Below are 72,089 nucleotides of genomic sequence, written 5' to 3'. Positions count from 1 at the left end.
CGGTCCACGCTGAGAGCCAAATGCATACAAATTGGATGTGGAAATATACTGATATGAATATGAGCATTGAGCAGTCTTGCCTGCCAACATCTCGGCTGTCTCATATTCCAATCCGTGGCCTGTTGCCTAAGAGAAGCTCAAGTACACAAAAGCAGAGGAGCAAATTTGAGCTGCGGGACCCAATTATTGCACCCCCCATCCTCTTTTCTTACACCATTTGTTTTAAGTAATTTGATTAAGCACAGATGTAAATATGCACCAGTTGTATAAACAAAAATAATAGGACTTTAATAAAGGCATTAATGCCCCTGAGAACCTTTTTATTTTCTATAACATTAAATATTCTAAACATGTTTAAAAACATCTTTAGGTATTATTTATTGCGAGTTTAATCTATAAAAACTCAGCTAATATGCTTATTTTGGACTGTGTCGATGTGGTTTGATCACATTCTTTGACAAAGATTAGCAAGCCACAACGTATTATTCAAATGTTCATTCAAATGCAATGAGACAAGCACAACACAAAAACACAAATACAGAATATGTTGTTCTTAATGCAAGCTCTATTTACTTAACTATTCAACCGTATCCCATGGCTCTATTCAGGTACAGATAATGTTGAAAGCTCTGGGATTTGTGAAGTGGATGGTACTTTTAGAATATTTACCCTGTACATGTGTCCCCAAGGTTAACACTGAATCTCCATGCACAAAAATACAGAAATCTCTTCAGTTAAAAATAAACCAATACTGTTGTATCTTTGTTAGAAAGATATGTGATGTGTATATTGGAGGCCTCTGTCACTTTTAGTAAGGAGCAGATTGGTTAGGGTTAATAGGCCCTTTAAAAATATGGCCCCCCTTTTAGACAGGATCTCAAGATCAGGTTACAACAATTTAATTTCATATTGTCCATCCATCTTCTACCGCTTATTGGGGGTCGGGTCACGGGGGTAGCAGGCGTTCCCAGGCCAGTGTGTAGATATAATCTCTCCACCGAGTCCTGTATCTTCCCCGGGGTCTCCTCCCAGCTGGACGTGCCTGGAATACCTCCCTAGGGAAATGCACAGGTGGCATCCTTACTAGATGCCCGAACCACCTCAACTGGCTCCTTTCAACGCAAAGGAGCAGCGGCTCTACTCCGAGTTTCTCGCGGATGGCTGAGCTTCTCACCCTATGTCTATGGGAGACGCCAGCCACCTGTCTGAGAAAACCCATTTTGCCGCTTGTACCCACGATCACGTTCTTTTCATCAACGGTCCGATCCAGTGACTGCTGAAGGTCACAGACCAATGATGCCATCAGGACCACATCATCTGCAAAGAGCAGCAATAAGATTGACAACTATTTTGCAATTCATCAAAATGCCACAAGCGTATTGCCACACAGTGGACTCTGGGCTTTCGGGCCCCTGAAAATCTGGGGCCCAGTTGGTGTAATCAAACCTTGATTAGCACCACTTTATGAACATCTCATGGAGACCATGCAAGTTAGACAGTAGAGAAAGTCAAGGTGTTACAATTAGTCACTTCCTAAATTAGAAAAACAAAGTGTGATGTTGGTGCTGAAATACATCCAAACATTCATCTGTATACTCCAATTCAGCCTTCAGAGAGGAAATAAAATAAAACCAGCTGCAATAATTAAAATATATAGCAGCGGTACCAATATGTACGTTATATTTGCATCACATATCCCTGATGATGTTGTCTTGATGATATTACCCTTTTGCTCATATATCTGGTGTGCAAAGGATTGTGGGTCAGAATAGGCAGAAAAGTATGCTGGCTTGCATAATGCAAAATGCGACCAGATGCAGTAGGAAATCCTGGTACTTTTTCATACTGCATTTGACATACTATGTGTTAGGACATAATCCTTTTTTATTCTGGCATACTAAATAGTATGGGTATTGGAACACAGGGTTAATTTCAGCTTCCTAAATATAAACAATCCTTAACCATAGAGGTGGTGGAGCAGGAAACAGTGAACTGACTGATCAATGCTGTAGAAATTTAGACTTCCTTCATTAATTCTGAATTGCTAAGTAGGTCATTTCATTTGGAATTATTTCACTTCCTCTTAATCACTGGAGTAACCCAAGTAACACTAGTCCAAAATGTACATTCAATCATGTGGGACCAACCCCAAAGAATCATGCAAGTACATCAACGTCATCAAATATTCTGAACTGCTTCAAGTTTTACATTTACAGGCAATAGGCCTTTTTTATGGGTACAGTTTGAAGAGATTAGAGTCTGCCACAGAATGCATGGAGTTTCTGCTGTCCTGATGGCAACAGAGAGCTCAAAAGAATCAAGAAAATAATGGAGTTCAGGTCCGACAAAAAGTTTAAAAAGTCTTCAGTTATTTGTACTGCAGTGAATAAAATTAACTCTCTACTTGACCACCCACAACACCAGAGGATAAGGGATTGGTGAAAGGCAAACAAATCAATGCTTGATCGCTTCACACTCTGTCAACTCCACCCAGTCAGCCCCACTCTTTACCACCCATCAATACACTCAAACCTTGAGACCAGGGAAGTTTATATTTCTGTCACAGCATGCGACGTGTGCCATTCCGAGCTCCGTATTCTTGACCATTAGAAGGTACCCCACTGCTTTGATATCTTACTTTGTTAAAGTGTACTGACAGCAAATAGATTTGGTCAATCCATATTTCATTCCCTGTACGCTCTCCAGGGAGCCTTCCCCTGTCCTTGTCAGCCTCCTCAGTCCCAGGGAAACCTCCGCCTGCCTCCAGAGGCCTTGCAGACACATCCACTCTCCACTTGACAGCATCATTGCCAACAACCAAAAAAGAATTCACCATAGCTAGATTGAAAACATAAATCAGTTATGTTGCCTTGAGTTGGGTGATGCAGAGAAATAGTGTTTTCAATATAATCAAAAATCTTAAATAGTGTTAATGGTTGTGGTTAATGGTTATTAATAATAATAATAATAATAATAATAATAATAATAATAATAATAAGAATAAGAATAAGAATAAGAATAATGAGAATAACAATAATAATAATAATAATAATAATAATAATAATAATAATAAGAAGAAGAAGAAGAAGAAGAAGAAGAAGAAGAAGAAGAAGAAGAAGAAGAAATTGTATTTGTAAAGTGCCTTTCCAAGCTAAAAGCGATCTCAAGGCGCTAAATACAAGTTTCAGAATATTTTGGAGTTTGGAGGTAACTTCAGTAGCATTACTTTAGGATTACAATTAAACTGCAATACATACAGTTAGCTACTTCATTAGGACTTCATTAGGACTTCATTGAATGTATGAATTACCATGGTGAATTTGTACTAGAGTTTAAGAGAGTTTTGTTTTACAAAGAACAGTTTTGGCCGTATATTTTATATCAGATAATATAAATAACACTGTAAAGACCAGTGGGGCAAGAAAAACCTACAGCGAGATTAACTGTTGTTGTGGCCGAAACTACACAAATATGTATTATATATTTTATACATTTTAATATATATTCTTGTAAAGTTGATATGGCTAACGTCTTAGCAAACTATAGCCAGTTGACATATCCAGCCGATATTGAGCAACATTAGGTTTAATTTACAATCTTGTTTCTAATGACATACTTATTGTGAGGTAGCTCTGTTTTTAGTCTCCAACAACTCCTGAGGGACATATCTGTCTCCTTAGCTGCTAAATGCTCCACTATGTTCACCAATACAGTAGTACGGGTAGTGTACAGTGGGTTTATCATAGCTTTGAAAGCAGCAGCAGTAGGGAAATTGCAGAATCATGTCATTATTCTCTGTGGGAGGCTCACACAATAACTCCAGGCTAATATGCTTCATTTTCATTAAGAACTGTAGAGTTGATTTTGACTCTGGAATGTCTTAAAAAGACCACTGTACAGATGATTAAACCCTTTTGATTTAGGTTATAACATGACCTTTTCTCTCATGCCCCACTAGTGCTAAAATGTTAAGAATACCAAAGTTGTCCATCAAACCTTTTTGTTTGCCCATTAGGCTCACTGATACTGCCAGTGTTACTATTCTTGTAATATAATGTGTCCCTTTAAACATATACTATATGCAATAAAATCAAAAACATAGTTTTAACCTTTGTGAACAATATTATCAAAATCACCATTTTGAGCTGACATGGCTCATGAACTGTACACATGTAAATGGATCTCATACTTCTGAGACTGTAGACACATTCAACAACCTCTCCACTCTATGAACACTCCCTCATCGACCACCACGCCAAGAAGCTGTCCAGTTGTCTGATGCCGCCCATCTTGTCTGAAGATCCACTCCAATGTACCCACGACTCACTGCAGGTCAGAGCTCATTTCATTTATTTAGCTCAGCTGTAGGCAGTCCTGTAGCTAACAGATGACAGTGTTGTGTCAACACATACTGGTGCTTCATAATCCTTCAGTTCTTGAAGGTGACAGTTCCACGTCCATTGTAATACAATAGTGATCGAAACTAAAGTCAGTTCACATAAACTTTTACCTGTACTCCACTTAACCCCAAGAGCCACAAGTTTAGAATAAACTACTCCCCCACTATTGCATTACAGTTGCATCCACACACACAATAATCCTGCACAACAGATCTGATATACATACCCGACACTCTTGAATTACTATTGCTTGTTCTCTTACACCTAACCCAATGCATATTTGCTCTGTAATGTTAATCCTGTAATTTCACCCAATGTAATAAGTTTTGTCTTTTCTCAAATGTCTTGTTTTGTTTCACTGAAGAAACAAATAATTAGAAACATTTAATTAAGCAATGTGTAAGCACAAGTACAGAAACCTGCATCATACACACAGTGCAGCACCCGAATAATGCACAGCATAAACACAGCAGAGATGCTCTTCTGCACTGCAAGAGAAAGTATCAGAATCAAAAATCCTTTATTAGTCCCACTACGGGAAAATGTACCTTGTTACAGCAAAATAACAAGAAAGTAAAGTGGCAAGTACACAATAATTAAATAGAATACAATAGAGTAACAGTAGTATAAGTACAAAGTCGTTGATAAAAATGATTAAAAAGTGAATATTGCACATGGCAGTGATGAATGCAGAAGTTATAAAAAGTGAATATTGAACATGGCAGTGATAATTACACAACAGTGGTGGAATAGTCTGTTCTTGGTGTGGTGGTCTACCAGGGGTCGTGGTGATGGTACAGTCTGACCGCTGCAGGGAGAAATGACCTATGGTATCTCTCCGTGAGACATTGCGGGTGAAGCAGCCTGTCGCTGAAGGAGCTGCACAGTGCGGACAAAGTGTCCTGGAGGGGGGGGGGGACATGTTGTCCAATAGAGAGGATAGCTTGGCCTTCATTCTACTGTCTCCCACCATCTCCACAGTGTCCAGAGGGCTCCCCAGGACAGAGCTGGCCTTCTTCACCACTCTGTTCAGTCTCTTCCTGTCAGCAGCGGAGATGCTACTGCCCCAGCAGACCACTTCATAAAAAAAGACGTTAACAACATAACAAAGCACTTTGCCTTTATTAAACGGTGACAAGGTTAGAGACCGTTTTGGTTTGACTTTGAATAAATGATTTGGAAGACAATGATGTATTGCAACATGATATTTTATTTTATCCTAACACACTGCTGTCACAGCTATACTTTGGCTAAGAAATTGTCTTTCTTTAAAATAACTCAAGCTGACCAAACCTTATGTTTCATGTAAATCCGGTTGCTGCAGAAAACTGACGGTTTCTCGGTTACTTCAGTGGATGTAAACACACTTCTTGTAACCCATTGGGTTGGAAACCATTGCCATATAATAAAGACAAAAACAACAAAAGATGGTGGGTTTTAAGAGTTCGCCCACAAGTCAGGTCCAACCACTGGCATAAAATGTATGCACAATTGGGCGTCTTGGTGGCAGGTTTTAGACGTTGACCATGTAATTGCAACATCCTTTGTTTAAACACAACTGGTGTCCTTGGTTGTTTGTCATCCCCCATTTCTCTCTCCCCTCATTTCTTGTAGATCCTCTTCTGTCTAATAAAAGGTTATAATGCCACCCAAAAATATATTTTAAAAAGACAAAAAGACAAAATTGGCTCTTCTACAAAGGCAGTTAGCATGAGCAGCCAACACAGCTGACATAAAAGGACAGCTACATATGTTCAAACCTGATCATAAGAACATCTAAGGAACACTGGCATTCTGGGAAATTCAATGTAAGAACAGCAAAGCAATAAGCACCACACCCTGAAATATAAAGACATGTTATTCCAGTCACAGAGAATGATTTAAAAGTAACAGGGGGAAATGAAGAAGAAGAGTGAATGGATTTCACTTATCCAGCCAGATTATGTGCAATTACAGATGATTTCACAGTTAATTCTGACTAAAGCAAACATCTCTGTGAAAATGACCCAATGATGCTGCAGAAGGACTTTAAGGAAATAACGTTATGGTTGTGTTGGCATACACTGACGGTTGCTTTGGCATGAAAAGGATCATTTCTGCATTACATACATTTATTAGATAAAGAGTATCTCAGCAAGCCAACTCTCAATGTACGTCTGTTCCAGTTTTGTAATGGCTTCACATTCTTTCTGAAACTGAGAGATAAAAATATATTAAATACTTCTCAAATGAATGGGCGCCCAAATAGCACAGAAGCCTTCAGGTCCTTTGTTGTTCATTGTTTTATCTTTCAGTTCTTGGAGGCATTGAAAAACATAGAAATATGTTGTCTGTGTAATGCAGACAACAAGCTCAAACTGAAAAAAGTTGCTTTTCCATTACTCTGCCCTGATGACATGATAAGCAGTTGACTATTTGTCACTTGCCAGAGCCAGGACCTTACAGCCAGGATTATGACACGTTAAGTAGATCAAAGTCACTCCCTGTCGCAGCATTCATTTATACCCATATCAGCTCTCAAAAGCTGAGACATACTTACTTGAAGTAACTATCATCCTGCAGCCTCACCAAATCTCCAAGGAGAAAGTCTGACAGACAGAAAGCGAGCTACAGCAGCAGTAGGAGAGAGAGAGACAGAGAGAGCGGAAGATTGACACTTTTGCACTAATGCCTCCTGACACCAGTGAAGGCTTTCTGAGGAAAATAAAGTACATTACACAAACAAGGTGCCTCAGTTTAATCCACTGCTAACCTGATTTATCCTCAGTGGGCAGCACCAAGGCACCGGCTCAAACCACTTTGCAAAGAAACGATAAAGACCCTCTGTTGTCAAGGTGATGCAATCGCTTCTCCAACAGTTGTTTGACAGCTTGCATTCGAAGCCTTCAGCTCTGTGGTCTGAAGATTTCTCTATTCAAAGTTAGTGTGAAATGAAGCTGCAGTTTAATCTATGTAGGGGTCTGAGGCTATGAGTAGTGATGACAAGATGAAGCTTCATGAAGCATTGAAGCTTTCCATCAATTGGTTTGCACATGTGCCGAAGCTTCATGGTGCTTAATTTGCTCTACTGCGCCATCAAGTGGACAATAAATGTAAAACCGGCGAAATGCAGGGCTGCAGTGGATGTAAAGTCTCACTTTGCCCTGAAGATTCTTTGACGCACACATATAAGACTGAATATAATGTTCTATTTAAAAATAAAGATTGATACTATTACGTGTTATTGAGAAAAGAGTGCCTGGAAAAAAATATGGGTTTTTTATGCCTTAAATGATAGTGCAGTTTAAGATTGGACAGAGAGAAGGGGAATGACATGCAGCAAATAGCAAGCATTTGAATGTGGGTCGCCTGCCCTACGAGCTGCACCACCAGGGATGTGTAATGTACACATTGGATGTACATTATCTTTTCAACAGATTTAGAGTTGGTATCTTTACTTGCTCACAAGGAAGATGATGCTGGCGTGCATAACAATTGTTTCGCTAGTTGGCTGGCTCCATAATGATCCATACAAACGCAATACCAAGAACTCAATAGCAACAATGCATACTACGACAACAACCCACAAATTTGCGATTATATAAAGTGTTGATTATGAGGGGGCTCAATTGCGGTTCGCTCCCCCTTATATTTCGAATCGCACGCCAAACCCGCGAACCTGTTCCTGAATCAGTCACGTGGTACGGCAGGTTTGCGAGGACGTCATCACATACGTCATCAACACAAGCCTCGATACGTGGTTCACAAAAATCTTCCGCGATTACTCGACACACGCTTCGAAGCCTCGACACAAAAGGATACATCACTAGCTATGAGGCTTTGATCAGGCTGTTTATAATATATAGGTTTATATATACTTACTAAAGCAGCAATAATATTAGCCCTTGTGACTAATGTCTAAACACAGCTGAGGCTGGTGTGAATGTCATTAGATTTGCAGGTATTAAGTCATTAAGAGCGTGACTAAAAATTCCCCCAATCCATCCAACAGCTGTTGACATTTTGTTGGAAACCTAATGTCACCTTCGCTGTTGCACTAGAGGAAAAGTCAGATAGGATGTATTGCCTGGTCACCATGCTTATAAATTATTACCTATTATATACCTTTTATATCATTTTATGTAACTGTGCCAATAAATACAAAACTGTTTGAGATGGTTTAGTTAAAGTCATAAATATCAACCTGTTGGCACTAGAAGAAAATCAAGGGATCACCAAAGTCAGTAGAATTCATTTCATCCTCTGAAGTCTGTACAACATTTCATGGAAATCCATCCAATCATTTTTCAGATACTTCAGTCCGGACCAAAGTGGGGGACCGACTGATTGACTGATTGACCACCATTGTAGTTCCTCTGAGAAGGAAAGGTCATGATCAAGGGAGCAGACATCCTGATGTTGGGTCCTAAGTATGGGCCAAGTTCTAAAAACAGTAGTTCCTACACATCCCATATTGCAACCCAATTATGTATTTGACCTTATACTGCAGTAAACACACATCTTTCATCTTCACACCCATAGTTTGCATTCTAGTCTTTATGTTATAACTTTATAGTGCAATATCACTCTAATGCCCAACTTTACAGCAGAAATAAACATGTTTATAGCCTGGTACAAAAAGAAGGGTTTTGGTCTCTATACCTAATTATTTCCCTATTCATGACAACTGTAAGGTGGGTGTATTTTGATATAACTCACCTGTTTTAATTATATTAAGGCTTCAAGTTACACATTATAAGGGGCACGGTTGCGTTGAGTCGCAAGAACAGTAGGTGCTGTCACAGGCCGCTGGTCGCTAGCTGTCTGCGCTGCTCCGTCGCCGCAGCCCGCATCAGCTCCGCCTCTTTGCCCATATTTGGATTAGCCGGAGCTGGCACTGCCAAGATGGCGACGGCCAGAGCCGCCCACTTTGAGCTTCACAAGGGTTCTTCAGAAACCTATGGGTGACTTCAACCCTTAACCCTTGGAAAATAATCAAATTTGTTTGTGTAGAGCAGGGGTTCTCAACGGGGGCAGCAGCGCCCCGCAGGGGGCATTCATTTTTAGAAAGGGGGGCATTCACGTGTCTTTGGGGGGCGTTTGTGTGTACGGCCCGCGAGGTAATTCATAAACACACGCAAGCAGAGAGAATGTGAATGTGCAAAGCAACGCCATAAACACGGAAATGTGTACATAAATTAGATAAATAACATAAGCGTTTGGTTTATTTAATAAAAGAGCACATTTGGCGCTATTAATTTATATAAAATAAAACTATTGGGGGGGGGGGGGCAGCGCCTCAGACTTGTTCCTTTGTGCTTGTTTATTGTTGGATCACTTAAGAGCACAAATTGTTTCACATTTCTGAGGCTTCTGTGTTTAACACCGGTTACACTTTGAATGTCTGACCCTGATTGGCTGCAGTCTATGACACTGATTAAAGTTTGAATCTTCTTACCGTTGCATTTGTTTAACACTCCTGAATATAATGTCTTTGTTTGCTCCCTGGGTACATGGTGAATTAGGGCAATTGAAGGTAAAAACAAAACATTTGTTTAATAATATAACAGTTATTATTATTTTTAAATGTTATGTAACTTCAATCTCAGAGAATTTTAGTTTTTATAATAACATAATATATCAGTAAGTAACTAATAAGAAAAATATAAGAATTGAAATACTAAATTAATATAATCAATATGTAATTATAAATACTAAGAATAATAATTTAGAGTTAGATGAGAGCATTGATAATACTTATCTTTTTCTTTAAGGGTTACATTACATTACAGTTCATTTAGCTGACGCTTTTGTCCAAAGCGACTTACAAAAAGTGTAAACAATCATGAGGATACAACTCCGAACAGCAAGAATCTTGAAAGCACAACCCAATATAAGTGCAACATACAAAGAACAGGTTATTATTTTTTTATTCTTTTCAGTCGAAACAGGTGAGTTTTCAGTCTGCGACAGAAGGTGTGAAGACTATCTGCTGTCCTGACATCAATGGGGAGTTCGTTCTACCATGTTGGAGCCAGGATAGCAAACAGGTTGGTTTTGTTTGAGGGGAATCTGGGTCCCACTCGCAATGAAGGGCGAGCCGATTGGCCAATGCAGAGCGAAGTGAACGTGCTGGGTAGTATGGTTCGACCATGGACTGGATGTAGGAAGGGGCTGATCCATTCACAGCACGATAGGCCAGCACCAGAGTCTTGAAGCAGATTCGGGCCACCACTGGTAGCCAGTGAAGGGAGAGGAGGAGCGGTGTAGTGTAGGAGAACTTGGGTAGATAGAAGACCAGTCGGGCTGCTGCATTCAAGTATTCAGTCAAGGCGTGAGATGACAAGCGCCTGGACAAGAACCTGCATAACCTTCTGAATCAGTAGGGGATGTATCCTCCTGATGTTGTACGTGTGTGTCTCAAGAGCGAGTTGTTGCAGCGATGTTGGCACCGAAGGACAGTTGGTCGTCCAGTGTCACACCCAGATTCCTTGCAGTCCGAGTCAGGGAAACATAGGTGCCGATGTTGATGGTAAGATCTTGGATGGGAGAACCCTTTGCCAGAAGAAAAAGTAGCTTGGTCTTGCCAAGGTTGAGTTTCAAGTGATGTGCGGCCATCCACTGAGAGATATCAGCCAGACAAACAGAGATCCGTGCCTCCACCTGGGTTTCAGATCTGGGAAAAGAAAGAATCAGTTGAGTGTCATCTGCGTAGCTGTGGTAGGAGAAGCCGTGAGAGTGTGACAGAGCCAATTGAGTTGGTGTACAGCAAAAAGAGAGAGGATATGAATAAGTGATCAGAGATGTAAAGTGGGGTTACAGAGAGGTTTGAGGTAGAGCAGTTTCTGGTTGCGAGCTTTGTGAGTAGGAGGGAACGGACACAGGGAGAGAGTGTTGGGTATGAGAGGAGCGGATGGGATATAGAAAAGTAGAGCGTTACGGTGGTGTTGTGAACATGAGATATAAACGGGAATGGAAAATATACACATTTAAATAAGGGGTGGGAAGAGCAAGCAAAATAAATAGCCCCCCACTTATCGTCATCGGACGAAGACTCCTTTGTCTTTGTCCTTCGAGTCTTCGTCCGATGAGGCTGCCGCTCTAACAAATGTTATTTCCTTAAATGAAGACTTAATTACCTAGGTGGCTACAGCTGTGTTAGCCACACCCACTGTAATATGTCCACAGGATGAGTCTAACTGATGGCTTACAATGAAACTCAGTCAAGACTTTTAAACAAAGTACACTTTAGCAGACAACCTATTAAAAGCAATACACTTTAACTTAGTAAAACAATATTCTCACAGTCTAGTAGAAGATCCTCCAAGATTCAGAAGCACTCTTAACTTAGCATAAAGAATAGAAATATGTGATACCAAATGATAAGTATAGTTTTGAGGCTCTCAAACGTAACGTTGCAATGTTTTTCACAGGTAACAGCTGTTTATTGATGTTACGGCCATGGCCTTATTTATCTGCGGGGGATTACTTTGTGGATGCATGCACCGTTGTGTCCCTATTTATGTGTGCAGATTTGGATGTGTGACCGCCACCCGCTTGATTGGCTGCGGCGACACCTCCTCCTCCCACCTTGATGAAGACAGGCTGTGATTGGTGTGCACCTGTTCCGGCTCTCCAATCCGAGGCACACTGGAAAGACCGGTGGATACAAATGCCAGGCCAGCTCGACAGTCGGGGCTGCTGGTGTTATCAGCCGCATGCCTCGTACTTGTGTGTGTGGATACTAGAGTATTGTGTATTGTTGGTTGAAATTCTGTGTTCTGTATCCTAACTAGACTAGTGTTGGAACTAGATTTACCATTGGCGTCAATTGATTAGAAGTTTTCAGCGTTTTCTGTTAGGCACGTTAGGGTGCCCCGCTGCCGTTTTGTGTTCTTTTGTTGTCAAGTTTTCACCGAGTTTGTTTTGTTAGTTTGGCTTTTATGCCTTATTTGCTCTTATGTTAAGAGCAAACAGACACAACAGATGGGTTAATAACAATCTCAATCTCAAATGGACCAATGAAGCGGGGTGAGAGTTTCCTAGAATCAGTCTTTAGGGGAATGTCCTTAGACGACAACCAAACTTTCTGGCCTGGTATGTAGGTGGGGGCTGGGATCCGGTGGCGATCGGCGAGGCACTGGTTTCGGTCAGCAGTGCGGAGCAGCGCGGACCGAGCGTCCCTCCAGAAGGGATTCTTGGCGGTGACAGAGCGAAGAGCGGCTTCCAGATCCTGATTGGCGCGCTCGGTCTGGCCGTTGGAAACCAGAGGAGAGGCTCACTGTGGCGCCAAGAGCTCGGCAGATTGCTCTCCACACCTGTGAGACGAACTGTGGGCCTCGGTCGGAAACGATATCTGAAGGGATTCCGTGGAGCCGAAACACATGATTGACCAGCAGCTCGGACGTCTCATGGGCTATAGGAAGTGCACAGCTTTGGAGAAACGATCAACAATTGTTAGAATGGCTGAGTTACATTGGGACGGGGGTAAACCCGTGACAAAATCGAGGGCAATGTGGGACCATGGACGGCTGGGAATGGGCGGAGCAGACAAGCAGGTGGGTGGTGAGAGGATTTTGCACGAGCACACACCGTACAGGCAGAAAAAGGCACGAGTGTCAGCCTCCATAGTGGGCCACCAGAAATGTTTCTTCAGGAGGGACAGAGTGCGGCCTATCCCCGGATGACAGGCAAACCGGGACGAGTGTCCCCACTGGAGCACCTTGGAGCGAACAGAGTTTGGAACAAACAGACAGTTAGGTGGATCTGGCTGAGTTTGTTGAGCCTCCTTAACCAAGGATTCAATCTCCCAGGTAACTGCCGCCACGACACACGAGGTAGGGAGGATGTGTCAGGACTCGCGGGGAACTCTTCAGAGACATGCTGGCAAGAGAGAGCATCAGGTTTAATATTCTGGGAGCCAGGGCGGTAGGTAAGAGGGAACCTGAAGCGACCAAAAAATAACGCCCAGTGGGCTTGGCGGGAGTTTAGCTGTTTGAATGTGAGCCAGGTTCTTATGATCAGTCCAAACAATGAATGGGTGTTCAGCTCCCTCAAGCCAGTATCTCCATTCCACCAGAGCTAGTTTGACAGCCAGTAACTCATGGTTTCCTATGTCGTAGCTCTACTCAGCTGGGGATAGGTGGCGAGAGAGAGAGAGTCACAGGGGTGAAGTTTCTGGTCTGAGAGAGCGTTGAGAGAGAACAGTACCGACACCCGCGTCGGAAGCATCCACCTCCACAATAAACTGTCGAGAAGGGTCGGGCTGAACCAGGATAGGGGCAGAGGTGAAGCGTCTCTTCAGTTCAGTGAATGCTCGCTCTGCCTCAGGGGTCCAGGAGAAGGGAACTGCTGGAGAGGAGAGTTGGGTCAGGGGCGTTGCCACACGACTATAGTCTCTAATGAACAGTCGGTAGAAATGGGCAAAACCAAGGAACCGCTGGAGCTGTTTCACTGATAATGGTCTTGGCCACCACTGCCAGAATCTTGTCAGGATCCATCTTCACCTGCCCGCCATCGAAGATGAAACCCAAAAAACCCACTGAACTGATGTGGAACTCACATTTCTCGACCTTGACAAACAGCTTGTTCTCAACAAGCCTTTATAGAACTTGGCGGACATGCTGAATGTGTTCTGTAATGTTACGAGAAAAAATCTGAATGTCACCAAGTACATGAAAACAGAGCGCTTGAGGAAGTCCCGGAGCACGTCGTTGACCAGAGCCTGGAAAACTGCAGGAGTGTTGGTTAATCCGAAGGGCATTACCAGGTACTCAAAGTGGCTAAGGGGTGTGGTAAACGCTGTCTTCCACTCATCTTCTTCTCGAATCCTAACCAGGTGGTACGCGTTCCTCAAATCCAGCTTGGTGAAAATAGTCGCACCATGGAGAGGCTCAAAAGCTGAGTTGATCAGAGGTAGCGGGTACTTGTTTTTACTGGTGATGTTGTTCAACCCTCGGAAGTCAATGCATGGCCGTAGGGATTTATCCATCTTGGACACAAAAAAGAAGCCAGCACCAACAGGAGAAGAGGATGGTCGAATAATGTCAGTCACGAGGGATTCTTTGATGTACTTCTCCATGGTCTCCCTCTCAGGACGTGACAGGTTGTATAGCCGACTGGAAGGTAGGGGAGCACCAGGGAGTAAGTCAATGGCACAATCATAGGGGCGATGGGAGGCAAAGAGAGAGCACGTTGCTTACTAAACTTCCCCGAGATCGTGATATTCGGGGGGAATGCTGGAAAGGTTTGGATGCTCAGAGACTAGTGGTGTGATTGTAACAGTGCCCCCTGTAGGGGGAATGGCAGACTGCAAGCATGATTAATGACAAAATGGACTCCAACTTACAACTTTGCCATTTTGTCCAGTCAAAAAGGGGGTTGTGACACTTTAACCAGAGTTGTCCCAGAATAATAGAAGCATTGGGGAGGAGATGAGGTGGAATTCGATCAGCTCATGATTGTTACCAGATAGAATGAGGTCTGGAGTGTGACTTTGGCCAGAAGTCTCCCATCCAGGGCATTAGCATTGAATGGGGAAGCAAAGGATTTGACAGGAATGCCAGCTTGTGCAGCAAGGTTACTGTCCAAGAAATTCTCATCCGCACCAGAATCCACTAAAGCCAACAGGGGTAACAACTCTTGATTCCAACACAGGGTGGCGTGAAACTGCAGGCGTTCGAAGGGTGGAGAAGAAGTTTGACTCACCAGTTTCCCCACTTTTACCGGTGAGCCTAGTCTTTTGGCTGACAGGGGCAGGAAGCCAGGAAATGGCCGGTCCGGCCGCAGTACATGCACTCCCCTGCTCTCATCCTTCGGAGCCTCTCAGCTGGAGACAGTCGAGCACGACCCAACTGCATGGGCTCCGGTTCGGGCTGAGGGTTAGAACTGGCACCCCCAAAAAACGGCCAGCTGCTCTAGGGGGCTCTGGCTCAAGGCGCCACTGAGGAACCTGGTCAGATATCCTAATAGCTACTCTGATAGCTTCATCTAAGGACCTAACCTCCCTGAGAGCCACCTCCCGACCAATATCCCTGTTAAGCCCAATCTCAAATGCAGTGATAAGGACAGAATCATTCCAGCCTGATTCAACTGCCAAACTGTGAAATTTGCCTATGTACTCACGGACACTGAGCTTGCCCTGTCGCAGTTTCGTTAAGTGTTGACCTGCAAGTTGACCCTGTACAGGATGGTCAAAAACAAGGCTTAATTCAGTGATGAGGTCACCAGAATACTTGGATGGGGGTGGGATGTGAGGCTCAGAGACTGGAGAGGCACGAGGAGCTTGTTGGGCAGCTACTGGCACTGAGAACAAAAGATCTGGTATGTCCAAACCAGTTTTGGCTCAGCCATGAGCGATGTTGGCGGGTAGTAAGCTGTGTTTAAATATTAAATAATAATAAATAAATAAATATCAAATAATATAAAATGTATTCTGGATTATTGCATCAAAAATTACAATAACCTAGATCATATATTATATGAACATAATTGGGTTCATTATATATAATTATTCCATATGAGATAGTCTTTCTATTATATATATTATACATAAATTGTCTGAGTTTTATGTTATTTATAACATCACATATTCTATCTATGTTCTAGTAACCTTTAGTTATTGTTTGGATATGGAATTGTAAGTTTGCGCATGACCTATGTGCACATTACTCCATATTTAATATTGTTCATTGTATATTCCTAATATTATCATATTTAAATATATAATATATTACATCATATGTACAGTATATTTGTTAATATTTTATCAATTTTAACTCTGTAGGAAATAAATGGACACAGCTCATGTTGTTCAGTGTTATAGCTGCATTACTGTGAACAAGGATTGCTTCCTGTGAGATCTGGCCTCAGATCAGCATGTCAACCGTCAGTACTTTGATGAGCTTTTGAGCATCCTTGAATTTGGCCATCGAAACAGGATGGGGGACACTTCTTGCAGACACCTCATATGACCCCGCCAATCTATTTCTGTTAATGAGAGCTTTAAATATTCATCAGTGATTGCCTTGCCAAGGAGGGCAGCCCTAAGAAAACAGAATGATAGGCATTTGGTATCACTCTGGAATAAACACACCACATATCTGTGCGATAATCAAAAATGAAATAGAAACAGAGTGTCTACCTTCAGATGACTTTCTCACTGCTGTTCCTACTCTGATCTCTGTGGGCTTCTCACTTACCCTGTGTGTTTTCAGTCTTTGTGTTCACATAGATAATCTTGGTGCAGACAAGATATGCAGTATTTGACTTTGTTTGCATTGTTTGCTGATTTCTTTAGTATTACATCAGCAATAAGTTCACTAGAGAGACCCTTAAACATAGTCACCCAAAGATAAGTGACTTGGATTCATTACTGTTCCCTGCACATGTTACCACGATCTAGTTCTCTTTTTTTTTTAGCAATCTAAGTTTAGAACCGAATAGTGTGGACTCTGTTTTTCCAGATGTGAAGATAATTTGTTTTCAACCAGCCAATTACTTTGCAAGTATACCCTGGATGACGCAAGGATCTCTCCCTGACACAAGGCTGCATCGTATGCATAGACGAGCAACTTGCACTTTATTGCACCTACATTGTTACGTCAAAGAGGGCCAAGGATAGACCCCTGAAGTTAACACTTCCACACACTAGCTTTCGATGCCACATCTCCAATATTGTAAACCATCCAACAGAAGCCTCAGTCAATTCTAAGCAACGTAGCTTCATCAGTAAGATGCCTTGGTCGACCGTATCAAAAGCCTTTTGAAGATCTAACAATCTTTTCATTCCCCCGTTTTTTTTGAGGAGAGTTCTGTTTTGTTTTGTTTTATATTCAATACTTTCCAAATGTTACGGTTTCTGAGCAAAACCTATTAAATCAAATACAATATAAGGATTTATCTTTTTGTAACTAAAACATTATTGCAGTGTAGACAAGCCTTTGATCACCATTTATACTTTCACTTAAGAAGATAAAAAAGATTCAAGGGGTAGGATTGCATTTGGGAAATGTGTAATCATGACCTAAGTATTTCTAAAATCCTGGTCATTGCAGGTTGCGTGTTCAGTCATGTATTTACTAACAGAAGTAAGAGTAAATACAGAGTAAAGTATCAGAGGTGCGCTTTGTGTTAACTAGCTAAACTTTAAAAAGACCCTATTGGCATTGTCAGTACGAAAGGTAATAAAGAGTCCTAAGAGTGGCACAGAGACAAGTTTAACCACAAGTAATGTCTAGCAACCCTCTTCCAGATCAGAATATTTAAAACAGTTTAACAAAATAATAACATACAAAAATGTATAGTTTAATTTCTGAAAACAGACCAGAGCAACTTTCATTTCTATGGTTTACCAATCCTGCAGGTTTCCAGTCAAATCTGACTTTGAGCACACAATGCAAGTACTACATGTACCATAATCATTTTGAAATAAAAGAACCATAAAAAAGTATGTTCTTGGTGTCATCTGATCCACCTTGATGAAGTAGTGGAGTAACTCTTTGCAGCTGGTGACATCAAGTCAATTTTGATCACAGACCTTGTGCGACATCGTCTTCGAGCACAAAGCTATCTTTCATATTTGATGCTCCAAGTAGAGCAGCAGAATTAAATAGTTGTTTGAAGTGATGCACCAATCCCTGTCATTGGCTGATCTCTGTCAGTGAGCAGATACATGGTGTAATGTGTGGCGGATGAAAAGGGTTAGTAAAATTGAATTAAAAGAGAATAGAAATGTTTCAATCGACTACATAAGATAATAAGTAGGGTTGGGTATTAAGAACTGTTGACCCAGAAACAGCAAATACTACTACATTTGCATCCTGCATTGAAAGACATAAATCATTTATATTTTGTTTTTATATTTCTCTACTTTAAAAAAAAAAAAAAAATAACAAAACAATATCTTTATAGCTACATATTTATTTTAGTTTCTCAAGATAAAATCTGATCCACAAGAACCAACATACAGTAACAGAACCAGTATCAGGATCAGAATCCAAATAAAAAATCTAAGATATGGCCAACCCTAATAATGTGTTGCATGGTAGTGGCACAAAGCACCAAAAGCACTTTCAGTTTCCTTTTTGAGAATGTATAAATTGGTAACTTCTGATGAATCTAATAAAATAAATAAAAGCTTGAAATATTTGTTCTGTACATGTAGATAAAATATTAAACAGAAAAAGAAACTCACCACAAAAATGTTCTGTCTCAACAGAAAATAGAAACAATTTTTTTTTCTATTAACATCCACAATATGCTTTGCATCACTTCACAGTTTTTATCACTGCAGGCTGTTTTTATACCCTGTTTGTAGCCACGCCTACGGAAAGTAATGCATTACAATTTGTGTTTATCCCACAAAATCAATCCATGTAATTGTGAACCGTATGAAGTCCACATAAGGAGAAGGTCGGGGTGGATGGGTAGTTCCAAACACACCACACTTCACCCAGGAGACCGCTGTTCGTGTCCCATGTGAAACCAGAAGGTCATGCAACTTAAGTAACGTCTTAATAGAAACGAAGTAACAAAGTTTATTTTGAAAAGATTGTATACATGTAACGAGTGGACATTATCAAGTGTTGCTGGACATTTGTAGGAAAACGCATGAAAAAATACCTTTTTGTAAGACATCATACGATGGGGGTGCAAAAAAACCTAATTATATGATATTGCCTTTGGAAAACATCCAATGTTCCATGGAGAAAAACACAAGTAAACTATCCATTGAACAAAATGGCTTTTCCTTTCCCCTGTCTGCCCCTTAAGCTCCTTCACAATGTACCTCAAAGGGGACTGTGCCATCACATGTGCGTTTACATGTGGCTGCACGTTTGTTAAAGAGGAATGTGAAATTATACACAAAATGGCAAATAGATAAAGAAATCGAAACAATAAATATAACAGTGTATATACAAAACTTTTGTTTAAAATTGATGAAATAAACCACAATATTAAGTAGTTTATTTTTAATATGAAATGTCCTTTTTTCAATTTTCCTTTTCTTTTTTATATATTATATATATATTTCTGCTATATACATAAATTTGATTTGATTAGATTTTTTCAACCTTTAATTATGGCCTGATTGTGCCGATGGTAAAGTAGTAGCTGAGTAAATAAAACAAGAAAAGTCTCTTTCAATCATATTAATTCATTGTTCATATTAATGTGATTGTTTCTGCAAAATAGCACAATTAGCCATTATCCTGAGTGGGGAATTTCATGTAAATAATTAAAATCTTCCACAGAGGCTCTGTCTATTAAGAAGAGCCTGCAGTTGACCTTCACTCCATGTAAATGAGCTGAGCAGTGTGATGCCATAGGCTTTGGTCCGGACACACACTCTGTTATGTTCTGACAAGGTTATGTTGGAATATTGTAGTGGCATGAAGCCATGACTGACATGCTGAGTGAAACTAAAAAGAAATGTCATCTTAGATCAATTTAATTTGATCATTCCTGGTGGCTTCATGGAATGTTTTTGAACTTTCTTTGCAATCAAAGAAAATGCATCAACAACACACACAGGACACTGAGCAGATGAGAGAGACATTTTTATCAGGGAGACAGCAGGAAGCTCCGCTCAAGCAGAGCTGCAGATCTGAGCTTTGTCAATCTTCACACTTTGATCTCCGAGCTGCACATTTCGAGAACAGGAGGAAACTTAAATCCGATTGGTAGTATTGCAGGAACCCTCTTCCATTCTGCTTTTTTCATTCAGGGTGATATCAAAGCTTTCTGTCAGTGAGGCGTTGTGATTAATCTGCAGGTTTTGCCTTTTCTGCATTTACCTTATGGGGCACAGGGAAAACGAAAGGTCACGGCAACATTGCAATGGCTCTTATGCATGCATGAATGTATACATGCTGTGGGATTTTGACTCAGAAACTGCTCATTGACCCACAAGAGCTTGTATGACATGGTAATGATACTGTTCACTAGATATCTTTTTATTCCCACAGAGTCTTTCGCTCCATTTAAAAGCTTTACTCCACTTTGATGTTGAGCTTTTTATTATCATGAGCCCCTTGTTTTTTTTATATAGTTAAAGAAATCCATAATGTATTACATTTTTCCTCTGATCAAGTGCTAAAAGTGAACTTTATCAGACCTGGTCATCGTTCAGGTTTCTACACTACTCACATTTCACATGAAAACATTTTTTTAAATAAAAAAAGATAAGTCTTTGGCATCTCAAAGACCTTTTAAAGTTCATTCAGTAGTTCATACACATTAATTATCAAAACCCCTCCTCCCCCAAGCAGTGATTATCCAATCATAGCTTCGCAACCTTAACGAGGCATGGGATGCTTTTCCACATGCCAACGTGTTCTTTTTTCATTCTAAAATGTTGTCAGCTGGAAATGCAACAAGAGGTGCAACATGTAATACAGAGACACAATACACAAGATGTTTCCTCCTCTGCACCGACGCAGGACTGCTTCCCTGGGGGCGGAGTGTACAGCGGCTTTAAGGGACAGAACTTCAGTTAGCGGCTGTGGCAGCCTGGTTTCGGTCGCCAAATTTAACGAGCACCGGGAGTCATAGGGGGCTGGTGAAGCGCTGGGTCTGACCTGTGTAACAGCAGCAACAGCAAGTTTGTCGATCTATCAGGGAGTTAGGGCGGCAGACCCCCTTCCCCGTGATCAGTGCCCCAGAGTTGGGGTATCAACTGCTAACGGACGCTCCATCCGTATCTCGTAGCCTTCGCATGCTTTACCCTCAGCCTCCAGGTGCTACAGAGGACGAGGCGAGGGGGCAAGTCGTTTTCTGGTTTCAGACACTTTTAATTTAATTAGATATTGTATTAGATATCTCTGCAACACAATACATAGACGTCTTTGATATAGCGTCAACACTGTTACCTCTTCAGTTGAACGTTATTTCATTGTTTACATGTTATAATAAAAATTCTGGCATATCTTTTAATACCACTTGTTCCTCGAGAGGTCATAGTGAGACAATGTAGCGTCCCTGAGGGCAGCCCCTGGTTTGTAGCAAAATGAAGACGAGGATGGCTGAAGCTCTCGGCATACTCTTGCCCTTGTTGTTAGTTAGCTGTAGGGTTGTAACATAATGAAATATGATGCCAAAATAACCGCCCCAGAAAATATCACGTTTTAACAGCATTCCGGTATTTGGTATTAAACAATAATAATTATTATTATTATTATTATTATTATTATTTTTTATTATTTTTTTGGTTGAATTTACACTTTATTCTAATTAAAACAGTTTATTTTACAGTTCATAAAACGGTTACTCACAATGTTAAAGAAATATGCAGAAATAACTTAGCCTACTGGAGATGAAGTAATAAGAAGATATTTGAGGATACAGCAATTTAAGATTCTTATTTATCCCAATGCAATAAAAATGTTTTAGTATGACATTTTGGACAGGGGAGATGATCACTTGTATTTAATGTCACCATCATCATAAAGTCATTGGATGGTGATATGACTCATGCTCTTGACTTCCTCACACACATCATGTTGATCCGTGTTATCCAGCTCCTCAAACTAGAGAAATTCTTCCTGCCTGGCTCTGCTGACAAATTGCTTAAAATATGTCAACCCTGCATTAACATCGCAAACACAAGAGCTCTTTATTTTAACTCAAATCTTCATATGATAATGATCCTGCAAGTAATTACTTATGAAATGAAGAGTAATGAATCCTCTTTCATACAGCGCAGAAACACAAGCTGTCTACAGTCAGTCCTCCTTTAATGTGGATACGTGTTGGGACATATTAATGCTCAGCATTTTAGAAAGTATTTCTCTTCAGTTTGTGAGGTTTTGTTTGTTTCCAAAAGTTAAAATGTTATGTGGATGAAAAGAAGTAACATTAATGTAGGATCAGACAAGTAGTTGTGTGCACATCTTTTCCCATATTTAGGCCAGATGTGGATAAAAACCCCAGTGTGTAATACATTATGCCACATTATATTCTACTTGCTGTTCATCAAGCAAACGTCCAACATGACCAAGGACACATGGATTGTATCTTGTTGATGTCTAAGTCATGTGATCAGACAAATATATACATGACCTTCGGATCTGTCATCACAATTAAAAACAAGCTACACAAAGGTTATAGGAACTTCAATAATTATAGTCTTATAATTGCTGTTTTTCATAATCACCCCCTCTTTGTGATCTCTCTACCTTTTCAAGCTACAGGAATTTGCATTTCAATGTATTTTCTTTTGCATGTAATAATCACTTTAAAGTTCTTGTATTACATGAAGAATAAATATAAGAAACACAAAGAAAAAACAATGGTATGTGAAACCATTTCTATGTTGTGTGTATATTATATTACATTGTATATTTTTAATATTTCCTCCTTTTCATAGCCGGGTTTATTAATCTAATCCTGTGTGCATTAACGAGTGCCCACATCCCTTATTGACGGGGTGACATAACAGAGAAACAGCACAAGCTCTAATATCTTCATTGAGTATTGATTCTGCACTGGTTTCTCACTAAGTGTCCCAGCAGTGATGAATGCAGGCAACAGAGGCTGGATTGAAGGGGTGGCAGGAGCGAAGGAGGAGGGGAGGAGATGAGGTCATTATTGAGCAACAGATTGGAAAGGACATGAGGTCTTTGCGAATGTTCAAGGAACAATCTCATTCTATAAGAGAGATGCGAAAATAGAGTGCAGGCCGAGTTAGAGGATGAGAAATGTGCTGAGATTTTCTATTGCTGAGGCTGAGTTGCTCGTCTATTCTGCAACTGTTGTTCTCGCAGCAGTGAATGAGATGTGCTCTCTCTTCTCCATCTAAACTTTACTGTCTTTCATCAATGCTGAGCAGCTGCATGTCTTATCTATTATCACATGAAGAGAGCAAAACTATTCTGCATGAATCCCAATGTTTACTAATTCATGTAAAAATGCTCAAATAAAATTGCCATTGTTTTCATAGAAATAAACGTCCTTTTCACTCAGGGTTAGAATATTTTAAAGAAAGATAAAATGCTGAAAATGTATGAAGTAATGTTGTTCTAGTCAATACTTTTTCTGATTTAAATGTTAAAATAAATAGTTTTGGGAATGAGTCACATTAAAGCAATAGTTCATTTTGGTAGACTTATTCTCTTTCCTGCCGAGAGTTAGATGAGAAGATCAATACCGCTGCCGTGTCTGGATGGTAAATATGAAGCTATAGCCAACAGCCACTTAGCTTAGCATGAAGATTGGAAACAGGAGTAAATAGCTAACCTCATATTTACCCCATATGAGAGCGGTATAGATCTTCTCATCTCACACAAATATGCATACTTTACTAAATGTTTCAATAAGTAATAATATTTTCCTTTTCTTTGTAGAAACATTTTCCAAACACCTAACAATACAAACATGTTGCAGTTATTAAAGTGTTTATTATCTAGAGTGCTCCCCTTCAGATAATGTGCCAAACACATTTTATGGATATGTATGTTATGGCTAACTAGTAGATTAGATGTAGATTGGAAGCAATACTCAATACATTTCATGGCAATCCGTCTATTCGATTTTATAGTATTATAGTATAGTATAAGTATTATAAAGGCCGACACGTAAAAATGTTGTCCTGATAATGGAAGTCACCAATATAAGGATGGAAATCATTCAAACTGTCTTCACAAGACATATAAAAAGAGATTAGTATCCGTGGGAATTATGTTGATATTGGACAATTCCTCAAGTGACCTCTTGCAGTTGTGTGAATGAAGACTGTCCTCTAATATGTAAAAGCGAAAGAAGCAAGAAGTTGTTGTAGCTCTGCAAAAACTCTTAGGTCAGGGAGGTCAGTCAACAGCCTTCTTTTACCATGACCACAAGCTTTCTCAAACATTAACCAAGATGTTTTAATGGCATAAACTTAACAAGACATGGCAATCAGAAAACGGGTCATATGAATCGTTGTAATTGTCAAGTCTTTTTGTTTAGGAAGGACTTGCTGGAATTGGTTGATCTTCTCGGAAAGATGAGTACCTAGTTTCATGGCAATCTAGCCAGTACTTGTGATATCTTGCTGTAGACCGAATTCCTGGAAGAATGACTTTGCATAACTAGACACTGCACTAGTGACACAATACAACTCACAGGTTTTTGCTTAGACGATATCATCAACATATATGCAATAAATATACAACCCACTGCAACAGCTAGTAAACAAGGCCCTATTTGCGAAAAATGTGTTGTTATTGACGAGCGAAGAGGGGCGATAGATATGTCTTTATTCAGTGTCAATAGGCTCATTTGTGAGGATCTCACCCAGACATCTGTATGTCGTCATTAGGCAATAAAGGAAGGGATGAACAGATAAACATCATAGCAACACCAGAAAGTCCTACGCCTCCCATGGGGTTAACGGCAGATACTCGTCCAATGAATCAGAAAATGCACAATTCTGCTATTTATCTATCAAGGCCGTATGTCTGTAGGATTGCGTACACTGAGCAGAAGATTGGATTGAGAATCAATGGGTGCTGTGCTCACACAGCAGTTCATCCTTGATATGAATGGATGCAGTGGCAAGTAGACACCCTCACTGAGCGGTACTGGCAATATCCATCATAAAACATATCTGTATCACACTCGTCAGCTTGTCATTTTGCTTGGAAAGAGTTTAGTGCCAAGACTAAAAAAATAAACAGAATGAAAACATGTGCCTGAATGTCAATACTAAACCTATCCTAATCTGTTCTCCAATTTTTCATTTAATTGCATGAAGAGATAAAAAGATGAAAAATATCTTTTTCACATGTGAAGTCCCTCAGGGTTTAATAATTGGCGCCCTGATGTTCTGTCCGTACATGATGCTACATAGTTACAGCACATGTTTTTATTTGTTTTATTCCAAAGACTGTAGATTTGTTCAGCTTCTTCATAATACTGATTGTCAGATTTAGTGTCCAGACATTATTGAGATCATAAAAGAACATTTAATTTGCCAAAATTAGCTGAATCAGGCCAGTCTTGTGAGTGGATTGACTACTAATAGTTCATAGTTCAAATAAGGAAGCCAGGATTCAAGGCCACTGTAGGAAATATGCAGACTACCATAAAAACAAATTACCATTAACCCAAAAAGCATTTCAGTTATATTCTTATCCTCTCATGGATTGACTTGATCCTGTTCTTTTCCTCTCCTTGTGATGGAAATGTGATATTTGTTTGTTTCATATTAGTTTTAGGAATGTTTAAGTCCCTTCACTGCTCCACACTGATCTGATGAGTTGCAGAAGCTTTTGCGACGTTAAAGTCACATGCTTTATGTACGTCTCTCATTTATTCCCCAGATTTGTGTCCATTGACCTAAAACTTCTTTGCCATATTTATTTTTTTATGCCACTTTCAAATTTCTATCTAAAATGAATGGATGGAAACACAATTATTGCAATATCAGAAAAAAGGTTTGTCTTGAATGTTGGCATTTGACATTAGGCAGCACATATTTACAGTCATTCTGATATGATATAAATACATAAAAGCTAGATTGTTTGTTTGTTTCTTAACACTCTTAAAACTACTATACAGCAGATGGTTATTAAAGAGCTGAGGTTGTTGGTGCAGTGCCAACACTGAGTAATGTAGCCTACCAGTCCAATATGTTGCTGATAATAGGACACACTGTGTGGGCCAGAAAGGCTGCATCCTATAACTAACCTTTTGTCCACACTAGGACTCACATCACTGCACTCAGAGACACACAAACCCACACAACAGGCTGAGGCTGCAGGCTGATTAGAGGAGTGAACTGGACTCTACAGAGCTGGGTCAAGGTTAAATGAAGTGGAAACAAAAAGAGCCGGACCACCAACTTTTAACAGCTGCTGGGAAATCAGTACAGTATTCCTCCTCACTGCTGGCACACGGGAGAGAACTTTAATGAAGCGCTTAACATGTTAATCCAAAATCCAGACAGATGTTATAATTTTATGTCTTGAGTAAATGTATTGTATGCTAAAATTCACAGAAAAAACTCCCCCATTCCTTTCAAAAAACCTGCCAAACAGTGAACCCGAGACTTGTTTCTCAATATCCCTTATCTCTACAATGTTGTGGCATGACTTCATTTGGTCAGAGCAACATACAGATCGGGTCGTCTGACTGCCATCCAGTTCCCAGCCAGTTAACCTTCTGTTTCCTGACAGGGTGTGTCTAGATTCCACTGTCAACACAAAACATTCAGTCAATCAGTGGGTGTCACCATGAGATGGCGCTTCCTTCACAAAAACCTACTGAAATATACCAAAGAATACAACTAAGAACATTCCCTCAAATACTGTACCTAAGGAGAATTTTGAGGTACTTATACTTTACTTAGTTGTATTACAATGTTCTACTAGGGTATACTTCTATGTGACATGACATCTCAGAGGCAAATATTGTACTGTTTACTCCATTACTTACACATATTACTTATTTTAAAGCTTTAACAAAACTCCGGGTGAAAACTGGATTAATACAAAATAAGAACAAAGCATAAATAGCACCGGAGCACCTAACTTGCTTAACAAAGCTCTACAAACAGCTTGCTCCCCAGGCTGACGATCAAAGTGTCCCAACTAAACAAAACGGACAGTTTGCACGGAACACGGAACACGAAATGGCATGTACAATATATTACGTTCAATACCCTATATCCAAGCGTGACAATCACCGACCCAAACAGAAATACATATGGCTGTCAACACCAGCAGCCCCGACTGTCGAGCTGGCCAGGCAGTTGTAGCTTCTGGTCTCTCCAGCGTCCCTTGGATTGGTGGACCGGAACAGGTACAAGCCAATCACAACTCGGTCGTCATCAAGGTGGGAGGAGAGGTATCGTTGCAGCCAATCAAGGGCTGGGGATCACACATCCTAATCTGCATACTTAATAGGGAAACAAGGTGCAGACATCCACATAATAACCCCCACAAATACCTAAGGCAGACGGCATTGGCACGTTACTTGGCCCAGTGAATGGAAAGTTTACATTTAATAAACTGGTTGATGCTCCATTCTGTGTGATTCCTGCAGCAAAGAATTTTCCTACCATCGGAGAACTTCAAGCCTGAAATATCACCTCAATGCAAATCACTTAGCAGCTAGCTCGGAGCTAGCTAGCACCGCCGCTGATGCTAAAGTGAGCAACCCTTCTCGTCATACACTCTCGATCAGGCGTTCAGACGCAATGGATTGCAATGTACTGCAGGCCAATTTTACGGACGGAGGCTTCACCGATGCCGTCAAATGACACAACTTTTAAAGATGTTGTTTATTGTGCAATGAAAGATGTTATGCCCGATTTGAAACTGATGGTCTGTGGTGTCTGAGATAATTGTGGCATACAAGATATTGGAGAAATAGTATTGAAATAAAAGACATGTTGACCAATTTATAATGCCTACTCATTGATTCACTTATCTTCCAAATCCATTTGAATATTTTGAAATGCTTCTCACAGCAAATATTGATATATGTAATTAATTAGATGAATTGTTTTAATCGCTTGACAGGCCTAGTCAATATATAATATATTATAGGTTAAGCCACCCAGCATATATATATATATATATATATATATATATATATATATAGCTCCTCATTTGCCAGCTGCAACATTGAAGTGATAAACACATTAATCCATCAATAATCATAGTTCAATGATATAATATAAGATGTAGTCAGCATAAATGGCCCCCTTTATGGTAAATTGTTTATAACACCATTAAAAAAAGGTATGCATGAGATCTAATGATATTTTGTAAATTGGCATGGGTCTCATTCATATTTATTTGTTAGGAAAATGTGAAAAAGTGTAATTGTTTTGGATTTATGAGAGTTAAAGTATCAGCAGGACCCCTCTTGAGCTACGACAAAATGTTCAGGTAAAATGGGCCGAGAGCCTATAAAGAGAGAACAACACAGCCATTTAGGATTAAATCCGTTTCATTTCACCAGTGAATTGACACTAACTATTGTCTGTGATGTACTATAGTACATTCATGTTCTTGCAATAAGAAGTTGAACAAATATTAAACTAGTAGCAGCAGTTTTTACTTCAGAGAAGCTTTTGTTATTATTGGCTTTTGCAATCTAATTACATGAAATTCTCCACCCATCTCTTCTGGTAACTCTCCTCTTGTGGAGAGGAGCTTGATATGACTGACCCGTTCTTGTTCACAGTCTTGTGGCAGGCATTACTCCCAGATGCATAGCCAGCAACTTTTCCGCTAATGCACGTTTCTCCACCATCTATGTGTGTGCGTGTATATATATACTTTTTATACTTTTTATTATTTTTACAATGCTACTTTTGCTACTTTTACTCAAGGTACAAACTCTGAATACTTATTCCATCGCTGCTGATAACCTGTTTGTATCTGTGTGCATGCAATGTTTGTCTGTGCCGTCTCAGTGACATAAAACAGTGACTCAGAGGGGGCAGCGAGACCTCCTGCACAAACCAATAGACCATAAGATGCAATCCACAGGGTACCCTCAGCAATGAGCACAGACATTGTGTCACAGCCCTGTGCTTGAGGATTACTGAGAACAACCTGACCAAATGGCAAAAAAAAAAAAGGCTTCAGCATATTAATATTTTCACAACCTAATATCTTGATATGACGGCGATGCTTTGTGTGGTATGCACACTTACCAACTGCTTCAGCAACAATAGTTCAAGTCAAGTCAAGCCTTTCTACGAGGAACTCATAGACTGGAACTTTGTCTTCCTCATGTTCATCCGGAGAAAGTGCTCCTCACATCACTGGTACAGCATCTTTGCTTCCTCCTAAAAATGGACGGGGATGTTGGAGGTGTCCACCAATGCAGTTTCATCTGCAAACTCCACAGCCATGTTCATACTGTCCGAGCCCCTCGGTTCATTGGTACATAGTGAGAACAGGACTGGGGAAATCACTGTGAGGCGGGGGTATTGCTAGTCTCTCCAGGCACTATACCAGGACCAATGCCAGGGCAACAGGTCAGCAGTCAGAAGTAATTTAGCTCTGCAGGTTGGTTGGTCTTGGGAATAAGTCTTATCTCAGAATGCTTGCACAGCGTAGGGACAGTGTTATCCCAGAGAGAGCGGGTGAAGAGATGACATAGCACACATGGTGATGTGTGTTCACGCTGAACCATCGAGACATGGGAGCTTTCCGCTTGCTAACCTGTTATCACGTTTGACTGCGAATGGCACAGCTCTTTCAGAGCTTTTAATAATTGTGCGGAAAGTTTGAATTAAGTCTTTATACAAGTTACCTGGGAAGTCTATAATACTGAAATGAAGATTCTTGAGAAATAAACTTGTCTTTGGAGTATTTACTGTATTGTCTGTGCAGAGAAGGTTCAACAATCATACAGAGTGCAAGCAGTCTGGGTAAGGAAGAACACTGTGTGTGTGTGTGTGTGTGTGTGTGTGTGTGTGTGTGTGTGTGTGTGTGTGTGTGTTGTGTGTGTGTGTATGTGTGTGTGTGTGTGTGTGTGTGAATGCATTAAGAAGACAGGGGGGGAGAGTGGGGGGAGATTTACACAGTTGTGGGTGTCAGATGGACATAAGAAAACTGTTATACACTTTAGAACATTCTGTCCGTACAGGATAACCTTCCGTCAAGCTTCAGGCAGGGAACAGGGTGTGCTCACCTAAGATACATCATTCGAGTTTGACCATATTAGAAGATGTTTATCTGTAAGGAAGCACAGAGGAAAGTATCAAGGGAATCATAAGAAAGTTACAGAGATATTCTGGGCAAGGCACAGGTTCCTTGAAACATGTATCAAACCATACAAGATTTCATATGGACATACGAAATGTACCATTTCATAATCACCACACCTGCTAATCTATATTCACCTTCACCATACTGGCTCTCTTGCATGATATATGCTTTAGTGATGATTAGATCTTCACGGTTTAAAAAAGTAAATACAAATTTTAACGCAAACTGCAAATATTCTGTTTCCTCACTAGAAGAAAACAAATTCCTGTGAGCTCCGGCAGAAATACAGCTATGAGAATAAAACAATATAAAAGCAGCACTCACAATCTATACCTCCAATGCAAGTGTCACGATCTGGTTGTATTTTGATCTGTTTCCTGTTTTATAGATTGTGTGCATGTCACGCTTACCCATCCCAACCCCTATGTCAGCCATGTTGGAATACACAACCAAGACGGCGCCCGTTCACGTGGGAGTTGCTGCAACGCTTCATTTATATTTAAACGTCTAAGATTGAAAGAAAATGACAATCGTATGTGCAGTGTATAATTGTGGTAATAACGCTACTCGTGACCCAGAGAAACGGTTCTTTAGATTTCCTAAAATCATCAAAAATAACAATCCACAAAAGAGGGATGAATTGCTGTCTACCGAACGCCGTGAGCTGGTTTAGCAACATAACTCGTGATGATTTAACAGAAGGAAAAGCACAATTCACCCGTGTGTGTGGCGTCCACTTTATATCTGGTAAGAGCTCATGCTAAAGCTATGTTGTCAATGTTTACGTTAAACATTTGTGCTTATGATATACCCGAACACTGTAAGACCTCACCTCACTCACAAACCACGGCTTGAGCAGTGTATCTCGAGCTCTTTGAGAGTGATTTAGACGGGCATAGACGAACACCCTGTCATCTTTCAGTGGTTTGGTAAGAAGACTACCAACCCAACCAGAAACCAAGAAATTATAAGCATCTAAGCTCTTATATGCCTTCATTTGTGCGTTTGTTGCCCACGACGTTTGTAGCACAAGGTAGTTCACAATATCCGGCTATTCAATCGGCGGTAATGAATCCAAATCCTCAATATAATCCGACGGCTTTAGCGTCACGGGTCGAGGCCGCAAATTTGGAGTCGCACGCATTCGTCACACAGTTTTGTCACGTGTTTGCACACTACCTATTGTGTCACCCTCCTCTCCTCTCCCTGCTGCCCACTTCACTTTCTGCCCTGATTGCATTCACCTGTCCCATCAGTTCTGCACCCACCTCACCTGTTGTCACTCCCCTCATTAGTTTCTCCCTTTATATAGCACTCCAGTCCCTTTGTCTGTTGTTGGTTTGTCATTCATGTTACACCTTTGTTTCTAGATGTCTCCTGTGTGCTCCCTCATGATCCCTCGTGTCTGGGAGTGCATTTGGGTCCTCCTTTACCCCACTGTAACAGCTGATCACCTTAAAGAGGTGTAAATGTGTAGCCTTCATCTATTTGCATAAAGAGGCTGGACGGGGGTTTACTTTGCAAGCGAAAAAATATGTTTCACTGTTTTAACTGATTTCATCATTACACAACATTTATATATAAAAAAAACCCCACAATTTTATTGAAGTTAAACATGTTACATTTAACTAATAAGATCCTTCAGTAAACAGTAACCAACTTTTTTGCCCGGGGAGAGAAATCCCCAGACTCCCTTCACAATGACGCCGTTTTTGTAAGTTGTTTACTGAGAAGAAACTTTATAAACGCTTACTACAACCAAATCGTAGTTATTTGTGAGAGTGGGAGTGAGAGTGAGGTTGTGAGTTCAATACCAGGGCTGCCACCATTGTACTACTGAGCAAGGTACTTAACCCTGAGCTGCTCCAGGGAGACTGTCCCTGTAGTTCAGTGTTACACATTGCGCGGCTTGCGAGCCTCCTGCGGCTCGCCAAGCTTTAATTGTTGGCTCGCATGGCAGTGGGCTAAATAAAGGGGTGATAGATATGATTATGCAGTCAATACAGATATTTCATAAAAACACTAAAAACAAGCAGGGCTATTACATATAACCCATTAAAACACAGTGTCTGCTCTATTAGCCTACAACTAATAAAAAATGCAAAGATGCAAATACAGACTAGAAACAAGATATTGAAACTTGCTTAGTTGGAACACTGACACTGACTCTGACACTGACTGTCTATCCAGCACTACAATGGTGAATGTGCTCTTTGACGGGTAGATACATGGTGGGCTAGTATAGAAATAAATAAACTTAAGGTCATTAAAAATATGTTATCATAAGCATGCTTACGAATATAGACATTTGCTAAAAAACAATTTATATAGCTAAATTGGAACATTTAAATTGGAGGATACTACGACCAACCTGGCGCTTCATACTCGCGTTAGCTTTGCTCCGGTTGACTCGTTTCACCATTTCATGCTAGTTAGCGTGTGTTTCTACAGACGTAAAATGGATCGATTTCTTATTAAAAATAGTTGCACACCAGGTGGACAGAAACGAATCGTGACAAACGAGGAAAGTTAAGATTTGGCTTTGGAGCATCAAACCACCGCAAATCGAGAGGAGGATGCTGGAGATGTGGTTTGTGGACAGACAACAGCTGCTCCCGTTAAAAAAAGAAAGGTATGAGCCATACAAGACTGAGCAAAGGAAAAATTCAAGAAAAGTGGACAGGAATTTTTATTTGTCCTCCACGAGTCGACCCCTTCGTGCTTAATGTGCAAACAAACCCGCTCTGGTTTCAAGAGAAGCCATTTGGAGCGGCATTTCCAAACGACGCATCCAAAATTCAATGGAACTTACGCACCTGGAAGAGAAATTAGTAAATAATAATAATTATTATAATTATAATAATTATAATAATAGCAGCTTTCTTCTTCTCTTTCTGGAAAACAAAGGCTCAAACACAGGACAACTAATACAGCTGAACGATTATCTGAGGCATCTTTTGAGACCGCATGGATTTTGGCTCGGGCAAAAAAACCTTCTCAGACTCAAAAGTTGTGAAAGATTGTTTTTTGGCTTCAGCAGAAATATTGTTTGTAGAGTTTGACAACATCATCCCAGTATTAAGATAATCCTGCTTTTATTGAATGTATTGGTGCATTGCATATTGTATGTTCTGGCTGGGATGACAGATTAATAAGCAGACATGCTTTTTATGACTGGATGTTGCTTTTCATACTTTGCGGTAATAGTGGCTCTCCTATTGACTTTGTCCTATCAATGCGGCTCTTATGTAAAAAATTGTGAAGACCACTGCTGCAGTTAGTTCACTGTAAGTCGCACTAAGAGCGTCTGCTAAATGACAGCAGAACAGTTTACAGCCTGCTACAAAAAATGTCTCCAAAAGTAATATGCCAATGACAACTGTAGTCGCTGAATTTTTACACAACTCATCTGTTTTTATTATATTAAGGCTTAAAGTTATTCATAATTAAGGGCGTGGTCGCTTTGAGTGACAAGTTGGTGCCATCACTGCTGGCTAGATTCTAGCTGTCTGCTCTGGATATAATAATATAATATAATATATAATATAATATAATAATATGGATGGCTTTGCGGTTAAAACAGATCCTCTAACAACTCCAGTTTTTTCGATAGATGAAATCCTAGTATTATTTTATTTGTGTTAGCAGTAACGAGCAGGGATCGGTGTAGTTAGCCAGTTTATTAATAAGACATAATGAGACTTAATGTTAGAATTTAAGACGCACAGCTGTGCTAGCGATGCTAATGGAAGCACCAAAGTCAAAACTTAATAGAGAAGTATGAAAATCAAGAGTGATAATACTTTTGAACTAAAGGCATCTGTGTGAGGTTGGAAAATAAAGGTTTACCAGGTTAGTTAGTTAGGTAATGTTATGCAATGTTAACCTGCAATCTTTACATTTACCATTCATTTCATGCTTATGTTTGTTCAGTAGTTTGTATCTTTAGTAGTAAATTATTCCTTCACTCTACTAATTGATTACAGTGCCATGCTTATAGCCTGAAATATACTCTACTACATATACTGTATACTCTATATTTCTCCATATTACTCTGATTTTCCTGTAGAGTATCATCTAGGGATCAATCAGCAAAAGATTAGCTAAGCCAAGCTGCCAGAGACCGGTTTGTCTTGTTACATGCCATATATCTTGCCATTGTGATACACTGTCCTCTATTAGAAAGGTCGACAGTAGAGAGTGACACGAAACATGTGAGTAGAAATAAGGGGATGACAAACACAGGTTACAAAGGTTTCCGGCTGGATATCAGGGATACATTATATGTGTCCCAGACATGCCAGGACAACTGCTGTGACACATTAGCCCCTTTCACACTGCCTGTTCAAGACTGCTGCGCCATTATTCTGCTTTGCTGTTCTGTACAAAATGTACTGAGCCGGCAGTGGAGGCAGGGCTGAGCTCTTACACACACACACACACACACACACACACACACACACACACACACACACACACACACACACACACACACACACACACACACAGATCGGACAGCAGAGCATGGAGGCCACTGTGAGCTGAGAAGTGTAATGCCGCCTTAAGACCGACTTGAGCCCTGGGTGAGAAAACATAGCCTCTTTATGATATACCCAGAGAACCGAGGACCCAGAACACAAAGAGTTAGGTTAAAGAAGAAAATGGGTTTATTGTAACAGCCTCTGCACTCTCCCAACGATAGTTCACGTAAGTTGCAGTCTCCCATTCACCTCTGGTATACTTTAGACAGCCATAGCATGCTTGCATGGTGATAGAGTCTACTTTTTATGTTACACATTATTTCTAAATTATTATTAATATCATCAATTTATATTCATGCTTTCTCTACATACAACAGTATCTTGTGCATTTAATAAATATGTCGAAAAGAAATGGGTGCACAATAATTGTATTAAATTAATACTAATCAAGAGAAGTATTGTACCTCTGCTAGCTACATGACTTTGTACAGTGTCATTTTTGAAAAAAGCAAACACTTTATCTAACCAACAAATGACACCAAATATGGTACCTACCCAAAATGCGCATACCAGTTATGTGTACCTTATCTCAGGAATACATTGTTCATATTAAACCAAATGTGGGATGCATTATTGCTGACATTTATTGTAGCTCCACAAAAATGTTCTTTGCTTTCCTATGTACCTGATCGATATGCCTTAGGTTCCAAGTTAAGGTCCAGTGTTTGGACCCTGGTACACTTGATTCCAAGTCTGGTTGTATGTTATTTGATATTCAGTCATTTGCACATGTAAATATAATAATTTATCACATTTATAGAATCTGGCTCTTTATGCATATGGCTCACTCTCACTGTGCTGCAGTGATGCTGATGAAATTCAAGGCCTTATATCAATATAATGCTGTTGCTGTATGAATTAAATATTATCCACAATACCACTGAAGTGCAAACATTTACTTTAACATTGATGAAATGACTGAGCCACGATGTTAGGCTGTAACACCACCGAACTACCCTCCACCATGCAATTCATACATTGTATATAATAAATGATTCCTTTATTTCTCAGTTTCAATAATTAATCAATGCAAGAAGATACAGGGACAAGCTGGGACAACATTTTACCACCGATTTCCCTGTGCACGCATTTTCACCTCTACCAAAGCAGCAGAGAGAGGCAGTCTATCTCAGGTGAAGTGTCATTATGGTTGGTGAACATCTTTCAAAATCCAGTGAAGTTCCAGAGATCAATATGTGTGTGTGTCTGTGTCTGTGTGTGTGTGTGTTTGTGTGTGTGTGTGTGTGTGTGTGTGTGTGTGTGTGTGTGTCTGTGTGTGTGTGTGTGTCAGAAAAGGGAATGGAGGCTCTTAGTGGCTCTCGAATGCAATTTAATGCAGGCTGACCAAAGTAATGACCAGAAGTAATGGAAGCCAATCGCTCCTTAGAATCCGAGTGCTATTTTATTTAACCACTATAAATTAAAGAGGAAAAGACACCTGATTCACTCCACTACTACTCTTGGTTTAAAAACATTTACAACATTATACCCGCTGATTTCCTTTCTGTGATAAAGTACATTTGGTTGGTTAAGGTACTACAGGTGCTATTATATTGTAGGTATATTGCTTTACAATCAACTGTGAAATCCTCAATTAGTTCCGATAAAGATGCCTTCACATCGTCAGCGGTAAATCTGCTCTGCACTGGCTGTGCTATGTTTTTCTACAGCGAGTTGGGCGACATTGCACATTTAATCATCCTGATGATGAATTTGAATATAACCTGAAATTTTTGGACTTGCAGACTGCTTTCAATGTATTCATATGTTTAAGGTTTCCTTTGTCATTCATTGTACCTGAATTATTTTGACAATAGTTTTGTTCCATTTTAAAAAAACCGCAATGACCGAAAATATAGGAGTCTAATCTCCTTACTTATGATACAGGTTTTTATTCATCTATCTTTTATTGGTTTTAGAAGTCTGTGAATGTTCTACATCGTGCTAGTATCCCACAGGTGGAACGGTGGATGGTAAAAGGTAAATAGAGATAACATTTCCCATGAGCACCATCACTCCTTGAATTCATAGTATGCTATTTTTCCACTGTTTAAAATGGTCTCATAGTCTGACACTTCCATTTAAGTTATAACAGCAGCAAACTCTTTATTTTCAGTGTATTAGAGAAAAGTTGTTCTGGTGATAAAATCTTAGTTTAGCATCTTTGAGTCAACTCCTTATATTCACAGAACTGTAGTGGATGAAAACATGTATGAATCTGGTTAAAATTTACTTGAGTCATATGACAGATCTGGCTGCTCATCCTGTAAAAATCACGTCCACCGAAAATGTTGACGGTTCTGTTCACAGCTATTCAGAGGATTTGAGAGGGGTGAGCTACATGATGCGGCAGAAATGAATGAAATATACACAGCTTTGTCCAAAAAGAAAAATCTCTATTTACAACCATAAACTCTGAAATGAATTAATTTAACAACACTTAAGAGGCTACAGCCATGCTCAGTGAGGCTGTGCTAAGGTACTCCTCTGAGCTAATTCAGCATGCTAACATGCTAACAATACTGATGTTTAGCAGGTATAATGCTTATCAACATGTTTTGCAGTTATTTTGTTATAAAACAAAGTATTATACAAACTGAAATGTTGACCTGATGATGGTGCAGATGAAAAGTCAAAGGATCGCCAAAAGATTCCTCCTCAGGGGAACATCATTGTCTGTACTTCATGGTTTTCCATCCAATTTCCAATAGTTTTGAGACATTTCACTCAAAACCACTGGTTAATGTCTAAGCACAAGATTGATAAAATAATAAAAGAGGCTCATCCTTTTAAACTGTGTCTAAAGGTATTTTAGGATTAATAACAGGGCTGCAACTACCAATAGTTTTTTATTAGCGATTATCTTTGCAATTAATCAAATAACTATTTGTTCTGTTGGACAGAAAATAGTGAAACATGTCCGTCACAATTTCCTAAAGCCCTGTCTAATATCTTCAAACTGTTGTTCTCCCATCCAATCTTACAACAAATATTTGCTTGAAAATGGACCTTAAATGACTATTAAGCTATTGAGATCAGTCTTTTAGGTACATGTAAATTATGACATGGTACTTCCTCTCAGCACTTAGCGACTTTGGAAGGATTCAAAATCAAACACATTTGTCTTCATTTGCAGAAATACTCTAAAAATAGTATTCAGTGTTTAATCGTCACACATCCATTGCCTGTCTGAGAATACCAAATAATGTCAATGAGGAGACGGTGTTTAAAGCAAATTATTAAAATATGTGATCATCAGCTGAGTTAAAAAAATCAATCAATCAACATTGTCAATAATGATTTAAAAATATATCACATTTTACCAAACCAAGTAATGAAATATAAAGTTTGTTCATGTAAGTCTGGCTACCTTGAGTGTATATAGTTTTCATGGTATTGGAACATAACTTAATATGGTGATGAGGATTCCTCCGTGGAGAAGTTAACAAGGGCATAAACCACCATTAAAAACAAACTGTGGGTCCTGCTGAGACAAAGATTTCCATTTGATTTGTCGAACTCAGACAGCTGACACCTCACATGAGCCACATCTGGACTTTGGGATGCATTTTTACAATGACCAATAATTATTACAACATATATATATGACTGTGAGTGTATTACATTTAAAAGCACATCCTTAGAACCATATCCTTTAAGGATAATTAGTGCAAAATCCACATTAGATGTTAAATGATAATTCCAGTTTATCACCAATTGGATGATACATTTTGCAGTTTTTATTTAATTTCAGTCACTTCTGATAACATTGTATTCTCCAAAGTATTTGGATACTTATATATTAGAAAATGGTGGCATTGCTAAAAAGATAGAATACACAAGCAGTCAGACAGTCTGTTGAATAAACCAGCTAATTATCCACACTATCTAAACCACCTTAGGGGGTCAAAGTTGAAGCAGGAAGTAGGTCTGTAAACTGTAATGGATGTTTGGGTAATTGTTTTATTGTTCACCTTCACTATACATTTAACAAACCTGGGACTGTCTTTACAAGGTGTCTGATGATCTGCACTGCTTGTGTTTCTTGTGACCTGCCTGACTTATTTTCTGATCTCAGCAATCAACATGGTGAGTCCAGTATTATCATTACTGATAGGAAGGTAGGCAAAAACTACAAAAACAACACCCAAGTTGTAATAAACCAGAAATATTATTAAGATGTGGCAAACCAAAATGGTTTTCTCAGGCGGGTGGCTGGCGTCTCCCTTAGAGATAGGGTGAGAAGCTCAGCCATCCGTGAGAGACTCGGAGTAGAGCCGCTGCTCCTTTGCGTTGAAAGGAGTCAGTTGAGGTGGTTCGGGCATCTAGTAAGGATGTCACCTGGGAGCCTCCCTAGGGAGGTGTTCCAGGCACGTCCAGCTGGGAAGAGACCCCGGCGAAGACCCAGGACTCGGTGGAGAGATTATATCTCCTCACTGGCCTGGGAACGCCTCGGTATCCCCCAGTCGGAGCTGGTGGATGTGGCCCGGAGAAGGGAAGTTTGGAGTTCCCTACTGGAGCTGCTGCCCCCGCGACCCGACTGCAGATAAGCGGTAGAAGATGGATGGATGGATGGATGGATAACTGGCAATCTTAAACTTTGGTTTTGAAGGGAAGCTACAGAATTTTGCAACCATCTTTGCTGTCTTCTGTTTCATGTGTCTGTGTGTATCTAAGACACATTAGAAAGATCTAATAGCTGCTTCGCTGGCAAAACATATGGATCTGTGGCAGAAATATTAAACACTGTCCAACACAGTATATACAGAATAAAGTAGTCGGAGTAATAAGATCAGTCTGTCCCAGAGGCAATTCACCAAGGAAGTACAGCATCATCTCTCACAGCTGAACACAAAAAAAACAAACACTGCCACTCTGTACAACCCACATACCTCAATCTCAAAAGTTTTCAGTGGAACAATTTTGTCCCAAATAAATAATTATATGGATTCTGATATATTTGCACTTGTCTGCGTCTCAAGATTCGAGAAATGCAATTTCTGTGCAAACAGCACGGGTCTTCTAAGGCTTTCCAAAAAAAAGAATTTCGGCTTTATGGTCACAAACTCTTGTCTCTGAGTCTGGCAGAAGGTAAAAACACAAGTACCCCACTGAATAGTTATTGCAGCTAACAGCACTGATATCTACTTTAGAAACAACTTGCTGGATAAACATATGAGCTGGTAAGTCGACCTGGGGTAAAGATTTGTTTGTCCAAAAGGCTACCACTTGTGGTGAGAAATACAGGTTTTAGTCATTTATCCCTTCAAGAAACTTAAAAGCAGAGCAGATCTTTTAAAATATAGACCATTTGAAGAGGGGACAGACGTCTCAAAATTGCAGTACAGACCATAGACATGCTTCATATCATTACAAAGTTTGTCCCCTGACGAGACGTCCCTCTCTGCCCAGTCGACTCGAAAACATGTTGTCATTGTACGTTTCCGTAAACCAGGGACACGTTCAATTTAAACATCTTTGCAAGTGACGTAGTACAACATGCGACACACAGAGCGAGTGACGTAGTATATCGACTGTTATTAAAAGTAACATGCTATAATAATGAATATAAAGAGGGGAACGTGTATTTATAGTGGGTGGGTAGGTTTATTCTAAACCTGACCAATCGTTTCACAGCGTTAATAACAGTGTGAGGCTAATATGAAACATATTTGAACCCTTGATATTGTGTTTTTTTTGCAAAAACTTCTAGCTATTGGTTTGTTAATAACCACATTTGAGGGATGCTTATCGTGTCATTGTTTATTTAAAAACTAATATTGGCTAAAATGTTATTGTTTTATTTAGTTATTGTCTTTTTACTTTTTAATGGTTGACACAAATCTAATCAGTTTATTTGGGGGGGCTTGAATTTGTTTCAGCTTCCAATAAGGTGCGAGGCAGAAATTATAAAATAAGTTTTGCTAAACTGGGGGAAATGACCCTTTGAGTGTAATAGACATAACTCATGTTTGCTTCATGTATCTGTCATAATATAACTGGGCATCCCCTTCTAAGTGTTCACATGCTCCTGAACCCTGCTTTTAGGCATCATTCACGACGTGTAGCCCATTTCACAAGTTCTACTTTGTTTACACTCTGTTCCTCACGCTTTGCGACATATGTTTAGACTGCTTTGGCGAGTGGTTCTCATGTGCATGCACATAGTTCAGAAGTGAGGCTGCTGTAATATGGGTTTTTGTTAAGTAGACTTCGAATGCAATCTCTTTGTGACTTTTGAGTTGCACTAGCCATCCTCAAAGGACCCTATCCTCTCCAAACCTCTTTTACAACAGTTGAGCTCTCCCACGTGTGTTTGCTTTTAACAGTTGGAGTCGGTGATCATTCTAGGACAGATCATGAGGGATAAATTCACTTTTGGAGATATGTTTTTAATTAAATGTGTAAGGAGGTAAATAAATAATCAAGAACAAGAGGTTTCCTCAACAACAAATCAATTGAATGTATATACAGTTCACCTTTTGTGCAAAAACACAGATTCAAAATTGTAAGCTGATAACTTCAAGGCACACATATATATATATATATATATATATATATATATATATATATATATATATATATATATATATATATATATATACTATTTTACCATAACATTATTTTTGCTGAACAAAAGGAAAAGAGTTGGTTCAGATGTGCTTTTTTGCTACTCTGTGACACCCACCATCAAACACAGCTAGCATTATAACATGACCCCTTAACAGTGATAATGTATTAATCTTGAAAAGCAGGGGAAAGCACTGCGGCCTGCCACTTCTGTGAATGTTTAATGAGTGTGACCTTTACATTTCTTTTTGAAGCAGAGAAAAATCACATTTGCATAAAGAAATGTCTTCTTCCTAGAGCAGAAATCCAATAATGTGCATCTCTATGACTGTAGTGGCTATTAAATAAATGTGACATATTACTGTGATGACATGATTAAAAACATAATCATGGGAAAAGTGTGGTGGACTGTATGTTTTCCAAAGAACTATGCCCTCTTGTGGTAAACGTGGCTAATTTGTACCTGTTTCCTTCTCTTCATACAGCATTCTACCAGCTGTTTTCCGTACTGCAATGATGTACTGCAGCTACAGTGTGGATTCTGTATCTGTTGTGGTTACATTATACAATGCCTTCAAAAGCATTCACTATTACTGAAAATCCAAATGAAACCTAGCCTCTATACTTATAAATGTATCCTGATTGTACATGTCTCTGTGCAAAGAACTCAAACAGCACAACTCCAGAAACCAATAACTTATAAATCCAATATTGTTATATAAAAAATACTGTTCAGTTCGTTGTATAAATAACATTTCTTGAAGTTTCTTGGGTTTCAAATAATATTAACACTGTGCAGTGTCCAGTAAAGTGTGGGTAGTGTTCGGTAAAAATGCTTCTTATGCTCACCGAAACCATCATGTGCCACAAAAGTCTGCATCCTGAACATTGTTCTTGCAGTAAACTGTGCTGTTGTCCTCCAGGCAGTCTCGGAAGCCGATGCCCCCATTAGGGGTGTAAATAGGCTGAATGCGGAAGTCTCCCTTGAGGAGTTGTTCATTGTTAAGTGAGACTATCTGAAAGCTAGTCTCAGTCATTTCCAGGATGGAATTATCTTTCTTGGTGCCTGCCTCACAATAGTCATCTTTTCTCCGACCCTTGTTGTATTTCCACTTGGTGGATGACTTTGAGCGGGTCTTCTTGTGCATGTGCCAGCAGAAGATGCTGAGGAGTGCTACCAGCACCATAATGACAGCCCCGCCAATCAGCCCAGCAAGTAAGAAAGGTGAGCTGGGTTCCTGTTGTGTGGCCTGCTCAGGCCCCGACGGTCTTTTGTTGTTGTCAGGGCTGAAAGAGGCCGCCATGGTCATTGCCTCAGTGCACACAGTATCATCTTTGGGCCGGTAATTATTGAATGCATCCAAGGGAATGACACAGATCCGATAGGTGGACTTTGGCTCCAGATTAGCCAGTCGGATCCCCCGGTGATCCCCACCCACTATCCTCTCCCTGACGGTGTCCCCTGTCAGACTGGGGCCCATCCTAGCCCAGGTCACCTTGTAGGCAGTGACTGGAAAAGCGGCCACCCAGCTGACATGGATAGCTGAGCCATTCAGTATGGCAAATGTGACCTGCAAAGTCTCCCTCCTGGGGTTCAGAGGTTGCTTAGTCCTCAATCCCCCCCCTCTGGTTGAATAGACTGGGTAGAGGGTGGGGGATGTGGCGAAGGGTTGCCTGGAGAAGGAGGAAACATACTGAGTGACCAGGGGGGAGTCTGAGGAAGGTGACAGGGATGGGATCAGAGCAGTAGCAGCTGGAGAAGTGGACAGTGCTACTGTCGCTGTGCTCTGTGGGCACTGGACCAGCTCAGCACTCAGCTCCCTGATCACCATGCCCCGGAACTTTTCAGGTTTATGGCACATAAAGCCGCGCACATTAAGCGAGGCCGGTAGAGATTTAAGCCATGACACCACCCATTTGATGCTGCAGTCGCACAGCCAAAGGTTGTTCCGAACAGTGAGCTGTCTTAGACTGATGAGGCCATCAAAGACCCCCTCTGTCAATGACTGCAGCTGGTTGTTAGAAATATCCAGCCTCTCCAGCTTGTGCAGCCCTGCAAATGCTCTGGCAGGGATCCCGTTTATCTGATTTTCCTGAAAGTTTAATTTGACGAGCACCTCCCCTGGGAGGAACGGTGGGGGGTATGTGAGTGAGTTGCGGGCCAGTGACAGCTCCCTGAGCGTTACTAGGTCCTGAAAGGTCCCTGGTGCAATCCCTTCATCCGTCAATAGGTTCCCGTCCAACAGGAGGCGCTGCAGGCGGGTGACATTCCTAAATGCTTCCTCTGCAATAACTGCAATCCGGTTCTCGTCCAAACGCAACTCTTTTAGATCATCTGGAAGACCAATAGGAACACTGCTCAGGTGGTTTTTAGTGAGAAAGAGCATCTTCAGGCTTAATGCCTCACGGAAGGCCCCTTCCTCCACCCCTACAGTAGAAATGGAGTTATCATCCAAATGCAACTCCTCCAGCCAAAGAAGCTGAGCCAGAGCCGCTCTGGAGATGGTCTGAATGTTGTTTTCCTGCAGATGCAGAACCCTTACATTTTTGGGCAGGTTGATGGGGAACTCATCCAGCTGGTTGCCATAGAGATACACAGTTTCCACAGAAGCCACGTGATGGAGCTCCAAGGGAAAACCAGCGTTATTAATTTGGTTGTTGTGGAGGTAAAGGGTCTTATAACCCTCACCGATTCCCAGAGGCACTGAGGTCAGGCTCCGCTCGTTACAGTAAACAAAGGTGCGATCACATCGGCACTCCTCTGGACAATTTGTGGCCCGGGAGAACTGGAGGTGAAGGCCTAACAGTATAGGTATCCACGGTCTTAAAAAGGAGGCCCAGTCTTTATTCCATAAACGCCACTGTATCTCCATTTCATCAGAAAAAAACCAGACACCCAATCAGAGAATAAAATACAAGAAATTAAGATTTGAAAAATCCAACAGAACAGTCATTGGATTTTGGCTGTTTGCTTAATAACAACAACATGTCCAGCCTGGTACAGAAGAATGCCTTGAGTAATCCCTTGGCAATAAGTTGTCCTAAACATACCCAACACAAGAGCAATGGTCTCATTTAGCAATATGATTCCTTCACCGGCCACTGTCCAATGAGCTTGGAGACATTAGTAAAGTTCATCACATTTTCACCCTCTCTTCTCTTTCACCAGCACGAGGTCTCTTCACAGCGCTCGATGCTTACAGAGCCATGTACAACCCACTGGAGGGTTATCTTTAGACGCCTTCTTCCTCACTTCTGTTCCTTTCACGTCTCACACTGCTGGTTCCACAATAATAAAGCTTATCTCTGACTTTGGATCCAGAAACCTGTTGCAAAGAAAAATAAAGGGGAAATCAGTCTTTTTTTCCTCCTCAAAATGCATGCTTTCCAGTAAAGACCAAAGGATTTATTTTCCGATTATATCCCACAAATGTAAAGCATTGTAGATACAGAGAGCAGAGCAATGTGCATACAAATGACTTACAGCTTTGTTACATACTCCTCAGGCACACAGCTAGTGGAAAAGGATATTTGAAAATATACTGAGGGCAAAGGTGTGGGAAAATGGTGGGGAAAAAACTAATGTAAGAAGATGTACAGATTAGATCCATAATTTAAAATTGAAACATAGATTAAGCAGCTTCAAACTTTTTTTCCTTCCCTAGTTGATAACCAACAAATTGACAAAAACTTCATTCAAAAACAACCAAAAGCAGAATGTGAGCAATGAGGTGTGATGAGAGCTAGTGTAGGAGACAACTGGCTGACTGATGAGCACCGTGAATCTGTTACACAATCCGGCCCTGTGGGATAGTGTCCTGCCCCACAGCACAAGGGAACACTCTTCTTTAGGGTGAATTATCAAGGGGTTAACGAGGGGGTGTCAGATGATGTGGCAGATACACACTTACCACAGGACTTACAAAGCCAATTATCAGCTCCTAATCAATGCTAAATTAGACTTTGCATTCCTCTCTTTGCTGGATTCATTGCGTTTAGCTGTGCTAGAGAAAAGGAGGAGGGCTGCATGGTGATGAACGCAGCCTGTCAGCAGAGATAAAATGAGACAAATTTCTTGCACGGGGACAAAACTAAGATCGATGTGGGCCTCTCAAAAAGAGGAAAGGTGCTACGGTGCCTACAAGGTCATAAGAATGAAATAAAGTGGAGATATTTCCTACAGCATCAGTATTAGTTGCCCACAAACAAAAGCCTCATTATTTAGGTGAATTAAAGAAAAAATATCAATAAAACTGCAGCACATGAGTTTACAATCCAATACAGTCCCTGCAAAGGAATTGATGATAATGTATTAGTAGTAGTTGTTAGCTTGCTGCGAGACTTGATTAATACAATGGTACCAGGCAGCAGCAGCCAATTGACAGATTGCATTGACTTGTGGCCAAGGCAGTTCAACAGTTATGTAATGTTCCTTGAGGGGGCAAACAAGGCATCAAACTGAGTCCAATTATGGTGAGTCCAATCATCTCGTTTTTTATCAGCAGGGTCTTAACCATCAATCCTATGATATGTATTCATGTGCTCCTGTAAAAGGTAGCCTATATGAAAGAAGACAGTATTTGCTGTTTAGCAGCACTGTCCCAGTTTGTAGAATAAACTGTCCGGTAGTTAATTTGGTTTGTGCCTTGAGAGAGAGTGCAGTCCATGTTAAGTATAATACTATAATCCATGAGGACCTATCTATTGTGTAGCAGTTGTTTGTTTGTTTTTGCTTTCACAAGTAATAACAATAAAGTGAGTGATGGTATTGATGAAAAAATGAATGCCCATAAAATTATTACAACAGGGTCCTAAATTGGTACAGGCTTTTCCGTTTATTTCTGGCTGTAAACCGTCTGTATGTGATTTGTTTTCTCTTTTCAGTATGTGAAAGGAAATATGAATATGTGAACATGGGAATACAAATTAATGTCTAGGTTGACAAAATATATGATTACCAGTCCATTCTACATTAATTTTCCGTTTGCTTACCTTCAGGAAAGCAGAAAGTCTTGCTGCTGTAAATCCAGCCTGTCCGCTGGTTTCTCCACCAAGACCGGGCACAAAGTCTGCATTATGCCCGCTGCGTCCGCTCCCAGCTCCCGCCGCTGCTTGGGACTGGTCTTACTTGGTTTTCTGATGGCGAATAACTAGGGCATTATGCTGAGTTGGCCATGTCCTGAGCGAAGCAGTCAGAGAGGAAGGAAGTTCAGGTCACCAGCGATCTGCTCCGCATCTTCCCCCCGCCTTCCTCAAATGCTCCCCGACAGCCTGAGACTCCCGGCCGGCCGCGCTGCTCCGGAGCTGCGGGTGAAGTTCCTCCGCTGCCCTCAATCGAGAACAAGAGGACATGAAGCACAGAGGAGAGGAGAGATAGAGGCTCCCAGCCTGACCCCCGCCGCTTCACCGATAGCACCCCGGAGTATGTCCATAGTCTGGGTAAACTGTTCCAGAGACTGTCAGTTCCTTCATGGAGCCCCGAGTCTCTCTCTCTCCCTCTCTCTCCCTCTGCCTCTCTCTGTCTCTTCCTCTCTCCCTTTCTCTCTCTTCCTCTCTCTCTCTTTCTCTTTCTCTCATTTGGTGGAGGTGTAGAGATGTCTAGAGAGAGTGGTAGAGAGAGAGAGAGAGAGCGAGAGAGAGAGAGAGAGAGAGAGAGAGAGAGAGAGAATGCGTGTTATTATGTATGTTTTCTTTTTACATACTTTTTTGACCGACAACTGAAATGATTGAACTTAATACATAATTACGTATTGACATGTATTGTCACTTTTCATATGCACAGACTTTGCTTAAAACCAACAAAATGAAAGGAATATTAAGAGTTCTGGGCTCTTTTGGATTTAATTTGTTTGATGTGTGCTTACATTGTGTACAGGCATACACGATGGTGAAGAAGCCCCTCTTGTATTAAAACGGTGATACTACTGGCTACGACTTTCTTTTGATGTGGAGATGGCAGACAGTGTTCCATTGTTTGTCAAACACTATCTTATTTTAGAGGGAATGATTGAATGTTATATATATATTGTTATAATTATTTTTTATTTGACCTCTCTATCGATAAGTGTGTGTGTGTGTGTGTGTGTGTGTGTGTGTGTGTGTATATACACACACACACACACACACACACACACACACACACACACACACACACACACACACACACACACACAGTATATACAGTACCAGTCAAAAGTTTGGACACACCTTCTCATTCACATTGACTGAGAAGGTGTGTCCAAACTTTTGACTGGTACTGTATATACTGTAAAAACACACATTTAGGAGAATATTTATATATATATATATATATATATATATATATATATATATATATATATATAAGTCAATATATATTGGAAGATAAGATCCAGAATGTAAGATAACTTGATTTTACTAAATCAAATCAAGTCAAATGTATATATTAGGGCTGTCGAATTAGCGCATTAATTACGCAACAAAAAAATGTACGCAGATTAATCGCGCTGTTAGATTTTTTTTTCGTACCATCAGAGAACTTCAAGCTGAAATATCACCTCAACGCAAAGCACTTAGTAGCTCGGAGCTAGCTAGCACCGCCACTGATGCTAAAGTGAGCGACCCGTCTCGTCATCTCTCGATCAGGCGTTCAGACACAGAATGAGCCGGTCTACCTGAGACACATTACAACTCCATCACCAAATGTATTGCAATGGACTGCAGGTGGTAGAGGACAGGGGGTTAACGGAGGCTTTACACATTGCGTCAAGTGACACAACTTTTAAATCGCCACAACATAGGCTATTGTTTATTGTGCAATGAAAGATTTTATGCCCGATTTGAAATTGCACTTTATGTCAAACTGTTGGTCTGTGTTGTCTAAGATAATTGTGGCATACAAGATATTGGAGAAATAGAAATAAAATACATGTTGACCAGTATATATGGGTTAGATTGACTCATTGATTCACTCATCTTCCAAAATCCATTTGAATATTTTGAAATGCTTCTCACAGCAAATATTGATATATGCGATTAATTTAGATTAATTCATCACAAAGCTTGTAATTAATTAGATACCTTTTTTTAATCGCTTGACAGCCCTAATATATATATATATATATATATATATATATATATATATATATATATATATATATATATATATAATATATATATATTCTATATTATAAGTCTCTTGCTTAGATCCTACTAGTGTTTCTACTACTTGCACCTTTGTCACATGCTATGGACAATTGTAGAATAATTGACTACAGTGAAGACACACAGTCACATCATTTCAGGACATTCCCATCATATTACAGAACAACATGTGTGCTGCAAGATCATAATAATATAATTGTGATGACTTGTTAGTCATTACTGAACAGTGTATACTAACTCTTCAGCCACACACACACACACACACACACACACACACACACACACACACACACGCACACACACACACACGCACACACACACACCCTCTATTCACAACTCTCTGGGTTTGAACGCTCGCTGCCAAACATCACATCTGCCGCTGCCTCTTGCCTTCAATCTATTAAATTAAAATTCAGGCTAAATCTGCCTGCAGCTCATCGTGGTGTGTGTGTCTGTGGCCAGCATGGCGATGTTGGTTTAGCTCTGCTTGTTTGTGCCGTGTCACTGTAATCTGGCTGCTTGCGACCTGGACAGCTGCTCGGAGGGTTTAGTGCAGTAATGGATTACCTGGATATGTCACTGGATTACAGGGATCTGTTTAGAAAACAGAAAGTAAATGTGCAAAACCACTTTTTTTAGTAATAATGACTAAAACACACAGTAAGTAATTAAGTACATTGCCTACTTTTTATGTCGTGCCCAGTTTTCCCAAAGAGCACTCTTGATGTTAAACAGAAACAAGACAAACATTTTCTTAGAGGAGGGATGTTAAACATGATAGAAAGACGGGTTTAAGTTTATAGTGTCACAGCTCCGACCAAATATAGTGCTACTGCAAAAACTCTATATTATTTAACACTTTCACAAAATACATACAAAAGAGAAATGAACTGGTTGTTGGCACAGCAGCGAATCCCCTGGCAAAATACGATACTATTGTACAGTATATCCACACAGATATTGGAAATGTAATAGTAGCTATGGTAGACAGGAGTTATTTGAAGATCTGAAGATGAGAGATGAAGATGAAGATATAAACTCTTTTAGTCCAACTCGTTTTTAAGCAGACTGCACTAATTAAGAAAAATGAGCAAAGAAAGAGAGGGTCTCTGCCATGATGGGCTGCACTGCCTATATTTCCACCACTGGACCAAGGTCATGTCTATAGTACTTCTTTATGGGAATATGGGGGATTTAAAGGGCCACTCCACTTATTTTACACATGAAAGCCACTTTCCTATGAGTTCATTCCATATACAATTTAATAAAACCTTGGTTGCTAGCCGCGTCACGATTCAATATGAATTCTGAGGCTGTCAGATTGTACGATGGATGTCTAATGACTTATAGAGCTACAATGTAAATAGAGAGAAAAACAGATGTAAGACACTTCATGATCTCAAGTCATCCATCTGTGCACTCTCATGTTTTGAAAAGGTACAATAGACAACCTTTGACTGCAGTCAGTCGCTGCCTTGGAAAAGAGGAAAGCGCAAAATGCTGGAGCATTACGCCAGCTGGAGAGTGTTCTGCATTATTTCAAGGCATTCTGATTGTTTGGTTTGTAGACCTGGTTGGTAGTAGCAGTCGCTTAGTGTAAGAATTTGGTCCTAAACTTTTAACTCTGTCTGAATTTCGACTCAGAGTGGGAACTTTAAAAACCAAATAGCCGACTTTCATCAGGGATAAAATGACTGAAAGGTTCTATGGTTATCACCAGGCGCTGAAAGAGCTTCGTCAAGTCTGAGGAAATAACTGTGATGATGTTACCAGAGTTATTTCAGGTTGGGCTGAAACATTTTCAACAGAAACCTGTGCTGAAAAGACATTGCCTGGGGAGGACTTTGCATTCCACAAATTACACGTGGCGAGTGTTTTAAATGAAGATTCAATCTTTAAATTTAACTTATTGTAATTATAGAAAAAATTATACTTACATTAAAAGGGATAAAGTATTTCTAAACATGGGAATAGAGAGTTGCATAAGTATTTAATAGAAATAATGGAAAGTTCCATAACTGAGCAAACTTTATACTTAAAATGATTCCCATACAAACAAACTGCATTGTCAATTATGGTTAGAGGGAAACTTATTTCCAGGATTATGTTTATTTTGGACGTATCATGTATATGTATACGTATATGTTTCTAATCCAAGCTGGCATGTCCATGAACATATCAAGGATACGTGATCTTTTTTTCTAAACCTAATCAGGTTTTTTTTTTTCGTTGCAGTTTTGCATTTTTCTTTGTATTTACAATAAAATCATGTTTAAAACTGTATTCAGGGAGAATATACAGTTCCCTTGAAATGTAACTGAAAATGCAGTTTAGTTGTATGGGAACGCCATCTTGTATGCGACAGGCTTGTTTGAAGCAAGTACACAGATCTTGAGTGGAGACCCTAGTGTCAATATGAAAACAATTGAAATATTTGCTTATTTGATAGGTAGAACAAAATTAGTTTTTTTCCCCAATCTCTTTCTGAAAGTGAAAATGAATTTTTGCTTCAATGTTGAAATGTAGTGAGTAGTTTATACCATTTTTAGCTTTTTCAACACCCAAAGAATTCATGAACCTAATGAGGTGTGTCACAAAGTGTGTTTGGACCCAAATGCAGCACACACAAAACCAGGAAGAGTTGGTAATGACGTTTAATATAGCAAGTATAAAAGTCCAAGCAGACAAACCAGTAGGGGACATACAGAAGGTAGGGTCCCGGGCCCCGGCCCTGGGCCCCATCGTCTGATTCCTGATCCTCTACCTGCCCGTGACCTACCTTCTGCATGTCCCCTACTGGTTCGGGGCCAGGGCGGCAGCAGGAAATCAGTCCGGAATGAAGTGCTGGAGATGAGATGGACTGGGACAAGGTGTATTTTTTTCATAATAAATCAATAAATGTATCAATATGTACCCTGACATCATTTGTTGCCAGCAAACATGATATAGAAAAAGTCAGTGTTCACTTGTCAGATGGGGTTATTATCCATAACTAGATGATAACCCCAAAACTAATCTGCGATCGAGGCCTGAGCAGGCTGATAGATTCCTCAGCACCAGGTAGTTGGACACAGTGGAGATGCTGTTCTGATTAAACCATCTGGTCAACAACAGATCCACTGCTGTGCTGACTGTCAACACTGAGAACCCTGACACTACAAAAGTAACAAATTACAGTAATATATTACTTTTAGCAGTAACTAAGTTACATTTTATAACATGTTGCTAATAGAAACCGAATTGTTATTGTTTTAAATGTTTTCATTCACACACCACGTCAGTCAGTCAGAGTGCCGCCAGAAAAAAACTAGCGGGAGATTTTAATACAAAGTGGTAACAACATCATGTGATGCATTAATGGGCCTGGAAGCGACTCCAGTAGCTCTTGGACAAGGCGATGATCTTCACGGTAAAAATGTCAAACAAATAGAAGGTAGCACAAATAGATAATAAAATCAAAGAGACAATGCTAGTCTATCATACAATGGTGGTTAGTGTGGTGATAGCTTGTCAAGATATTGTTGTCATAGAAACAAAGCGTTTCATTCCAGTGTTTTTCTGCCAGAGAAAAGCGCTGTTTAAACACACAGGCTTTTACAACACCGCCTGCAAAAAACTTGACCTTCTGTGCTTTTCATTGCTCGCTACATTACCCTCCTCCATTTTTAGTAATACCAGTCTTCTGCCGTTATTTTGCTGGAAGTAACGCATTTTTGTTTTCCCTGAGTGCAGTAAAGTGGTTTAGATGAATTGGATAAATGGTCAGATCGTGTGGCAGCTTGTGTTTCTTGCCCAATCAAACAATGTTGTAGCAAACCCACACAGTACGGATAGAAATGAAGGCCGAAACTTTGAAGATAAGTCCCATGTTGTCTTTTCTCTTTAATAGATTAGTCAATTAAAATACAAATGACAATTTTGATATTACATTTTTGGATAATTTAACATGTTAGGATGCTAATGTTCGCTAAATAGCACAAATCACAAAGTTTGACAGCTGAGGCTGATGGGAAAGTCATTAGTGTAGTGTGTGTGTGTTTTGCAGGTGTAGTATTTGACCCGATGATTACAACGCTATTACAATTCTTCCTGTGGGGAATATCAAACCATCTAGTAGATTTTGATCCATTTCACAGGATAAGTAAAAACTTTGATCTGCCAAAACCCCCAAATTCTCAGACACAATACTGAGCACATGGCCTCTTTGTGCATAACATAGCTAGGCCTCTGTCAGGAAGCGTTACCCTGTACCACATGGCAAACATTCAGGTCCAGGTCCAGCACGCTGTGTGAAGGTCACGCTGGCAGTGGTGCACAGGATTGTGCCATTTATCCCGGTCAGGAACAATTCACTGTGTCGAATCAAAATAGTTACATAGCCTCAGAGGGCTCTGACTCTCCTCTTGACCCCCTTTGAGTGTGGCGTTTGTAGAACACAGCACTCTGACTGTGGGGGTCTCACCGAGGGGCCTTTAGCTGTTTCTGCCGCCTGTGTAGAATGGTGATTCCTAAAACCTGAGTGCTTTGTTGAGGCCCCAGGCGAAGAAATGACTTTAATAGCCGAACGCTAAGAAACACTGTGTCGACTCTGATGTATTTATTATATATTTCTCAGACAAACTGTATGTATTGCAACAGACACTCCTGTGCTCTGCCTCAACCTTTGAGCATGCAGCGTCGCTGCCTTTCCCCTGCATCTCTTACTATTAATAGAAAATCATATCGCAGGCAGACAGACAGAGCGCAGCAGAGACAACAACAAAGAGGCTTTTGTCAGGACTTGGGGGGGTCGACAGGAGGTTCAATCAGTGTCGGGTTTCTTTAATGAGGGGAAGGCTCAGTCAGGGGTGGATTAGCAAGTAAGAGAAAAACCTGTGAATCTTCCATCTGTTTAGTTAATTCTTTTCATTGAGGAGAAAACTGGTCCACATGTTCTGTTTCAGCATGCTAAATTTAAAATGATTAAATTAGCAAATTTGAGGCACTGATCTACTGATCCAAAGTTAATATGCGTACAAAATTTTTCTTGAGTAAAAATTCTATCAAGCAGCTTTGAAATCCTGTGCAGTGTCCTTCAGGTATCTCTGAAACTAGATTATTAAGTGTTGAATACTTGAATGAGATACTGTATATATTATATATTTCCATACTTTTATGAATGTTCTCTTTCTCTGTCAACATTGGCTGTTTTGTTGGTCTTAAGATTTTCCGAATATAAAATAATCTACATGAAAAACATATTAACATATTGTGAATAATATTTTCATATTCAAAGAATGAACTCATTAAAACATTAACTAAACATTAACTATGCAAACATTTACTGAACTAAGTAAAACAATTCACAAGGAAAGCCATAATATTTTGAGTTAAGAATAAAGTGTTTATTAAGTCCATTCTTGAAATAGTAGCAATGAGCTAATAATATTAATATGCCAACTTTATTCTTACATTATCATGAATCTAGTAATTGCATTTTCTTTTTTTTTATATTTTGACTTTATTCTCAAAATCTCCAGTGGAAATGTTGCTGTTAATGCAGCGTAAAAATACTTAGTAGTAGTTAGTAGTGATGGCGAGATGAAGCTTCATGAAGCATTGAAGATTTCCATCCAATTGGTTCGCTCATGGGCCGAAGCTTCATGGTGCTTCATTTGCTCTACTGCGCCATCAAGTGGACAATAAATGTAAAACTGGCTGCAGTGGATTTAAAGTATCTTTGCCCTGAAAAATCTTTGACGCACACATATAAGACTGAATATAATGTTCTATTTAAAAAGAAAGATTGATGTTATTACGTGTTATTGAGAAGAGAGTGCCTTGAAAAACTGTGGGTTTTTTACGCCTTAAATGATAGTGCAGTTTAAGATTGGACAGAGAGAAGGGGAATGACATGCAGCAAATAGCAGCAGGTCTGTTTCGAACCCCGGGCCGCTGCGGCAAGCATTTGAATGTAGGTCGCCTGCTCTACGAGCTACGCCACCAGGGATGTGTAATGTACACGTTGAATGTAAATTATTTTTTCAACAGATTTAGATTTGGTATCTTTACTTGCTCACAAGGAAGTTGATGCTGGCGTGCATAACAATTGTTTCGCTAGTTGGCTGGCTCCATAATGATCCAATACAAACGCAATACCAAGAACTCAACAGCAACAATGCATACTACGACAACAACAACCCACAAATTTGCGGTTATATAAAGTGTTGATTATGAGGGGGCTCAATTGCGGTTCGCTCCCCCTTATATTTCGAATCACACACCAAACCCGCCACGTGGTACGGCAGGTTCGCGAGGCTTCGAACGTCATCACATACGTCATCAACACAAGCCTCGATACGCGCTTCACAAAAATCTTCCGCAATTACTCGACACACGCTTCGAAGCATCGACACGGAAGGACACATCACTAGTAATTAGTACTTCATTCAAAATGTTATTTCTACTAAAGTGAATGCATGTTAGTACAGTAAGAGAAAATGTATCAAAGTACTTGTACTCATGCAGTGAATCCTGTCACGCTTTATTTGATGTACTGTCATCCATGAAGGTAAAGTAACTATTACTACCACATACAGTGGAGTAAAGGTACAATGTATCCCTCTGAAATGTAGTGGAGAAGAGGTTTAAAGTTGCATATCACAGAAATACTTAAGTCAAGTACAAATACCTCAAAATTGTACTTACTTGATATATTTGTACGTTCCACCATTGAAATTCTCAGACTTGTTTTTTTTTCATCTTTAAACGTCCATTTTTCTCTCTCCCTCTTTATGTCTGTGGGTTTCATTTCACTCTTCCCTTGAGCTGAACCTGAAGTCCAACACAGCAGTCATTCTTCACCTCGCCTATCTCCTCTGTGAGTCTTTTTTTAAAATTTGAAATCAAATTGCATCATTCTTTACATTTAAGCTTGCATTCCCTTTTAAGATTCCGTCTTCATCGACTCCCGGCTGATAATATTTTCATCATTTCCCTCCTCAGCAGGCATTAAAGGGGGCTTCCCTGCCGAGATCTTAGAAGCTTCCATTTACACTCGCTGACGTTTCATTCTCTTATATATTTATTGCATTTTCGGTGGGAAAACAACTCTTTGATTAGTTAACATTGACATCAGGCTCACCTCTGCTTAGGGTGTATTTATAATGCCCTCACATTATAACACTGTTGGTCGACAGTTCTGTAAAATTTGTGTGTGTGTGTGCAATTTAAATTTAAATGCAAACTCTTTTATAAAATGTACGATTTATGCGCTGATTATTGCAAAAATGTTAAATCAGTGATCCTCTAAACATAACCATTGCATATGTTATTGCCAGCGTTATCCTTTTCTTTATTTCAAATTTGAAAATGAAACTGATGACTGTTTCCTGCATGAAAAAAAAAACCGTGGACTTAACTGTATTGTTTAAGAGACAGCAACAGTGCTACCTGTCGGAGGATGAGCCAATTTAATCATAGCTTGAGGCTTAGCCCATGGTGCACTGCAGCATACAGGACTCCCTCTCCCTAATCTGAGTGTCATCTTGTCTGCTGCTGATGTCAACAAGCCAATGGCACTATCTGAACCTGAGAAACCATGATGGATGGTTTTCTGAGGGGAAAATTGGCCACAGAGGACCGTTACGTTTGAGAGTGGCTCGCTGTCTAGCTGGTACTGGGTAACTGGGTTTTATGAAACACTTCCAAGGCTGGTAAGTGTAGAAAAAGGCACTCGGTTATAACTTCCTGTCATTCTGAAGTTTCACCATGTTTTCCATCCAAAACAGTGGCACAGCATTGCTATTCACAGAACACTGGTATACTCAGAGCAGTTTGAATTCGGAAGCTGTTTGCTCCTCTTAAGCAACTTAAAGTACATCTCCATGACAGACTGTATTTTAGTGAGAGAAATCACATTCTCATGGCCTTTTCTTCTCGAGGTATTTAAGTGTTGGTCAGCCAAATAAAGGGTTCAAAGTCTAGCTAGTTTGTACAACACAGTGGTGGAAGAAGTGCTTAGATCTTTTACTGTGATAGAAGTGACAATACCACAGTGTTAAAAATACTCTGTTACGAGGAAAACGGCTGAATTCAAAATGTAACTTAAGTAAGAATACACAACTATTAGCAATAAAAATATATTTTAAGTACCAAAAGAGAACTTTAAATGGCCTATTTCAGAATAATCCATCCATCCATCGTCTACCGCTTATCCGGGGTCGGGTCGCGGGGGCAGCAGCTCCTGTAGGGAATCCCAAACTTCCCTTCTCCGGGCCACATCCAACAGCTCCGACTGGGGGATCCCGAGGGGTTCTCAGGCCAATGAGGAGATATAATCTCTCCACCGAGTCCTGGGTCTTCCCCGGGGTCTCCTCCCAGCTGGACGTGCCTGGAACACCTCCCTAGGTAAATAAAGTCTAAAATCATAATCCAGGTGTGTGTGTCATGTTTTTTATATTTTTATTTTTTTGGTGGCATCGTTACTAGATGCCCGAACCACCTCAACTGGCTCCTTTCAACGCAAAAGAGCAGCGGCTCTACTCCGAGTTTCTCACGGATGGCAGAGCTTCTCACCCTATCTCTAAGGGAAACCCCAGCCACCCGCCTAAGAAAACTAATTTTGGCCGCTTGTACCTGCGATGTCATTCTTTCGGTCATGACCCAGCCTTCATGACTATAGGTGAGGGTAGGAACGTAGATGAGCTGGTCTCTTTTCTCTGTTCGCTGCTGACCAGCTACTGTACGTTGGGTTTTTACATAAAGAGCCAGACTGTAAAACCAAAACAATGAGCTAAAAGATACTGAAGAGAAAACTGCCAACGCACCACCGGTACTCCTTTCACTTCTATCGAGGCTGTCCAGCACAAGCGGTGTATGTTGAGGGCACGCATCATCGTCAGGGACGTCTGGAAACCTTACAGAATATGAAGACATTCATGCTCATGTTCTGAAGGTCCTACGTGGAATACACATTCCTGCTGATTGTCTGTTTGGACGTGGAGTCCTTCTACAGTAATATTGACCCTGGTGATGTATTGAAAGCTTTGCCATAAAGGCCCACAGACTCTGTGTTTATTCTTCAGCTTACAGAATAGACTTTTAAAAATACTTTAAAAAATAAATTGTACTTTCTTTTCCAGGACCAGCTGTACATTGAGGATCAGGGTGCTGCCATGGGGTCTTGTTTTGCCCCTAACTAACCTCTTTTTAGGTTTCTGGGAAAAGGATTTAATTTACCATCAATAACTTTAGTGACAAGATAAAAAGATGGAGGCGGTACATTGACAACATTTTATTGTTTTGGACTGGTTCTGAAGAGGAACTATTGTCCTTTCATGATTTCGTGTTTGACACATTTGTGACACTATCCATCCATCCATCGTCTACCGCTTATCCGGGATCGGGTCGCGGGGGCAGCAGCTCCAGTAAGGAACCCCAATCTTCCCTTCTCCGGGCCACATCCTCCAGCTCCGACTGGGGGATCCCGAGGCGTTCCCAGGCCAGAGAGGAGATATAATCTCTCCACCGAGTCCTGGGTCTTCCCCGGGGTCTCCTCCCAGCTGGACGTGCCTGGAACACCTCCCTAGGGAGGCGCCCAGGTGGCATCCTTACTAGATGCCCGAACCACCTCAACTGGCTCCTTTCAACGTAAAGGAGCAGCGGCTCTACTCCGAGTCTCTCACGGATGGCTGAGCTTCTCACCCTATCTCTAAGGGAGACGCCAGCCACCCGTCTGAGAAAACCCATTTCGGCCGCTTGTACCCGTGATCTCGTTCTTTCGGTCATGACCCAGCCTTCATGACCATAGGTGAGGGTAGGAACGAAGATCGACCGGTAGATTGAGAGCTTTGCCTTCTGGCTCAGCTCTCTTTTCGTCACAACGGTGCGGTAAAGTGACTGTAATACCGCCCCCGCTGCTCCGATTCTCCGGCCAATCTCTCGCTCCATTGTCCCCTCACTCGCAAACAAGACCCTGAGGTACTTAAACTCCTTCACTTGGGGTAATGGCTCATTCCCTACCCGGAGTAGGCAATCCACCGGTTTCCTGCTGAGAGCCATGGCCTCAGATTTGGAGGTGCTGATCCTCATCCCAACCGCTTCACACTCGGCTGCGAACCGATCCAGTGACTGTTGAAGGTCACAGACCGATGATGCCATAAGGACCACATCATCTGCAAAGAGCAGCGATGAGATCCTCAGGTCACCGAACTGCAACCCCTCTCCTCCACGACTACGCCTCGATATCCTATCCATGAAAATCACGAACAGGATTGGTGATAACATTTGTGACACTAGAGTTTGAAAAACAGGCAAAATCTTGTCAGACTGATTCGCACAGAGAAGCCACAAAACAAAAACTATCCAGGATGCTTACAAAAAAGCCCAATGTACCTCTGGATCTGAATTGAAAAGATCCTTAGGACAAGAGCAGGTTTACTTACAGCTCTCTTGCAGATTCCATAAAAAGGAAAATACACTGAAAATGGAATCTTGTCAAAAGTGACGCAATTCTTAGGGACGTTTTTCCTGCCCCTCCTCAGGACAGTTTCAAGAGAGCGGCCACCGTCAAACAGGTTAGATAGATAGATAGATAGATAGATATATAGATAGATACTCTATTAATCCCGAGGGAAATTCAGTGCCGAGCCATCTCCCTGCTGACAGTAAGAAAAACACCTGGCCTTATCAACCATTAAAAGAAGCTTAGAAATGTTGCTTCTGCAACCACTTTGCTAATATAAAGCGATTCAGTGATTGTAAGACTGATAAGGTTTTTGAAAACAAAACATTTATTAACTGTAACACTATGTTTGTTGTGTACCGTTAATCTTGTACCTCCTGTAGTTTCTACATACATAAGCCGGACAAAGAGCAGAAGTATGCAATCTGAAAAGTTTACATGGATTACCCTATGGCTAAGCACTTTCACAAGGTTCAGACCAGCAACTCAGACATCCTTGTGGTTGAAGGTCTAGAAACCATCATTAACAACATTTGACTGAAATTATTACTGCAATTACATGCTAGGGGTGGGCGATAATAGAGGTTAAAGAAATAGATGAAAATTAACAACTTAATTGTTTCAAGAAATTACATCTCTGCAAGTGTGGAGGCTGGTGCGGCAGTAAAATGTGGGTTGCGGTTCTAGGGGCGATGATTGTAGTGTTAGGGAGGTTTGGAACCACTCCCTCCAGCCTTCACCAGCTCTCCCTGTAGGGCTTTCTTTTTCACACCTCTGCCTCACATCAGGCTGCGTGGTGTCTACAGTAAGGAGGGCAGTGACTGATGCTTATTCAAGCTGTATTAATGAGATAGAATCACTTTATGCTCCAATTATTTACTATCGGGTTGGACCCGGCCATATAATTCATTGTAAGGTGGCACCAGGCAGACTAATGGGATGAATGGAGGCTCTGCTCCCTCAAATGAATCACATATGGTTTGTATCAGGTAGCTCAGGTGTTGTTTCACGTGCACTGGGGTGAACGTTACAATTAGCCTTGAAACTGAACATGCATAACTGAAAATGTAAACCGTTTAATCTTCATCATGTCAAGTCATTTTATTAGTAATAATAATAATAATAAGACATTAGATTTGTATAGCGCTTTTCTAGAAACTCAAAGACGCTTGACAGAGTGAGTGACAATCTTTCCAGCATACGACACCCACTGTGCTTAGACCCTCAAACTAAAAATATCATCACCTCAGGAAGAGCAACAGAGAAGGGATCCCTCTTACAGGACGGAACGACATGCAACAGATGAGAGAAATAACAATACTAAAATAACAATATGAAAAACAATCAAACTATTTCTTGAATAAAGTTCAAACACCTATAAAGAATATGGATCTGAGAAGAACTTCCAGTTGCTGCCAAGCAATGGTTGGACTGTTAGAAGTATTTAATCAATGTTTTAACGGGGGGGGGGGGGTCCTCGAGGATAGAGAACAAACGGGTGTTCATAACGCTATTCCAATTCCATTGACATCGAATTGTTAGATGACTGCAGAGATCTGGAAACTCCATGGTGGCACTGCTAAATCTAGGCAAGGGATGAGGCAAGGCATGATATAATTTAGAAGGTCAAACAGTGTATCCAGTTTGTCTAAACAATAAACATTTTAGATAATCTTATGCATTTTTCAATCATATTTTCACTAATCTTGCGACCCATGGGACTTATGTTAGCTAGCTATAAATTTGTAGTTCAGAATTGTCATGAGTAACGTTCAAGGACAGCATGAATAATATTTTAAATGTATACCGATCCTTTCTGTAAAGACAGACCAGGCAGCAGAAAACAACATGCTATTGGCCTCTGGGGGTAACCGCCAATATTCCTGGGGTTCCTGGGGTTCCTGCATTGTCAGCGGATTTATGGGGCCAAGACTTGACTTGCCTACAGATTATGCATTGAAATGCAGATATCTCTTTATAGAGATCATATTATCACATAACGGAGACAGGAAATGGCGAGGGACGGGGGCTGGAATGGCATGCAACACAGGTTCTGAGATGGAATAGAACCAGGGACGACATGACATGCATCTAAACAAATAGGCAACTAGGACATCACATTATAGGTCAAAGGTGAAGCCAGAGGTCAGTGAAATTGCTGGCCAAACTTTCAAAAACCAAATTGAAATTGTATTAACCTGAAAAATAGTTTTCAGGGGTCCCTTGAGCAGGGCAGAGTTGCCATCCATGGCCACAGAGGAATGATTGTATTATACCTTTAGTTAGCCTCCAGTTTGAATGTCTCATAAAGCGAATGTGAAAGCGGACGTTGCTGGAAAAGCTCCATCAGTTTTCCCAGCATGCAGGTGAGAAAAAAGTTCATACAACAACTTATATCCAGCGAGGAGACAGAAATATACACACTGTGTGTGTGTGTGTGTGTGTGTGTGTGTGTGTGTGTGTGTGTGTGTGATCAGCAGTTTATGGACTGTGCCGTAGAGGAAACGTTGGGTAATTCATGGCTGGTTCATCACATGACAGAGTAGATTAATTGACGTGGTGCTGGGAAGATGTGGAGCCAGCACCTGTCCCGTCACAGCCATACATCAGCATTAGGAAATCAGCCCCTCTGTGATCATTATTTATCTGCCCTGGCTAAATGCCCCTGCGGCACCCAGAATAAAGCATGACGCTCAGGAGAGAAGAGAGCATTTAACATGGTTTTAAAAGTCCTGGCCCCAAGGAAGAAGAAACGTGGAATTTGAGGCAATACTTTTAAAATACTTTTTACCCACATAGATGATACGATGATAGAATAGAATTTCAATTATTTATTCATTAAATGGTGTTGTTTTAATAAAATCTGCATTGCACTAGCATGGGGACTTCCTTCACTATAAATATTTATTCTTATTTTATTTTATGTGTATCTTTGCACTTTCCTGAGCATTGAGAATACCTGAGAATACACCCTGATGGGCTATCTGTCCCATTTCAAGGTCTGATTCACAAAAATAATTCCTCTAAAGATTTTACAGCACAGACACACCCATAAAGTTTTGCATCTGATTGCAATCATCTATGTGAGAAAGTATGAATACAGTAAGCAGAACAATGGTAGAAAAAAATTTACATTTAAATTCAGGTCCTGACCGACGAGGTAAAGAGGCATTCCTCAAAACCTCAGCCATGACATTTTAACTTTATTCCAGTCTATCAGTGCTGTTTGTGCTTTAAAATGCAATAAACCTGCAAAAGAAGATAGCATGAACTGAAGCGAAGGAAGTTAGAAAAAATATATCATTGTCGTTGTGTCTGTTGTTAAGAATGTTATTAATAATACACAAACATTTGACTGCTAGTAGCTGATTCATTGGCAATCAAGTGTTAAGTAGGGTTGAAGCAAATATATTTTTTGTTTTTACATTCGATTTCAGGGTAGCCGACAAATTGTGTAGCTTAAAATTGAGATGTCAGCTGTTAACCTAGCTTAATTATTAGCCTGTAAATTGGAATAAACTGACAAAATACACACATTTAATTATGAAACATGCTGACCTTATGTTAGCTAGCTATACATTTGTAGTTCAGAATTGTCATGAGTAACATTCAAGGACAGCATGAATAATATTTTAAATGTATACCGATCCTCTCTGTAAAGACAGACCAGGCAGCAGAAAACAACATGCTAACTATAGTTCAAATTGAAGAACTCGCCAACATTTTGCATTTCCTGTGTTCCTTTTCCTAAACACTGCACATGTTTTGTTGAATTGATATAGTCGTGTGTCGTAAAGTTGGTGAATGTTTTCTAAATGCTCCAGATGTGTTGACGAGTGATTGAAGTGTTTTGGCACGTTTGTGTTTTTTAATTTGCATTGTTTCTGAATCTGCAGCACGTTTCTCCAAATGGAAATGTTATAAATTGTCAATTCTAATAAACTGATTCATCAGATTAAATGAGTCAGTCTTTGTTTATTGTATCAACTTTCTTTAATGAATAATGTGTCAGTTTGAATTATCTACATGCATTCAGCAGGCTAATCAAGGGCATAAATTAATGATTGAATAATAATAGCACCCCATAGGCTTATATTAATGGGCTTCAATAGCCTATTAATATAAGCCTATTAATATGAGCCTATGTTTGGGCCTATGGCAATAAAATCAATGAGAACTGCATGTAAGTTGAAAGCGTTTGTTGTTTGCATTTTTTCTTAATCAAAATCAGAGTTTGGGTACATGACTAAAGCTCACTCACTGTGCTGTAACCGTAAGCCTAAAGCCTGATACATGCACAACATAAGACACAACACAATCCTCCCAGCTGTCGGAGGCGGACTCACACAGGAATCCCACATATCACACCATGGACATTATGTCATCCTGCCTTTTCAAGGAAGTATTTGATTCAAACGTCATCTTATGTGGTGCAAATAAACAAATGCTTACCACACGGCGTCATCCCATCCAGTTTAAAACAGGCAATTGTACAAACATTACTGAAGAAACCGAGCAGAGACCCTAATGATCATCACCAAGCAGTCATTTATATTTAAGATTTTGGAATAAATTAAGATTTTAACTTATTTCTAATCTTTTCTTGCTGCTTTTTTGTATGTTGTTGGTTTTATTATGTTTCTCCTAACTTATCTTTAATTTACTGTTTTTATTGTTGTATTGCATTATATTATGTATTATGTATTCATGGACAGGATATCGAGGCGTAGTCGTGGAGGAGAGGGGTTGCAGTTTGGTGGCCTGAGGATCTCAATGCTGCTCTTTGCAGATGATGTGGTCCTGATGGAGTCATCGGTCTGTGACTTTCAGCAGTCACTGGATCGGTTCGCAGTCGAGTGTGAAGCGGTTGGGATGAGGATCAGCCACGGCTCTCAGCAGGAAACCGGTGGATTGCCTACTCCGGGTAGGGAATGAGCCCTTACCCCAAGTCAAATCAAATCAAATCAAATCAAATGTATTTATATAGCCCAATATCACAAATTATACATTTATCTCAGTGTGCTTTACAGACTGTACAGGATACGAGACCCTCTGTCCTTAGACCCTCGCATCGCACAAGGAAAAACTTCCTAAAAGAAACCCCATAATTAAAGGGGGAAAAATGGAAGAAACCTCAGGGAGAGCAACTGAGGAGGGATCCCTCTCCCAGGACGGACAGACATGCAATAGATGTCGTGTGTACAGGATAAACATAGTACAAATACAACATTTGACAGAAATTATGTTGTGTTGAAAAAAGAGAAAGTTTGGATGAATCCAGGAAAATGTCAAAAAGGCTTCCCGGTGTCCAGAAGGACCAGGGCAGCGGATGCAGCCACGATTCCTGATCCTGATGTAAACATTATCAGTGGCAACCTGCCACATGAAAGATACTGAAACTCTGGGGATGGTTGCTGTGTTAGTAACATACATTTACATAAATGCATACAGATAGAGAGGGAGAAGAAGAGAGAGGGAGGGAAGGAGAGAGGAAGAGTGCAGAGAGGTGTCCCCCGGCAGTCTAAGCCTATAGCAGCATAACTAGGGGCTGATCCAAGGCAAACCTGAGCCAGCCCTAACTATAAGCTTTATCAAAAAGGAAAGTCTTTAGCCTGCTCTTAAATGTGGAGATGGTGGCTGCAAACTAGAAGCTGGTTCCACTGGAGAGGAGCTTGATAGCTGAAGGCTCTGGCTCCCATTGTACTCTTAGAGATTCTAGGAACTACAAGTAACCCTGCAGTCTGGGAGCGCAATGCTCTAGTTGGTTTATAAGGTACTATGAGATCTTTAAGATATGCTGGAGCCTGACCATTAATTGCTTTGTAAGTCAGGACAAGGATTTTGAATTCTATTCTGTATTATACCGGGAGCCAGTGCAGAGCAGCTAATACAGGAGTGAAGGAGTTCAAGTACCTTGGGGTCTTGTTGTGGAATTTGAAAGAGATTGGCCGGAGAATCGAAGAAGCGGGGGTGGTATTGCAATCACTTTACCACACCGTTGTGACAAAAAGAGAACTGAGCCAGAAGGCAAGGCTCTCGATCTACCGGTCGATCTTCGTTCCTACCCTCATCTATGGTCATGAAGGCTGGGTCATGACCGAAAGAACGAGATTGCGGGTACAATCAGCCAAAATGGGTTTTCTCAGGCGGGTGGCTGGCGTCTCCCTTAGAGATAGGGTGAGAAGCTCAGCCATCCGGGAGAGACATGGAGTAGAGCTGCTGCTCCTTTGCGTTGAAGGGAGCCAGTTGAGGTGGTTTGGGCATCTAGTAAGGATGCCACCTGGGTGCCTCCCTAGGGAGGTGTTCCAGGCACGTCCAGCTGGGAAGAGACCCTGGGGAAGACCCAGGACTCGGTGGAGAGATTATATCTCCTCACTGACCTGGGAACGCCTCCGGATCCCCGAGTCGGAGCTGGCAAATAACACATTTACACATTATATATTTAACACACCTCTTGTGTGCTAACCCAGCTGCCGGGGAAATATTGATACTGGTACTGTGTCTATACAAGACAAATACACAGCTGAAAAAAGTTGTTCTGAGCATGTAGAGCAGCATGGCAGACCATGTTGACACCAGCAACTCTTTTCGAGCCAGGTATCTTGAAAATGTCGGCGACATCTCCGAGCCACGCTGCTATATTTAATGCTATATGACATATCTGTCATTTCTGCTGTTTCGAGCATATAGCTGGCCTGTCTTCTGTCATCAGATGCGTTGTTACCACTTGTTGTGAATGTCCAAATGTCTGTGGCGAAGCTAACAGCTGGGGAGTTTTTAATCATGTCACAGAGAATTCCCCACACCTCAGTATTTTTTTCATCGTTTGGCGATTTGGAGTTGTGCTTTTCCATCAAATCAAGTCATATTTCTTTTTTTCAGACAAAGGAGGTGTTGGGGTAAATCAAAACCAGTTGCTTTCTAGAGAGTAATGTGAGTCAGACACAATTCTCTTCTCTTAAGGCCATGACACACAAAGCCGCCAGTTTGACCAATAATCATACATTTTATTTATAAGCGCACTTTTCATTTGAATAAATAAAACTCAAAGTGCTACAGAGTAAAATGATGAAACAGAATATAAAATAACTATCAGAATAAAAACATTAGGTAGACAGACAGGGCAACATATGGATGGTTAAACCTTCTGCAGTGTTATCAATGCATTTCATCTTAAAGCTAACAACATAATTTTCATAAAGTTTACGAAACTATATGATTACATTTCATCAAGATTACCTTTAATAACACAATTTCCATGGAGGTTTCATCATCTGATCCAGGATTCTTTGGCTTTGTGTTTTTACTACCGATGCAGTCCATTGCTGGGGATGAAATGAGTGATATGAAATTAGTAATGACGTCTTGATAGAGCACTGAGCGACAAGGGAATGCAGATATGATGGGGGGGGGGTTATTAATTTACAATCCGTGGCTTAATGTATGTATATGTATATATATAAATATATGCATATTAGCCATCCAGAACACCAAATACAGTTCTTACATATTAAGTTCAGGCAAAATTGAAAAAATAAAATAAAACAACTAAGAGATTATCTTCATGATTGGAAGCAAGATTTGTTCTCTTGGAACTATAATAATCGAAATTTTAGCAGATTGTTGTTTCTTTGGTTAATTCTAGATAGGCACAAAAGTCTTACGCTCATTACTTTGACTAAAGCAGTTTTGCTAGAAAAATACAATAATAATAATAATAATAATAATAATAATAATAATAATAATAATAATAATAATAATAATAATAATTGTATTTGTAAAGCCCCTTTCAAAGCTAAAAGCAATCTCAAGGCGCTAACAAGGATTAAGACAACATAAGAGTCTTTCACCATAGGTTCCAATGGCTGCCTTATGGTTCCATCCTGGAATGGAAGTCATTTGAACATGTCACATCTATTGTTTTATATCTATCAATATAATACTCCTCATGTTACAAGTTGTTTGGTTTTGGAACCTGTGTTCTACAATGAAACTGGAGTACGTAGCCCACTGATGTGCATGTTCTTCGTTGGACCTGTGAATGTATCTTTTAATCTGCCACGCTGTAGTTGTTGTGACCAGATAACTGCACTAAACACAGAATCAGAACACCAGGAGTAAGGTTAAAGAAGAGAATGGGGTTTATTTGAATCCTTTCGAGAGTGGAGATGAGGAGATGAGGAGATGAGGTTTTGCTGGAGGGAGTGATGACGGTGGAGATGTGGCCGAGAGTGGAGGTGAAGGAGCACGCAAAGGTAAGGAGGGTGGTTGGTGAGTGGGCAGGTATTGCAGGCGACCTGGCTGGAGAGGCGAATATCTGAGCACAGGAGTATAAGATAAGTATCAATCACACAAAACAAAGCAACGATAACTTTCAAAAGAAGTTAAGTAGGAATGGCCGAGACGGAGGTAACTACCACCTGGTCTGAAACAACAAACTGGCGATTAGTGGTTGAAGGCCTGGAGTAGAAATACTGAAGAGCTGAGGACTTGATGGAAGGCAGGTGTGTGTGGAACCAGGAGCCAGGAGGGAAGCTACGCCAATGCCACCACACACACACACAGACACAAACAGAGAGACGGACTGGGAGGAGCAGGAGACACTGGGGAGGAGGAAACAGAAGACAACCCTAGGAGAGTTGCAGGGCATGAATGTATCATTGGTCATTACATTTTTTACTGATACTTCATCCTGTTTCAGCTGGGTAACCACATTATTGTTTTGCAAAGAAAGTCTAGAGATGTTTCAGATATTTCAAAAGTCAAAATAAGACCGTTATTACTACTTTTATCATGTTGTTTCTATTGTCTGTGGTGTTTGAATAATGTGTGTCACGATCTATAGCTTGTCTGCATTGCAAAACAAATCTACCTTCGGGTACAAATAAAATAACCTGAACCTGGGACACGGGTACATTTTCACCAATCTTTGGTCCATCCCTGCTCCTCCCATCAGACCTAATGACAGATACAGTACAAGTTCATTTTCACATTGTATTCCATCATATTATGATGCAGTAACATAGAATTTTACAACATAGACTCAATAATGTAAGGCAGGGGTGGGGAACCTTTTACATGTCAAGGGCCATTTTTTTTTTTACATCATCCTTCGAGGGCCATACTAATTATTGAACTCATAACCTCTGCAAAATTCTTTTAAGACACAGCCCATTCATTTCACTTTTCTTATATGCTATGCAAAAAAGCAACTTTTTTATCCATGTATCTTTCTGCTTTATCAGAAAACAATCCTTTATTTGTCCCACAACGGGGAAATGTATCTTGTCATAGCAAAATAACATGTGAAGTAAAAAGGCAGTACACAATAATTAAATAGAATAAAAAATAATATAAGTACCAAGTGGTTGATAGAAAATAAAGTGAATATTGCACATGGCAGTGATAATTGAAAAAATTATAAAAAGTGAGTATTTTAAATGGCAGTGATAATTGCACAGCTGTGGTCGAATAGTCTGTTTCTTAGTGTGGTGGTCTACCTATCTATCTTTCCATGTTTGTATGTTACGCTCTGGAGAGAGCTGCTTGTTGGGCCAAACTCTGCCGAAGAGTGTTAACTTCATCCAAACGCACTTGTCCTTTCAACTCGTGCAGTTTGACATGTTTTGTGTTTCACCGCAAGCCCGTCCGCACATAGGCCTACTAGGCACACTGGCCTTTTACTTCCTCAAATAAATAATTGTTTGTCCATTTCTCCTGGAAAGTGCAAAATTCCGCATCTACCTTTCTCTTTTTTACACTCACCATGCTGCGTACGCTGATGTCAATGACAGTCTCATTTAATATTGAAGATTTTTGACATGACGTGACCACGTGATGGCACGTTCCGCTTGTGTTGTGTTCAAGGACCCTGACCTTGGTCAGGAAAAACAGTCAATCGCCCGTCTATTGCTGTCTAGATAAAAAAAAAAAATTCTAGTTCATGAATTACCTCGAGATTCATGTTTTAACGAGGCAGCAGTGCACTTCCTGTCCCTAGTCTGCCGGAAACTAAAAGAGGAGGAAATAAATAATTGCTCAAGACGCAGTCATAATATATTTATTTGTCTTTTCTTACATTTGCAGGCATTGTGGACCGATCCAGTGTAAGTCATCTTGTTGAGTTCCCTTTTTCCAAACTGCTCTGAGTGAATTTAAGTTCTATCTCGTAAGCAGTGATGCAGTGTTTACGTGTAGATCTTTTATTGTGAAAGGCGCTGTGGTAGACTACGGAGCCTCCGTGTTTTTATTTTTATTACTTTCATAAGTGATTTGAGAAGCAATTGGAGATGAGAAAAAATATGAACAAAACGAGGCTTTGATGATGGATTTACCTGTTACATCCTTGTCGGAGACATTTCAGCACCAGGACACATTGGCGTCCCAGACCACCTCAGCAAGTGGTTTAAGTGATCGGACTACAATGCGTCTTGACGGTTGTTTACCCTTGTATTTAGAGCTGTCCACTTGTGATCCAATCACCGAAGACGCATGTTATGTTACGACCAGAGCATTACTCCAATACATGTTTTGGTGATCTTCTTCTCCTTCTGTGCCCTCTCCTGGTTTCTCTGTTTGTGTCTGTGGCATGGCCATGTCTGCCTCCCTCTCCAGCTCCAGCTGCACACCTGGTCCTCGTTGCCTTTAGCCCACCTGCCTCCTGTCAAGTCATCTACTCAGCAGTATATCACCGGTTTCACATCCACTCATCGTCAGATTGTTGTTTCCACGTCAAGTGGTAGTTGACTTCAGACCGCTCTAACGCAATCTTTGTAGTTATGTGTTTTTTGCTAGTTCTAATTTTTGTCTTCCTGTGCTCAGTGCTCAGTGCTCAGAACCAACCTGCCTGCCCACTCCATACTCTAGCACCACTCACCTCCCTGTCTTTTTAATTTGAATAACTTTTAATAATTTTAATTCTGCTATTTCATACTATTTTTAATGCTACTTCAGACTCATTTACAACAACACTGTGATTATTGTACTGTAAATGCTCTGTCTAATCTTGTACTATTTTCTTTGCTGTGAAACACTTTGGGCTGCAATTCTTGTATGAAAGGTGCTATACAAATAAAGCTTATTATTATTATTATTATTATTATTATTATTATTATTATTATTATTATTATTATTTACTGCAAATAAATTCTTATAACACCTTATATAATTCCCATTGTCTGTGTTCTGTGCCTGGGTCCGCTCTGTACAATCGTGACATGTTATTGCCAGGAGTAAACGGGGTCTGTGTGTTCGTCAGGTGATGCATTAAGTTACAAATTTAACCTATGCTGAGATACAATAATGCTATTCTTAACCATAACCAATAATCACTATAAAAAGGTTTTTGACACAATGTATAATTACTTTTTCATGTGACTTTTCTTTTAACTTTTGAACATGTCTTGAAATGTAGCAAAATACAATACTTATGATAAAATGTTCTTAAATTGGAGTAAAAATACAAAGTTCAAATACACAAAACATGAAGTAATGTACATTAGGTTTATTGGGTTTATTGAGGCTGTGACAATACTCAGAGCTATGAGACTAAACACAAAAGCAAAAGTGCTGAAATATCCTCAAAACATCCAAAGCGTTAAGGGTAACTGCAGAGTTGGTAACAATTCTCTGTGGCTTCCTTATCATGAGCGACCTCTTTCAGTTATTTCATCCAGGGTTGATATGAAAATATTGATTACAAATATAATTTATAATGGCAATTTAAATGATTGTAATGTTAAGGAACCACCTCATTATATACATGTATTTTATGTCAGCATCCCTAACTTCAGTTGCCTTGTCTGTCCTTGTATGTATTCAATTAAATGTGTTTTTTATGTTTGTCTCCTGTTGAAGTCACATAATTCTGACAGCAGCTCTGAGCTGTCTGTCATTGTATATTACAACAAGTCTTCTGTGGGATATGAACAATCAGAGTCGACATAAACACAGACGTCCATCAGCATGTGCCAGCTTTAACATCAAATCCAAACGTTATATATTATATTACACATTTGCTGCCTTATCATGTGGTCTGTGCATCCAATGTGGCATATTTCAGTTTATTTTACCCAGGGAGAGCTGGTCATGTACAGGCTGGAAGCAATATCTGTCAGTCTACTGGATGAGTCAGAGGCTGAATACTACCAGTGATCCTTGGACATTTCATGTAGCGCCAACTTCATTTCATTCACGAAAACTATGACTAAATATGTTCGTCATAAACCTTTTCTTACCAAGACGATGAGGAGACGGCACCAACGTCACCCTTGTGTTGTCTTAGGGTCAAAAATGACCCGCCATGATGTTTAGCAGCAGAGAAAAACACTAAACAACCTCTTTCAACTTGAAATTTGATGACTTTTCCTAAAATGAATTTGAAAAAGTTTAACATTTTTTAGTTCATAATTATTATGGGAGCTGTACACCACCAGGGTACATAGATGGTCTTAGGGTCATTTTTGACCGGGCAATTACAATTACAGTCATAGTCTGTACCACACCACTAAAAACACACACACACACACACACACACACACACACACACACACACACACACACACACACACACACACACACACACACACACACACACACACACACACACACACACACTTAAGTTCACAGACAAAATACAGACACCCATTTTTGAGATTGTGTGTGCTACTGATTTATCACAGAGAAACTAGAACTTTCTCGTGCAGGTGCTGCATCACCCATCCACAACACATCTCAAGATCAAAGAATGTGAAACAAAATAAACATTTCTTGAAGGCATTATTTACAAATGGGGATTGTAGTCAGAGACTATAAAGCTGCTGCAGACTACGGTACCCCTAGTTCTTTCTTTACAGAAGGCATGAGTGCACGTTTCAAAAAAATAAATTGCACATTTATTCTACTTTCTTAGGCTACATAAGTACTATCTAAAGCTAGACAATGAAATGATAATAATATTCCTCTACATTAGTAAAGAAAACCATTATAACAAGTGTGCTGTAAAATAATAACGATAATAATTATATGAAGCTGCTCTATTTAAGAGGTTTAGTGGAGGCGGGTCGTTTTTGACCCTTAGGACAAAGGAAGTATACAGAATATTAAGACCGCAGGGGTTGAACACTCAATATGACTCTATGACGAGGCATATAGTTTAAAGTCTCTTCATTTTCACTGACAAAACATAAGGAGAGGAAATATCACACTCTGCTTCTGTGCAGCGTGCATGAAGAGCACTAGTGACACACGGGTTGACCCACAACCTGCTGATCGGTAAGCTTACTAGGAAATATCACGGTTT

At 40.3% G+C, this 72,089-nt stretch overlaps 1 protein-coding gene across 1 annotated transcript; it reads right to left on the bottom strand.

Moving 5' to 3' along the window:
- Positions 1-41,303: 41,303 nt before the first annotated feature.
- Positions 41,304-46,792, bottom strand: si:dkey-87k14.1 (leucine-rich repeat transmembrane protein FLRT2). The gene is made up of 2 exons (XM_029461397.1): positions 46,195-46,792; positions 41,304-44,528 (listed from the first exon to the last, which is right to left on the bottom strand). Exon 2 carries the CDS (start codon positions 44,073-44,075, stop codon positions 42,060-42,062), a length of 2,016 nt encoding a protein of 671 aa, XP_029317257.1. The 5' UTR covers positions 44,076-44,528; positions 46,195-46,792; the 3' UTR covers positions 41,304-42,059.
- Between the last annotated feature and the right edge of the window lie 25,297 nt (positions 46,793-72,089).

The sequence above is a fragment of the Cottoperca gobio genome, chromosome 22 (assembly GCF_900634415.1).
Source record: "Cottoperca gobio chromosome 22, fCotGob3.1, whole genome shotgun sequence".
Classification (NCBI taxonomy): domain Eukaryota; kingdom Metazoa; phylum Chordata; class Actinopteri; order Perciformes; family Bovichtidae; genus Cottoperca; species Cottoperca gobio.
Note: the sequence above shows the minus strand (reverse complement) of the source record. Positions and strands in the feature narration are given on the sequence as shown.

Excerpts from the sequence above, each read along its gene's own strand:
- si:dkey-87k14.1 (XM_029461397.1), bottom strand. The coding sequence starts at position 44,075 with ATGGAGATACAGTGGCGTTTATGGAATAAAGACTGGGCCTCCTTTTTA.